At 46.6% G+C, this 70,081-nt stretch overlaps 2 protein-coding genes and 1 long non-coding RNA gene across 5 annotated transcripts; 2 read left to right on the top strand and 1 right to left on the bottom strand.

Moving 5' to 3' along the window:
• Window positions 1–9,295: 9,295 nt before the first annotated feature.
• Window positions 9,296–10,589, bottom strand: LOC134390981 (uncharacterized). The gene is made up of 2 exons (XR_010024898.1): window positions 10,489–10,589; window positions 9,296–10,358 (listed from the first exon to the last, which is right to left on the bottom strand). It is a non-coding gene; the product is annotated as an uncharacterized LOC134390981 (long non-coding RNA).
• ISY1 (ISY1 splicing factor homolog) lies at window positions 9,861–31,443 on the top strand. Its single transcript, XM_063114803.1, has 12 exons — window positions 9,861–10,010; window positions 10,624–10,744; window positions 12,745–12,767; window positions 13,311–13,362; window positions 14,196–14,261; window positions 14,446–14,488; window positions 19,842–19,954; window positions 23,299–23,416; window positions 26,326–26,448; window positions 27,262–27,383; window positions 30,214–30,300; window positions 30,705–31,443. Exons 2-12 carry the CDS (start codon window positions 10,742–10,744, stop codon window positions 30,810–30,812), a joined length of 858 nt encoding a protein of 285 aa, XP_062970873.1. The 5' UTR covers window positions 9,861–10,010; window positions 10,624–10,741; the 3' UTR covers window positions 30,813–31,443.
• Window positions 31,444–37,331: 5,888 nt separating this feature from the next.
• RAB43 (RAB43, member RAS oncogene family) lies at window positions 37,332–62,334 on the top strand. 3 transcript variants are annotated; one of them, XM_063114805.1, is made up of 3 exons: window positions 37,332–37,649; window positions 58,712–58,889; window positions 61,452–62,334. In XM_063114805.1, the coding sequence occupies exons 1-3, from the start codon at window positions 37,452–37,454 to the stop codon at window positions 61,700–61,702; spliced, it is 627 nt and encodes a 208-aa protein (XP_062970875.1). In that variant the 5' UTR covers window positions 37,332–37,451; the 3' UTR covers window positions 61,703–62,334. The 3 variants fall into 3 exon arrangements, with proteins under 3 accessions (XP_062970875.1, XP_062970874.1, XP_062970876.1); XM_063114804.1 differs by having other exon boundaries at window positions 58,706–58,889; XM_063114806.1 differs by lacking the exon at window positions 61,452–62,334 and having other exon boundaries at window positions 37,332–37,635; window positions 58,706–58,842.
• The last annotated feature ends 7,747 nt before the right edge of the window (window positions 62,335–70,081 follow it).

The following is a 70,081-nucleotide window of genomic DNA, read 5'->3' as shown; positions in this document are numbered from 1 at the left end:
CTCCTTGACCTTTTGAAGCTGCTTCTCAGTGACTTAAATGAATCAACTAGATGTAGCTCTTGTTTACAGATTTACTCTGAAGAATTTCATAATGAACAATTAGTAAGTACAGTGAAACATGTATACTCAGCATCTAGATTTAACAATTATTGCTGAGCCATTTGAAAGTAAGTTATAGATGTGATGCTTAACTCTGAATATTTCATCATGTATCCCATAAGAATTAAGATGTTCTCATGATCACAATACTATTATCATAATTATTAAATTTAACATTCCTTAGTACCATCTGATATATAATACTATATTCAAAAGCCCCAGTTGTGTCAGAGAAGTGTTACATAGCCACTTTTTCCAAACCAGGATCCAGTCAGGGTTTTTATGAGTTGCATTTGGTTAATATGTTTCTTTAGTTTCTCTTCTAACAGTTATCCACTTTTCCCCCCATAACCTTGATTTTTGAAGAGACAGTTTTCTTGAATATCCTATATTTACTCTCTGATTGTTTCCTTATGGTGTCGTTTAACTTGTTTCTCTATTATTCCCTGTATTTCATGGTCTAGAGCCTAACTAGGTTTAGCTAGATGTCTACTTTATTTTGCATTAGGTCAGTTTTACTGTTATACAGAACTTGATATAAAGCTATCTTCCAGATTTTTTTATTGATGATGTGCATTTCCCTTGGAAATTTAGTAATCTGCCTCTTGGCTCCCAGTATCCTTTTACTTTAATTCCTTTAGCATTTATTGTCCGTTGTGGAGATGTTTTTTTGTTTGTTTTTTTAAAGATGACCGGTAAGGGGATCTTAACCCTTGACTTGGTGTTGTCAGCACCATGCTCACTGTGAGCAACTGGCCATCCCTATATGGGATCCGAACCCGGGGCCTTGGTGTTATCAGCACCACAGTCTCCCGAGTGAGCCACGGGCCAGCCCATGGAGATGTTTTGAGTACATAAATTTGCTACACTATTGATAGGAATGTAGAATGTGATTCCACTGGTTTAGCAAAACCAAGTTATACTGAGAATGATGTCTACTTGCCTGGTTTTGAGGGTGTTTATAAATATTCAAATCACTAAAAAAACCACACAAGGAAAAGTTGGTTTTCTTAATAGACGTAGTCACATTTCTGTTGAAGTTATGGGAAGAAACAGCTTCTGAGCTGGACATTTCTATGTTGTGTTTTGAGAGATTTTGTCTGGGAAGATTCTATCTCTTGTGCTTGTTATTTTTATTTATTTTGTTTATCTATTTGTTTATTTATTTGTTTGTTTGTTTATTTAATGTCTTTTTGTGACCGGTAAGGGGATAGCAACCCTTAGCTTGGTGTCGCCCGCACCGCGCTCAGCCAGTGAGTGCACCGGCCATTCCTATATAGGATCCGAACCCGCGGTGGGAGCGCCGCTGCACTCTCAAGCGCCGCACTCTCCCGAGTGCGCCACGGGGCCGGCCCATTATTTTTATTTTTTAAAGTATATTTTTTATTTTTTTGGCAGCTGGCTGGTACAGTGATCTGAACCTTTGACCTTGCTGTAAGCAACACTGTGTTAGAATCAACTGAGCTAACCAGCCATCCCATTTTCATTTTTTTATATGTTAAGTTATTCATGGAACATGCTGTCCCTTGGAGGAGTTGGCATTGAGAACAGCTTCAGTGCTTATGCTCCTAATTACTGTGGTTCACATTTAACTATCTTTTTTTGGTTGCCTTAGAATTCAAAGAGTGTTCATTAAACATAACTGCTTCACATCCATCCACTTTCAACTCCACTACAAAACCTTGACAGGGAAGTTAACTGCTGTTTTGTAATCCTTTAGTAAACGTTTTAATAGCCAACCTGTGGTATTGAACATGTACTCTCATGTAGCTGATACTTACATATCTGATGGTGAGGTTGGTAATAGAGTACTTAAGTCATTCTACATACTACACTTATGCTTCCTGGATCAGACAATGGAGAATTCATGTGTTAGGCACATAGATTCAGGATGTTTTTTAGTACTTGGTGCTTGACTGCACCTACCTTTTACGAGTCAGCCTTATGTGATCATTGGCACTCTTAGGACCCTTCTGATCGAGAATTAATTAGACTTGGATGAATGGTTCAAGGTCGGGGAAGATATCTTTCTTTAGCTGACTTAGGGATAAACCCATTTAGAGGATGAGCATTTTCTTCAGTGCTTCCAGGTGGTGGTTTTAATTTGGAAAAAGCAAACTATAGTTATACAGGTGATAAGGTCTGTTTAATACAGATAAGGTGACACTCATCTCCAAGCTGTGACCATTTCCTTGTCCACTAATACTTTGGGTGATAATTCACACACAGTGAACTTGAACAGATAAGATGTCAGAGGTTGCATTCACAAGATTTTTCTGGAGGACAAAAATTCAGAAGCAAGCCCCTGCTGTCCCCCCTCCCCCATTTTCAAACTACCTGAGGAGAAACACTTATTTGGTATTGCCTTTCAACACTGCTAATTTTATATTGTGGGTGGAAGGGACTCTGTTTGCTCCAGTGGTTATCATGCCAAATAAGTGGTGATGTGAAGGAATATGATTGATTTTCCATTTGATTTTATATTTCAAAGGCTTTTTATTTTGAAAAAATTTAAACAAGTAGGGGTGATAATAATACATTGAACTTCATTGTATCTATCACACAACTTCAATAACCATCATTTTTCTGCCACCTTTCCCACCCTTTTTTTGGTTGGAGGATTTTAAAGCAAATCTCAGTCATCACATAATTTCACCCATACATATTTTTAAACCAACTACAATATTAACATGTGACAAGTTTAATAGTTCTTTAGTAGCATGAAAAATTATTATTTTTCTCAGTTGACAAAGTTTTTTCCTGATTGGTTTGTTTGAATCAGGATCCAAATGCTCTCTAAACATTGCATTTGATAATGTCCCTTAAGTCTCAAAGTCTGTAACAGTTCCCTGTCTACATTTATTGACCAAAACAAGGGTTGACTTGCTTCTTGGGACCTGTATTTGGCTGATCATGTCCTGTGGTGCTGTTTCACAGTTATATTCCCCATGGTTTGTATAGTGGTACATCTAGATGCTTAGTTGTATTTTGGTTCTTTTTTCTTAAAGGTAAGAATACATCGTAGGAGGTGCAGTGTGCTTCCTGTTACGTCATAGCAGGAGGGGCATAATGTCAGGTTGTTTTACTTTTGGTGGTCCTAAACATGGTCAGTAGGTTCAGGTGATGGTAGTTTTTTCCATCCATTATACAGTTCCCCATCAATCTTGCACCAAATGGTTTTAATGATTTGTCATGGTTGATAACCTACCTAGGTGACTTTGATCATGAAGAATAATAGTGAAAGGACTAAATCCTTAAAAAGGCAAGCCCAGGGTAGAAGACCCTCAAGAATTAATGTGTGTAATTTCTAAAACCTGTCCTAGTAGTCTTTCAATTTCTCCCCCAAGGTCTATTGGTACTGTTGTACTTGGGACCCCAAACCCCTCTGGGTTTAGCCCTGGAGCCTTGCTCAGTTTTGATGCTTTGTGTGGCGTCACGCAAACAAATGGGGTATGGTGTCAGACCTCATTGAAACCTCGATTTCATCAAGTCAGTTATTGGCTTAGATTTGACACTGAGTGATAAGCTCTAAGCTCGTTTCCTGTATGTAAAGTGAAAATAACCAATGTTATAGGATTACTGTGGTGGATTATGTAAGACATTGTTGGTAAAGGGCCTAGCATTTAGTAGAATAATAAATAGTACCTATCGTTATTATCCAAACTCTTCTACAGTGTGCCCAGATTCTTTGTCTTTTTTTCTCATGCTACCTGAGAGGAGTATCTCTCAGCATATTTGGCTAGATACAAATAGGCCTGGGTGAACCAGTTCAGGGACACCTCTGAAATGTATGGCCACTCAGGCTCTTGGGAGCAAGCAGATGGTGATATAAATGAGTGAAGCTGGTCAGCTAGGAAATGGAAGAGGTGATGATGTAGGGAACTGTGGAAGAGTCCATGCCTATGTCCTTACAGGGGGCAACAATAGCTACTTGGCTTCACTTAATCGTAAAGACGCTTTAATGCTCCCAAAGGCTTTAAACCTGAGCAACATTTTGAAAATCAATTTTTCTTGATTCCAAATTTGTTCAAATTTAAACTTTAGAATTACAAGTTTAATTTAGCTTTGAAAGTTTGAAATAGAAACATCCTACAAATGCAATAGTTATACATCTTATTAATAGCTTGTTCTAATGCATTTTCCTAAGGATCTTGATAATTCTACCAGATTTCATTTTTGTACTTTGCTGTTAATACTTACTAGACCTGAGAGAGAAAGAATGCCATCTCGTATCATCAGGGTGGAAGTTTTTGGTTTTTTGGCTGGTTGACCCTAGGTTGGGACACACAAGCTTGTTGCCCAAAGGAGATTCAAACTTGAGCTGCTAGAAGTGAGGTTGAGTCCCATTTCATAACAATATGTTTCATAACATAATGTTCCCTCAGTACATGGTGGGTCTCTTAATCCCTGTTACAAACACATTTTAAGTGTACTTTTTTGTTCTTAAAGTATTGTGGCTTTACTTCTTGATGTGCATTGTCATGATTCATTGACCTGAATCTTAATGTCCCTTTAATGTCCCTTTAATTTGTTGTGCCTGACTATAATAACTAGTGAGCAGTTGGAATCTTTTTTCTTTGTATAATTTCTAAGTTTTCTGGATGATTTGGAAGTTTCTATTCACTGGTGAAACAGGTACATGCCTATATAATAAGTGTGCTTAACATTAGAACTCATTCATATCTTTAGTACAATGTTTTAACTTTTCTTAGCAAAATTATGAACTCATGGTCTTTTACAAATTACTTATTATTTTTAATGATCAAGTTGTCACATCCTTGTTTTCTACTAATAACAGAATGCTTCAGGATTTATTCTGATTTTTTTTCTTGCCTCAGGACAAGGAATCAACCACTGTATTGGTTTTCTACTGAGGCTGTAACTTAGTCACATCAACAAAGTCCTTTTGCCATGTAAAGTAACATTCTCAGGTTTTAGGGATTAGGAAATGTATGTCATTGGGATGGCATTCTGCCTACCTGTGTGGCCTCTGGCTTCCAAAGATTCATATCTATCTTACATGGAAAGTTTGTTCACTCCATCCCAGCATCACCAAAAATATCAACCCATTACACCACCAACTTAAAAGTGTAAAATCTCACCTAAGTCTCATCGCCTCAAACATCCCAAATCTCATCTAAATCACCTAAATCAGGTATGGATGAGATGTGTATGATTTATCCTGGGGTACAATTCTTCCCCACCTGACAAGTTAGCTGCTCCCAAAATTCAATGGTAGGATAGGCATAGGATACCAATAATAGACATTTCCCTTTAAAATGTAAGAAAATGGAAGGAAAAAGGGTCCGTGGTCTCTAGTTCAAAATCCAGCTGAGCAATTAGTATTAGGTTTCAAGGCCTGACAATGTCATTGGACTAAAGCATTCTCCTTAGGAGTCATCCATTCTTTTTCATGAAGAAAAAGAATGTCTACAGCTGAGTAGTTTTATCAGCCTGTGTGTCAGTCCATTCCTGTTGCCTATAACAAAATATCTGGAACTGGGTGATTTATAAAGAAAATGAAATTTATTGCTTACAGTTTCTGAGGGTGGGAAGTCCAAAGTCCATCTGGTGGTGGTGACAGTGACTCAGGGCTCTCACATTGCAAGATAGTGAAGGAGAGAGAACAGAGAGACAGACTTTCCTCTTTTAAAGCCCTCAGAACCCCCTGACCACCATTTTTAATCAATTGACTACTGCACAGTTCTACAATCCAGTTACCTCTTCAAGGCTCCACCTTTGAATTACCAGAATAGGATTTCCCACCCTCTTAACAGTGACAGTGGGGGGCTAAGTTTTTAATACATAAAACTTGGGGGGCACAACTTACGCTTCAATGAATTTGGGGGGGACATAATTCAATTCACTACAGCCTGTTTCCTGTTGATTTTTGGGAGTTCAGCAGCCTTTCATTTTGTCCTCTGTCCCTTGCAGTCCAAGCTGGCAGTGCTTCTGGTGTAGAATTCTCCACGACTTTGTGGATGTCCTGTGTATGTCATGGGAATTCACTCTATTAGACAGGAGGCTCCTCCACAAACAGAATAATCTCATCTCTATTTCTGCCTTCTGCTGAGATGGTTGTGAGGATCCATGAATCACCTAAAGAGCCCTCTTATGAATCAATATGCTGACCTTTTGATCCTTCAGAAGCAATAGAGAAGGGTGGTCCACACCCTTGGCTTTTTCCCCAGAGCGTACTCCTTGACAGGGAATCCCCTAATTTTAGCATCTTTTGCACTGTGGATAGGCTGAGTTCCCAAATCAAGTCTTGGTTCCTTTTTGCTTAACAGTTATTCCCTCAATTTATCTCTTTGCTCTTGCATTTTACTATAAGTATCAAGAAGAAACCAGAAATATCCAAGTTCATTGTTTATAGATTCTGCTTTCCATATAACTAGGACACAATTTAAGTTTCTGCCACTACATAAGGATCCCTTTTCTTTCAGTTTCCAATAACATTTTCCCCAGTTCTTTCTAAGCCCTCATCAGCAGCACTTTTAATGTTTGTGTTTCTTCTATTAACTGTCCATAATGATTTAAGTATTCTCTGAGAATAGGTTTTCTCCATGTATTTTCTTCTGAGTCTTCACTAACAGTTTAACATCCATATTTCTACTAACAATCTGTACAAGACATTCTAGGCTTTTTCTGTCATCCTCAGTCTTTCAGCCTCTGCCCATTGCCTAATTCCAGAGCCACTTCCATATTTTTATTTTTCATTTATTTTTTTTAAAAAGATGACCGGTAAGGGGATCTTAACCTAACCCTTGCTTGGTGTTGTCAGCACCATGCTCAGCCAGTGAGCTAACCGGCCATCCCTATATAGGATCTGAACTGTGGTCTTGGTGTTGTCAGCACCACATTCTGAGTGAGCCACGGGCCAGCCCTACATATTTTTAGATCTTTGTTAGAGCAGCACCCTACTTCCAGGTACCAAATCAAGTACTAGTTTCATATTACTCCTGTAATAAATTACCACAAGTGGCTTTAAAAAATACAAGTTTAATATAGTTCTGTAAGTCAGAAGTTTGGAATGGGTGTTTGGGGACTAAAAGTGTCAGCAGGGCTGCTTTTCTTCTGGAAGCTCTAGGAGAGACGCTTTTCCTTGCCTTTTCCAGCTGCTAGAGGCTTTCAGCATTCCTTGGTTCATGTCCATATCACTTCAACCTCAACTTCCATGGTCATGTGATTCTCTGATTCTCACCCTTGGCCTCCCTCTTATATGGATGCTTTGATAACATTAGGACCATCAGATAATTTGGGATAATCTTCCTATCTCAAGATCCTTAATTTGTACCTGCGAAGTCCTTTTTGCCATGTGAGGTAACATATTCACATGTTTTGGGGAGTAGGATCTAGACATCTTTGGGGGCCATTTTCTGCTTGCCATAGCTCGCTGATGAATCCTTGTTTAGTGGAGAATGGTATATGAGGCCCTTAGATGGGTTTTAGGGGATACTCATATATGTTAGGCAAAAGTACTGTCTCTTGCTTGTTGGATCAGACAGGGTTGGAACAGATCTTTTTAATTTAGGGTTTTTTTTCCCCATTCAATTTAATGTATTACATTATTCTACCTTATAACATATGGACTGATAAAACAATTTTTCACCTGTATTGACAGTTGCTATGCAGGAATGCGGTTTTAGTGTTGCCTCAAATCAGGATTTTTATGTGAGATTTTCCAGTTCTTATAACAATGTAAGTTGAAGCAGCCCTGTAGAGCAAATTTAGCCTGCTGGCCAGTAGTTTACTTCTGCTATCTTATGGATTAGTGATGTGATCTAATGAGAGATCACAGTGGGGATATATGGATATATAAAAATATAGAGATACATATTTCGATACTGAATACAGAAAGTCTTAAAACTACGAAAATACTGTTCATACTTAGGGTGACTAGGAAGCACTGTAAATTGGGGCTGTTAGCACAGAAGGCAGGGCGGTGCCATTGTTTTTGCTCCTTCACTATTTCAGCCATCAAATCTATGTGCCAGGCCTATGACAGAGCTGGGGGTTGAGGTAGAGAAAAAAGCAACACAATTCAAATAGGGAGAGGCCTGTAAATCCTAAGTGTGGTGATGTAAAGGCTAATAGAGCTTTTACAATATCCTGCAAGGCCTTGAGCCTGGCCCAGCTAACTATATGTAGGGGTTAAATAAGGCCTCATAATAAATCTCACTGCAGAGCAAGGGGTTTTTGTTTTTGTAATAGTTGTCGAGAACTCAGATAATAAACATATTATCTAAGACCTATTATGTTTGATCTCAGAACATAAACCTGTTCTGAGCAGTTTTTATGCAGTGTCTCCTTTAAAATAACAGCTCTGTAAGGCAAATGTCCCAATATCAATGAGGAAAAATCTGAACAGAAAGATAAATACTATTATGTCAATGATAAGTAGGCATCAACCAGGTAGATTAGTCAGGTGGCAGGGAAATGAAGGGTGCTGCAGGCAAAAGGGAACAGTACGGACAAAGGCAGGATCCATGTGAGCAGAGAAAAGAAGGGGAAGGCCTTTTGGCAGACTGGCAAGTTACAATGGCATAGTCAGGATGCTCTCACTTTCAAGTACCAATAAGTCTGACTCATACTGGTTTCAAAACTAAGAGGAATTTGTTGATTTTATATAACTGAAGATTGAGTAGTGTGCTTGAGGCAAGGCCCCATTCATCAATTCATTGATGTCACCAAAATGCTAAGTCTTGTCTTCTGAGTCCTAAAGTGGCTGACAGCAACTTCTGGTATTATATCTGGTCTTACATCCAGCAGGATATATTCCATTAGCACTGCAAGCAAGTCCTAAGACTCATCCTGACTAGATCAGCATGAGTCTTAAGCCTACCAGTCACTGTGCCTAGGGAGATGGAGTGAATCTATAAGTTTAACCTAGCTTTCTTGTTCCACTCAAAGCTGGGGATGCACTTCCCTTCACCAGAACCAGAGGGCTCCCCAAATGGAATTCAGGTAAGTGGGTAGGGGAATGGATGCTAGAGGGACAATCAACATAGGTAAAGCCTCCTTAATCCTGTTACATCCCATCTCTGTATCCTAGAGTCAGGGATTTCATGGGTCAAGATATGGTAGTGTGAGAAAGACATTTGAGTGAGGATTGACCCTGCTTGTTTGGGACCAGATATTATTTAAGGTAAAAAGGTTAAGCTGCTGTTAACAAAAGACCCATATAGGCAGCAGCTTAAACACAATGTACACTTATTTTTCTCATTTTACAGAGTTCATCGTACCAGAGCTGGGAGGGGATCACAATACTAAAGTTTTAGAGTTCAAGTTGCCTGTTCCCATGGTCACCTCTCAGAGAAAAGAGAAAGGCAAGGGATGTCTTTATGGGCTTCGCCTAAGTGGTACACATCCCTTTGACTTAGTTTCCACTGGCCATTATTTAATCACCCACACCTAGCTCCTAGAGAGTTGGGAAGATGTAGTCTGCAGTGGGATGGCCACATTCCCAAGTTAAAACTTTTAAGGAGAGAAAACTTGCTGTCTTTGACATGCAGGCATGAGGTCCTGGTGACTATGCTAAGTACTCATCCTGTCTGATCCTGAGCCACACGTTAGCTGCCTCCCTTGATGGCTAGTGCCTCCTGGCTGCAGCTAGGGGGCCTGTTACTGGTTAGGCCCTCGGACAGGAGTCACCAAACCTGAAAGCAGAAAGCTGCTGCATGTGGCCGGATTCACCGTAGGCCGTCACCTGAACACAGCCCCACTCGCCGCACCGCGACTCCACGCAGGAGGAGCCGTCATATCCGCTCCCGTCAGCGGCCTCTCCTCCCCGTCCTCGCCGTCCTCCCAGTCCTTACCCAGGGCCTATTGGTCCCCGCGATGTGCCCTCACACGCTGACGGCATCTCTCTGTGGAGTGACACACGCCTTTCTAACCCCCTCCTACCCCAAGTAAGTGACTTTTTCTTCGTTGGATGTTAAAACTCTTATTTTAAAAAGGGCGACCTCCTGCACTGGCCCAGCTCTGAAAGGCCCCGCGATCCCAGCAGACAAACTCAGAAAAAGTATAGGTCGCAAGCAAACGACAGGTAAACGTGACCCCTGGAGTGCTCCTCGTTCTGAGCCCGGGAGGCGTCTGGGCGCTGGCGGCCCCCGGAGGTCGTGAGGACTCGGTCATCCGGAGAGGGGAGGACGGGTGATCCAAAGGGGACGTCGCTCTTACAGAAGAACCTAGAAAGGGCAGTGACCCCACAGAGCCTTTCCACAGCCGCGCTCCGGAGTCGCCCGCTTCCACGGTATCTGTGGTAATTAACGCAAGAACTTTCCCAGTTATTGCGAGAACTAAGCCCGCAGCCCAGGCTCCCCCCGAAAACGCCAGTCCCACTACGCAAGTGCAATCTTGGCCCCCCCGCCCCCCGCCACATCTTACAGGTGCGTGGGAAGGCCGCCCGCGGGAGCGGGCCTGCATTTCGCCCGCTTCTCCATCCAATTCTCACGTTTCCTTCCCTTCCTTCACTTCCGGCCCTTAACTTCCGGTCCTCTCGTTGATCCTTCCGATGAAAAGAGCGGTCTCTGAGCGCGGTTCGAATCTTCAGTTCCCGCCGAGGGTAGGCCTCACCTGAGGCTGAGAAGTTCCCTGGACCAGGGTCGCGCGGCCCCAGGGCAGTGCCCTCAGCCACACCATGGTGAGTAGCGTGGGTGGGTGAGGCAGGGGACGGGCCGTGAGGGCTCCCAGCCCCTTCTGGGGCGCTCGTGGCGTCGAGGCGCAGCCGTGCACCACTGCGGGCTTTCGGCTCCGTGGATGTGATGGGGGAATTCTCTTCCTGCTCGCTTAGCTGCCAGAAACTGGAAGAGGAAACTGGAAACTCGGGAGCCGCGTTACCATCTCGGACAGTGCTTTATTTCCGATGAAGCTCTGGACGTTATCAATAGGGAAATCGAGACCCTGAGAGGCCCAAGGACAGGCTCCGAGTCACGGTGCATCGCGTAGGCCCGTTGTTTGTCCCCAAGTCCCATAGGGGACAGGAAGAACGGTTGTGATTGTATGTTCCTGAGAGTATTTGATTTATGTCTGTTCTCGGTCTCCCCCACAAGATGCAGTCTTAACGAGAGTAGGGTCTTTTCACTGTTGCTTCCTTATTGTCTAACGCAGCATCTGCACGTTGTAGGTGTTGAGTAACTACTGAATGAATGAATGGCGTAGACAGGAAGCGTTGAATGAGAGTGTGAGCTACGTAGTCTGGCATGGTTTGTTGGCTTCTTCATTTGCTCAGGAAGCGTTTACGACGTGTAAATATGAGAATGCACTTAGTGCTGATATAAAGAAGATGCTTGGTTACTGTGATATTGGCCACTATAATATTTTCAAGTGAAGCCCCATAAGAAGCACACGACGCCATAGTAATGTTATCGAAGATGTACTGGAGCCAGTGTAGATTGGTGAGCACAAGATCCCATGGAGAGAAACCGTGGACCAGAAGCAGCCCTTTTAAGGAAGGATATGTACCAAATTACTACTGTGTTTATGTAAACACAGCATTTGCCAAGTTTGTTTCTGTGTTAGTTGACAGGGAGGGTCTGAAAGATTTAAATTCAGCTCACTTTTGCTAAGCGTCCATAAACTGCATGCCGGATGCTGTCATGTGTGTATTTCATTTCATTAAATCATCGTGACATCTCTGTGAGATAGGAGGTATGCTCCCTGTTGTAAAGATGGGGAAATGGAGGTTTAGAGAGACAGCTACTCAAGAATGGTAAGTGCAAGAGTAAAATTCAAGTCCTTGACTCAGCAAATATTCTTTCTAACTACACTATAACTCAGAAAATGTGTTTTCTGCCTGACACTGTTTCAAGGATCACTAACTTGACACTAGTGTGATTGTACTAACGTAAAACTCACTTTGAAAAAGCCAGTCTTGAGACTTATCTTCCCCAAATTCCACTGGCAGGGAACAGACAATTGTGATAATGGGTGGTAAATGCCATGGTAACTATAAAACCCAGACAGAGGGCACCAGCCTAGTTGGGAAGAAGGGGTCACAGAAGAACTTTTGGGGGTGGTTCTGACACAAGTAAACATTTTTTTTTTTTTTCTGAAAAGGTGACCGGTAAGGGGATCTTAACCCTTGACTTGGTGTTGTCAGCACCACCCTCACCCAATGAGCTAACCAGCCATCCCTATATGGGATCCAAACCCATGGCCTTGGTGTTATCAGCACCACACTCTCCCGAGTGAGCAACGGTCCGGCCAGACACAAGTAGAATTTGAAGGAGAAATGAGAGTTAACCAGATACAAGGTTGTAGGAACAGTGGAGGAGTAAAGATTTTTTTTTTTTTTTGTCTTTTTCGTGACCAGCACTCAGCCAGTGAGCGCACTGGTCATTCCTATATGGGATCCGAACCCGCGGCGGGAGAGTCGCCGCGCTCCCAGCGCAGCACTCTACCAAGTGCGCCACGGGCTCGGCCCGAGGAGTAAAGATTTTAAGTAGAGGGAGGAGCAGTGTAAGTCACAGGATTTGGACATCTTTTGATTTTTTTTTTGTTGTTATTGTTACTGTTGTTCATGTAGTAGTTCAAGCAGTCTGCTTGTGACTGGGTCCTTGTAAAACTTTTCACTACAAAGTAAATGGAAATGAAAAGATGTTTTAAACAAGGCCATTTTCCTTTCCTTCTCTCTCCTTCCAGGCCCGAAATGCAGAAAAGGCCATGTAAGTATCCACTCATTTTGAGCTATAAATTTGTTGTAACTTAATAACCACCACTGAACTTTTTTTTTGTATTTGATCTTTTTGGCATATGAGCCCTTTGGGAAGCTATTTCTTTCTCTATATGTGTTAAAGTAGCATTCCCATATTTGCCCATTTGTTTTTCCCACTACCGTTGTCTGACAGCTTCCAGAACTTAAACTGGAAGGTGGAGGAGTTGTGAGAATGACAGCTAGGGCACCCCTTAATATTAGTGTTTTAACATCTGGATGTGTTGCTCATCACAATGGTCTCGTAAGTAGAGTTCCCCACACTTCTTACACATAGTGTAAGTAAAATAGATACTTGGGTGTTCAGGAACACAAATTGCCTTATGAGCCCTAGTCCTTGGAATGTGGAAACCCTAAACTACTTTGTGGTTTCGTAATTGCAGTATATATTTGAATGACATTAAATATGGTCATGAACAGATTTACCACATCTAGGAATTTGGGTGATAAGAAATCTGTGAGCAGGATCTAATGGAGTCTTTTGTATCCCTGGTAGGACGGCCTTAGCAAGATTTCGCCAAGCTCAGCTGGAAGAGGGAAAAGTGAAGGTTGGTGTAAATCTTCCTCATGAATTGTGATGTTTGAAGAACAAGTGCAGAAAACTTGCTTCTGGACAGACTTCAAGCTTAAAATCTTCCTTTTTCTTCTTTGTGCTTGCTGACACTCTTAAGATTCTATACACTTGAATTCCAGGTGTACCTCCCTATTGTTGGGGCAGTGTGATGATCTGGCTGTTTTCCATTTCTTCTGTAATATGATGACTGGGTCTCCTTATTATTCCAGCACTGTCTAATTCAGTATTGTCCTAGCTCTGTCTAATATTGAAGAACAGAAAGTGGAGTGTAACGTGGAGAACAACTATAAGCTGAAACCAGTAAATGATCTCAACTCATGGAGATTCAGCAAGATTAGGGATAATATATGTCATTCTTTGAATATTTTTCTTTCTTTTGTTTTAAAAAAATTGTATACATACATATGTTAGTGTATATATGTAAACACATATGTGTATATTCACACACACATATTTATGAATGTTCTAAACACTGATAGCCATCATTTCTTAAGGTCACGTAAATAGGCCATGAAATGGGGTTATATAACCTAGTTTATTTAGCCACCTCTCTTACTGGACATTTGAGTTATTTTCAGTGTTTCACTTGTACTAGATACAGTGCATTGAATGTTTTTGTCTCTATAGTTGTTTTCTAAGGAGACACTGTAGAGGAGGTTTAAGGCTTAATAAAGATCCACTGGCTCTGAAACTTCAATGTGTTGAGATTATTAGGCATTTTAGACTTCAGGCCTGAAAAAGTAGGGATCCTTGCAAGAAGCTTGTAACTAGTACAGTGGCAACATGTGTTAGTTTGCTTCTCCATAGGAACGAAGACCCTTCCTTGCCTCAGAATGTACCGAGCTGCCCAAAGCTGAGAAGTGGAGACGACAGGTATGTTCTTGTTGAATCTGATCTCAGTAGAAATAACAAGTGTCTGATTGCTTCTTATTATCTAAATGATTCTTAAACCAGAATTCTAAGTATTTTTAATTACTAATTTTGAATTATAGTTTTCCTGTGCTTTCAGACATATTCAAAAGTCATGAAAATGTACTACCTTTTATTTTTTTCACAGATCATTGGAGAGATTTCTAAAAAAGTGGCTCAGATTCAGAATGGTAAGCAAACCTGTCCCTTTAAAGTGTTTGATTTTCAAATCCACACTTAGATTTGAAGACTTCAGCACAGCACTCCTCTTACAATAATCAATAGAACAAGTAGACAGAAAATCAGTAAGGACTTAGGAGACCTGAACAATACTTTCAATCAATTTGACCTAGTTGACATTTATAGAATACTCCACCTAACAAAAAAGAATACATTTCTTTTTTTAAGAGCACATGGAACATTCACCAATATAAAACATATGTTGGGCTCTAAAACAAACATTAGCAGATTTATTTATTTATTTTTGGTTTTAATTTTATTGAATCATACTTGATTATCCATATTTTGGGGGTTCAGCATTGACATATGTTCATCAAATCAATATTACTAGTATATATATTATTACAAATCATACTTATTCTTTATGCCCCTTGTCCAATCTCTCCCTATCCCCTTCTTCCTCCCCCCTCCCCTCTGTAATTACCCTAGATCTCTTCTCTCCTTCTGAAAGAGTAATGGTTACTCTGTTGATTTGTTGCCTTGATGATCTGTCCAATGCTGAGAGGTGTGTTCAGTTCCCCCAATATTATTGTAGAGCTGATGCTTCTTCTGTTACTCTGGAATGAGCTTTGTGGAGAGAGACATCCTCTTCTTTGGTCTCTGCTGGTCACTCCAGTGGCTGGTGGACCATCTGCATGGTGGTTGTGGCATCTAGCCAAAAGTGGCAGATGTGGTTATTGTGGTGGCTGTGGTGGGCCATCCACATGAAGATGATGTTTTTTGGCATGCTCCTTACCTAGTTGGTGGTGGTGATGGCACTGTGCCTGGTTGAGGGAGGGGGCCCGGTCCCCAGATCCATGCCTCAGGAGTCCAGGTGGGCCCCTTGGTGCTGGCATTGTACCTGGTTGTGGGTGGAGGGTCCAGTCTTCAGCTGCATGCCTCAGGACCCCGGGTGGGCCCCATGGCATTGGCGGTGTGCCTGGTTTTCCCCCCTTTCTGGCTTGGTAGCCCAGGGGACTTCCGGTCCTTCTAGGTGTTATAGATGTTCTTTGGTGAAATAAGACCTTTACTAGTTAATATCAAACTTTGCCTCTGGTTGTGGGTACTCTGTTTTTTCTTTCAGTTCTGTGTTGGATTATTTGTTGTTCCCACCACTTAAACTCTGCACAGGAACTAATTTGTTGTACTTTGCTTACTTCTAAGATGGGAGAAATTCCTGTGGGGACTAGTAGTTGAGCTCTGTGGTTGAGCTAAATTGCTGCTTTGCTGTTGATTCCCTGGGGGAGGCTTTTTGTGCAGCTCAGGTTTTAATGGTTGACTTTATAGGACTTCCGGGTTTAGTGAAATCCACCTGGATTGTGTAGAAACACTTTTCTGGCCTGAGTCTTTTCATCAAACTGCGCCCCATGCAATTCTATATTCCTGACCAGTCTCCTCTGAGTGGTCCTACGCTGATTGGGGAGCAGATCAGCTGTCCTTGCTGTGCCCCAGTGTTCTCCTGGTGGGCCTGTCTCCCCTACTGCCTGTGCTACAAACACTTCCCATGGGATGGGCTATATGCGGGTCCCTTGTGATGACTCACCGGCCTCTGAATGGCACCTTTTTTTCAGTTGTGGTGGCTCTTCGCTCCAATGTGGGTCCATGGGAACCTTATTAGTGGTCTTGCTGTCCTGGGGGCCACCAACACCTTCTTCTCACCTGCCACCTCCATGCAACTTCATCAGAAGGGCACAGCTGTGGCTTTTGCCGGCTCCTGCTCTGTGCACTCAGCAGCTCCAGCCTAGAGGTGGCTAGGGCTTGAAACGGTCAGAGAGGTTTTTTCTTTCTCTCATCTTGGCTTCTCTGGCCTTCATGCACTCTGTAGGTCTCTCTTCCTCTTCCCCTGAGCTCTAGTGGCCCCAGCTTGGCTGTCTTTGCTTTTTAATAGTTGTAAATTAGTTGATTTGTGGGAGAGAGTGACACTGGGAGCTGTCTATTCTGCCATCTTGACTGGAAGTCTCAGCAAATTTAAAGTAATTGAAATCATACAAAGTATTTTTTCTGATTATAAGAACAGAAAAATATGTGGAAAATTTCTAAATATTTGGAAATTAAACAGCACACTTGTAAATAACCTATGTGTTTAAGAGGAAGGAAATTAGAAAATATTTTGAATTGAATAAGAATGAAAATGTCAAAATTTAGGGGGAGAAAAAAAATTATGGGATGTAGTGCTTAGATGAAAATTTATAGCATTGAAATAATAGAAAATAACAAAGGCTTCAAATCAGTGATCTAAACTTCCACCCTAAGAAACTAGAAGAAAAGAGCAAATTAAACCAACAGCAAGCAGAAGGAAGGAAGTGATAAAGACAACATCAGAAATGAATGAAATAGGAAACAAGATGAGTAGAGAAAACAAGCCAAGAGCTGTTTTTTAATTTATTTTATTTTTTATGGCTGGCTGGTACTGGGATCTGAACCTGTGACCTTGGTGATATAAAGCTGCTTTCTAACCAACTGAGCTAACTGGCCAGCCCCTGAAAGCTAGTTTTTTAAAAAGATCAATAAAATTGATAAATTTCTAGTCAGACTGATTAAGAAAAAAAGAAGACACAAATTAATAACATCAGGAATCAAGTTGGGAACATCACTACAGACTCTGCAGATGTAAAAAGAATAATAAGGGATATTACAAACAATTTTATTCTCATAAGTTCAACAACTTAACATGAAATGGGTCAATTTCTTAAAAGACACAAACTACCAGAGCTCACTTAAGAGAAGTAGTTCTTAGGGGCAATTTTCCTCCCCAGGTGACATTTGTCAGTGTCTGGAGAAATGTCTGATGGTTACAGCTGGGGTGATGCTACTGGCGTCTTGTGGATGGAGGCCAGGGATACTGCTAAGCATCCTACAGTGCGTCCTACAAAGCATTATCCTAACCGAAATATCAGTAGTTCCACTGGTTAGAGACACTGTTCAAGAAGAAATAGATAACCTGCATAGTCCTATGTCTATTAAAAAGATTGAGTTCAGGGGCTGGCCTGTGGCTTACTTGGGAGAGTGTGATGCTGATAACACCAAGGCCAAGGGTTCGGATTCCTATATATAGGGATGGCCAGTTAGCTCACTTTGGAGAGCATGGTGCTGACAACACCAAGTTAAGGGTTAAGATCCCCTTACCGGTCATCTTTTAAACAAACAAACAAACAAACAAAAGATAGAGTTCATAGTTAAAAGCATTCCAACAAAGAAAACTCCAGACCTGGACAGCTTCACTGGTCAGTTCTTCTAATTATTTAAGGAAGAAAGATTACCAATGCCACAGTTTCTTCCAGAAAACTGAAGAGGAAGAAACACCTCCTAATTCATTTTGTGAATTTTAGTATCAGCATTACCCTGATTCTAAAATCAGAGAAAGACATTATATGAAAGAAACAACTACAGACCAAAATTCCTCATGAATATAGATAAAAATATTCAACAAAATATTAGCAAATCAAATTCAGCAATATTTAAAAACAATAGTATGTCACAACCAAGTAGGACTTATCTTGGAATGCATGGCTGATTCAGCATTCAAAAATCAGTTAATACTTATGTAATTCACTGTGTCACTGTTGCAAAGCAGAAAAACTGTATGATCAACTCAGTAGATACAGAAAAAGTATTTGACAAAATTTAATGTTCATTCATGATAAAAACTCACAGCAAACTGGGAATAAAAGGGAAGATTTTTACCCTAATAAAGCTCATCTACCAAAAAACCTGCAGCCAGCGTCATACTAATGGTGAGTGACTGAGTGCTTTCATCCTGACATCAAGAACAAGGCAAAGAGATCCATTCTCACCCCTCTGTTTTGGGGCGATGGAACTTTCTTTATCTTGATTGTGGTGATGATTACATGATTTGTGAAAATCATTTGTGAAAACTTATAAAACTGCATACCAAAAAGAATAATGTTTCTGTATGTAGATTTTGAAAATGTTAGTTAAAAAAAAAAAAAAAAAATGCTTGATTCTTGTTTTCCCCAAAGTGAGTGTTGGCTTTTCTTTGGGAAGTGGGAAGGGATTCCAGAAACTCTTTCCTTCCTTTCTTTAAGGTCTCCAGAGGGTTGGCTGCCTTGAGTCTCTCTATGTCTGTAGCACTGTAAAAGTCTCAGAATGATGGTGGCAGGTCTTTTTCCTTCTTAACAGGACAGAACATGGGAATGGGCGGTTATAAAATATATCCTTTTTTTTTTTAATGGGTCTTTATCCAGGCAAAAATTACATACATAAAATGTCCCCATTTTAAATGTATGGTGGGATGTTTGGGTAGATTTATATACCTGTGTAAACCACCACCACAAGCAAAATCTAGAACAAGTCCATCACTCCAAAAAGTTCCTTCATGCCCATTTCTGAAGCATTATTCTTAGCTGTAATCCAGGTATAAATGCCTTCAGTACTTGCTATCGTCATTAAGCCTTGCCTCATAAAGGCCTTGCTGTGTCTCCACTGCGTGCGTACCTCTCCTTTCAACAGCCATATGATGCTTCATTTCAACCTATCTCGGTTCATCAACCAATTTCCGTCCTTTTCTGTGGTGGGGTGCCCCAGCCGCTGGAGCTCTTGGCCACTACAGAGAGCACCTCAGCAAACTCCTTTGTGCACATCTCTAATTAGTCCCTTAGGTTTAATTCTCAGGCCTGTAGTCTTTGCCCAAAAATTTTCCCATATAGCAACACACTGGTTTTCTGATAGGGCTAAAACAGCGTAGGATGGTATTAGCCTCACTGCATCTTTGCTGTCCCTGGAAGCTAAATCCACTCCCCTCGCCACCTTGACTTAAGAGTTTGCTACTTTAATAGTTGTACAAGTGGAACTTGAGGGCCGTTTCAGTTTATATTTCTTCGGTTGCTAATGAGGATAAAGTTTTTTGTGAAGATTTTTTTCTCCTGTGCTAGTGGGAACTCTATAATCCTTGCCTTTTCATTTGTTTGGGTGTTGATGGTTTCTCCTATCAATTTAAGTGAGTATTTTCTTGTAGTATACCTTTGCAGGAGTTAACATTCATTTTAAGGGTATGACATGGAGGGTATGTGTTGGAGGTTTTGATGTTCATTTTTAAGGGTATGCTATTTTGAAGAAATGGTATACGGGTTGAGCATCCCTAATCTGAAAATCCAAGATCCAAAATGCTCTAAAACTTGAAACTTCTTAAGTGCTGTCATGACGTTCAAAGGAAATGCTTACTGAAACATTTCAGATTTCAGGTTTTCAGATTAGGGATGCTCAGTTGGTATGTATTCTGCAAATATTGCAAAATCTAAAGCACTTCTGGTCTCAAACATTTCGGATAAGGGATACTCAACCTGTTTTAACATTTTCGTTTTCTAGCTGGTTTAGGTGAATTCCGAATTCGTGACCTGAATGATGAAATTAACAAGCTGCTAAGGGAGAAAGGACACTGGGAGGTCCGGATAAAGGAGCTGGGTGGTCCTGATTATGGAGTAAGTAAGCAGCAGCCCTAGTGGTGCTTGGGGGGCAAGCTGGTGAGCTTCTTGGCATGCTGGGGTGGTTCCGTCTAGCTTTGCATCCCCTGCAGCTCCCAGCCCATGCCTGCTACAGACTAGGCAGTTGATAATGAAAGAAGGCCTGATAATTGCCTGTTGCGTGTGGACAGGAAACATAGGAAAAGGATGGGTAGGATGATGCTGAAAGACACCCCAGCACAGACCTCAGAGCAGACAAGGCACTTGCATGTGCCAGCTGTGCTCTTGAGTAAGCCCACATCTCTCTGTGCCTCGTGTTTAAAATGGCCATGGCCCTCTCTCTTCTCTAAGCTCCTTGGGAACTGTGGGCAGCCATTTGTTGACTCTTTACCTGAAGGGCCTTAGGGCCATTCCATTCTGTCCTGTTTTTGGACTCTTATAAATGCTATCCTGTAGAACAGTGCCTTTCAAACTTTAGGACCATGACCCATTGTAAACCACATGCAGGCGCGCATGCACACACACTCTTATATCACAACTCAGCACACACAAAAATGAGCTGAAAAAATACTTGGTATTTTAGTGTGATGTTCTTTTATTCTCTGTTCCATTTTGATTTTTTAAAAATTGATGATTGTGACCTGCTTAATTGATTTCATAACCCACTAATGGGTCTTGACTTTAATAACTACTGCCCCAGGGCCTGACCCATTCACCTATTTGTGATGATATCAACTCTAGATCACTGGAACCAGTAGTATCTAACCATTGGGCTGTAGTATGTTGTGTAAGAAACACGTGGTTTGGGGCCAGCCCATGGCTCACTTGGGAGAGTGTGTTGCTGATAACACCAGTGCCGTGGGTTCGGATCCCTATATAGGGATGGCCAGTTAGCTCACTTAGGAGAGCGTGGTGCTGACAACACCATGTCAAGGGTTAAGATCCTCTTACTAGTCATCTTCAAAAAAAAAAAGAAACGTGGCTTTTCTACGTATTTATGAAAGTCTAATGCAGAACCATGATTCTCACTTTAGTCCTTGGCATAAAAACGGAGCATATGTTCTCCCCGTTGTAGGAGAGGCACTCACATTTCTGAGCCCCTGTTCTGTTCTAGGCACTGCTTTGGGAACTTTCTCATGGATTGTCTCTCTTAACCTCTTCAGCAGTTCTGTGATGGAGATTTTATTTTTCTTGTCAGTCTGCTGTGGAGTAATGCAGAAGTTTATTAACCTGCCTAGAAAAGCGACCTCAGATGTACTAAAAAATATGTAAAATGTTCTTAAGTTCCACCATCCAAATTCAATACTGTTTATGTTTTAATGTATTTTTTCTAGAGTTTTTAGATGCTTCGTAATTTTCGTTTTCTACATATAAAAGAAATACTTTATCATTAAGTTCAGAAGAGTACAAAATAGTAGAACGGTGTTCAGTAACCATTCCATTACCTGGTACAGCTGCTTGAATATTTCCTTCCTTTGTTTTTGTGTGATCGTCATAGCTGAGACCATCCTCGTTGTATGTACAACTTTGGTCCTCTGTTTGCCTTTCTTTTCAAAATGATAACTTTGATTATATAAACAATATATACTTTTTACAGAAAAAAAAAGAAGGGGGAATGGGGAGAGGGTGGTCAGTGAATAAAAAATATTAGAGTAATAGGGAGAGTGGGATCTAGTGTTCTGCAGTGATATAGGGAGACTACAGTGAACAACAGCGTACTGTGTGTCTTTGAATAGCTGTTCGAGATGATGTCGAGTGCTCCTAGCACAGGACTGACAAACGTTTGAGGTGATGGGCATACTAAGCACCCTGATAGGATCATTGCACACAGTATGAATGTACCCAGATATCATACTGTACACCATAAATGTATACAATTATCATGGGTCAATTAAGAAAAATAACTTAGAAAGAGAGAAAAAAAGAGAGATTAGTATAGTGGCTACCAGAGGCAGGGAAAGGGAGTGGGGAGGAAGGCCTGGGAGAGGCTGGTAGACTGTCTCAAAGTCACAGTTAGATAGAAAGAATAAGTTCTGGTGCCCTAGGGTGACAGTCAGCAATAATATTGTATTGTATATTTCAAGACAGCCAGAAAAGAGGATCTTGAATGTTATAACAACAAAGAAATGATAAATGTTTAGGTGATAGAGAGGCTAACCATTCTGATTAGATCATTATATAGTATATGCATGTACTGAAACAAGAAACTGTACCTGTAAACATGTACAGTGAAAAAAATTTAAAATTAAAAAAAAAAATATATATAAAGAACGTAGAAGTTGTGAGATAAACATTATATATGTTATGTATATATAATATATATTTTCCTACCACCCAGAAATAACTATTATCATTATTTATTTTTCTACAATTTTTTCTAGGCATATATTTATTTTTTACAGAAATTGGTTCATGTTCTGATACTTTGCTGTCTTAACATGTATCATAAGAATAGTTTCATGATATGGGTAATCATTCAGATCATTTTAAGAAATGTTTTTGAACTCAGAAAGTTGCAAAAACAGTACAGAGAACTCTTATATATTCTCTATACAGATTTACCAGTTTTTAACATTTTACTATATTTACTTTGTTTTCTGTGTGTACATTGAGATTTATTTTTTCTGAATCATTTGAAAGGTAGGTTAAATGCATCGTGTTCCTTTCTTTACCTCTTAATACTTCTGTGTGCATTTCCTAAGAATAAGAATATTCTCTTATATAATCATGGTAGAGTTTCCAAGTTTAAGATATCTAACTTGGATACAATAATTTTATCTACCCTATATGGCCATTTCATTAATTTTCCCAATAATGTTCTTTATAGCATTTTTCTACCTTCAGTACAGGATCTAGTCCAGGGTCTTATATTGCGTGTAGGTGTCTACATCATCATGTCTAATAGATACAGTTTCATCTTCTGGACGTATTTCATTTGGCTTCTGCTGATTGTCATTTACGTTGTTTGCTTTTTTTTTTTTTTTTTGGTCATTTAACATCATCATATCATGTGTTTTTCTAAGTCAACATAAGAATTTCATAAGGACCATTATTTTTGATTATTATTATTATTTTTTTTTTTTTGTCTTTTTCGTGACCGGCACTCAGCCAGTGAGTGCACCGGCCGTTCCTGTATAGGATCCGAACCTGTGGCGGGAGCGTCGCCGCGCTCCCAGCGCCTCCCGAGTAAGCCACAGGGCCGGCCCTCTAGGTTGATTTTTAAGGGATGAAATAGATACATAAATATTTTTCTGGATACATAAATATTTTCCACATTTGGCATTCTTAAAATATGTTTGCAAACATGGAAATATTGGGTTTAAGGATCAGATAGATCTATTTTCTTTTTCCCTCCCAATAAGAAAGTTGGCCCTAAAATGCTGGATCATGAAGGAAAAGAAGTCCCAGGAAACCGAGGTTACAAGTACTTTGGAGCAGCAAAAGATTTGCCTGGTGTTAGAGAGCTTTTCGAAAAAGAACGTAAGTGACTAATGTTTGTGAAGGTTTTTGCCTCTAATTGTTGGTAATAATCGTAAAAATAGATGGGCTATATACTAAATACTCTTCCTATATTATTTCTTAGCTGCACAACTGCCCTGTAGTATAGGAATTTTTGTTCGAAGATTTTAAGTGAGAAACCGTAAGCACCAGGATTGAAATCTCAGGCCCAGGGCACACAATTGGGGCTGGAAAGTGAGCCAGGACTGGCTGTGCCAAATTCCACGCTCTCTGCACACGCCAGCCTGTAGGCCTGGATAGGGGCTTTCCCTCTTTGAATTTCCCAAAACTGTTGGGGCAGGCTGTGAAGTCCATTGAATCAGATTCATGTTTCAGTTACTTATTAGTTGAAACAGTTATAACTGAAGAACAAACAAAATCTTGAGCCCAACCCCAGTATGTGAAAATGCAAAAAGCAGGGCAGTGCTGCGTGAATCCCTGTGGGCACGCCCTGCCTCTCTTCCCTCGCCTCCCTCTTCCCGCTGTGGCGATGGGCAGCCAAACCTTGGGCTTTTGAAAATACAATTTGAAACTACTGCTCTGGAGTTTTAGTGTATTTTAATTTTGCCTTTTAGTAAAGTAGTCTGCGCTATGACCAAAGCTTGAAGTTCTCCATAGGATGCCATCGTCACTCAGTAGTGCTGTCTTCCTGAGGAGATGGAAGACTTAGACAGTCACAGTCATGACATAATAATCTATGATTGGTGATGTTGGAAAGTAAATAAATGGCTCTAAGTTTAAAAAAAAAAAGTAGTTTGAATGCTTCATAGAAAAAAGTGTGAGAAGAGAGAATGATGCCAGTATTCTCACCACTGTTGTCATTTTGCTATATTTCCTTCTGGTTGGTTTTTTTTAAAAGTGTAGTCCTAATTTTATTAAACCCTGCTTATTTTAAAATTCATTATGCCAAAACTGGTTTTGCATGTGTCATTACCATCACTTATAAGTAATTCAAAGTTTAAAGTCAGGTCATTAATTATGAAAGCAATATATATTTGCAGAGAAGTTGTAAAATACAGAAAATCAGAAAAAAGCCATCCACATTTTCATATCTTGTATCTGATGATGACTAACATGTTGGGGCATGTTTCCCTTCAGTTTTTAAAGGGTTATGGGGGTTGGCTCCTAAATTGGGATTATTTTGTATGTGTTGTTGTGGTTTTTTTATATGTACATTTTTTCTAAATGTACTTTTATTTTCAATCAGATTATTATTATTTTTTTTAACAAGAAAATGCATCAGTCAGTTTTACTGAGTATAATTCAAATTGTACACACAGAGTTAAAGCGCCCTTGGCACACCCATTCCAGTGTCCCTGCAAAGGGTAACTGGTAACCACTGTTATCTGTTTGGTATGTTTTCTTGCAGGCCTTTCCCCAGGCAACTTACATGCTTATTTCATCAGCTAAATTTCACCAGCATAAGTGACAGATGACTCAGCCCCAATTGATTGAGGCAGAAAAATGAATTTATTGACTCACCTAACTGGAAATCCCAGGGGTAGTTGGCCTTAAGGCATGGCTGGATCCAGCTCACATTTCTCCATGTTGCAGTTTTGACTTCCGCTGTGTGAGCTGCTTTCTCTGCCCACCTCTCCATCTGTGGTGGCTAGTTGTGTCCATCATCGACTTTCATCTTGGCCTCTCTCAGCAACAAAATTTCCCCCTAAGCAGTTCAAACAAAATTCCCAGACTTGAGTGTATTTGGCTTTGATTGGATCATAATTCCATTCTTACATGGGCCCCTGTGGCCAAGAGGAATGTAGTGCTCCAAACCAGCCAGGCTTCAACCTGTGCTCTGTCCCGGGTCCAGCCCATATGATGACCACCACTCACAGGATGTGGACTCAGAGTGGTGAAGGGGTGGACAAAGTTGCCGGAGCTAACAGTGAAGTGACGAATGGAGGCCTGCTGAAACACCACGGCTCTCCCATACCTGCTGTGTTCTGATATCCACTGATACCCTCCCATAGGTATACTTAGAACTCTATTAGTGGATGTAAAGAGTATCATGGTGTAGGTTTAACCATACTATACATAACCATTCCTCCATTGGTTAGACCCCTAGTTGTTTCCAATTTTTCATGATTGTAAAAGGTTTATTAATCTGTTAAGTTTTTTGTTTGTTTGTTTGTTTTGGTTTTTTTGGTGGCTGGATGCTGTAGGGATCCGAACCTTTGCCCTTGGTGTTATAGCACCACTCTCTAACCAACTGAACTAACCAGAGGTTTATTAATCTGATTGGTGGAAAACATATTATTTTTATTTTTTCTTTCCCTGATTACTAATGAAATTGAGAATTGAATCCAATTACTAATTGAAATTTTATACATTTGAATTTTTTCTTCTTAAATTATCAGCTTTTATTCCTTGACCAATCTGTTAAGTTCTCATTTTCCTTTTGATTTTCAAGAATTACTTAACTGTTCTGGATAGTAATCCTTAGGCTGAAAATATTTATCTTTTTTGTTTATAGTTTCTTTTGTCTTCTCTATAGGCTTATGTTCCCCATCATGACTCTTTTATTAAACATTATGACATTTCCTATGTTATTAAAACACCTTGTGAAACAGCATTATAAGGGCTGCAGGATAACCCCTCCCATACCCATCTTACAACTTAAAATCATAGGTTATTCCCAAGTTTTCACTGTTATATAAACAATGCTGTGATTCATATCTCTGTTCATAAAGCTTTTCTAGCTTGTGTTTGTGGGGGGTTTTTTTAAATTACTAATTGGGTCAAAGCACTGATTTTAAAAAGTGTTGCACTCTCTCATGGTATTTTCCTAAACATTCATGCTGTATTGCTGCCTGCATAGGAGAAGGCTTGGTTTGAGCGTGATTGATTGGAACTTTTAAATTCAGCTAAGTTGCTGCTCTTTCTTGTAGCTCTTCCTCCTCCCAGAAAGACACGTGCTGAGCTCATGAAGGCAATTGATTTTGAGTACTACGGTTACCTAGATGAAGACGATGGTGTTATTGTGCCTTTGGAGCAGGAATATGAAAAGAAACGTAGGTCTTTGGATATTTCACTTCGTTATAGATGGCATCTGGTTTGCTCTCTGCTTTGAAAATGGGGTATTCAGTAGTACTTTATGCCAGAAGGGAGTTTACTTTGTTGCTAATGGGCTTCATAGGTAATGGCCTGCTAATCCCCTGACCCCCATGAGGCATTGGAGGCAGTCAGGGCAGTTGGGCCAGAAGCAGCAGATCGGGGAAGCCCCTAGAGCTGTATCCGACCTGGTCCCTGCCTGCCAGAAGCTCACCATCTGAATTCATTCCAGACTGGCCTTTCTTGAACCTGTGAAACAGTGCCCACCTCACTGGCTCTTAGATCTGCCTTAAACACAGCTGAAGGGTTATTTGTGGAGAGCAAGGTGGTGTCATCTTGTGAACACTTCCTCCACGCCACGCACTGTGCTAAGCATTTTATAGCCGTTCTTTTGAAGCCTCATGACAGCCATGTTAGTGCTAATCCCATATGACACATCGAGCTAGAACTTTGGCAGCCAGCGGTCCCGAGTCGGAGCTCCTTTCCAGCATGCTGCGCCCCTGTGTCCTCCATTTTCATGTGGGCGTGTTGGAAAGCCACTCAGGTTGCTGAACTGGGGAGGATCTGGAGATGTTCCCTAAAAAACTTCCTTGTAGCAATTTAAAGCTGGAGCTTTAAGTAGGACTAGCCCACCCTTCACATCCATTTCCCACCCACTAGGGCAGAATGAAGGGTGTCCCTTTCCAGATGGGACGTCTTAGCCTCTGCCTGCATTGTGCTGAAAGCTTGTTCAGAGACTGGAAGAAGTAGCACCTGCTCTGCCTTGTTTTCAGTCAGAGCCACGTTGGTGGAAAAGTGGAAAGCGGAGCGAGAGGCCCGGCTGGCAAGAGGAGAAAAGGAAGAGGAGGAGGAAGAACAGGAGGAGATCAACATCTATGCTGTCGCCGAGGAGGAGGTATGGGGTTGGTCCCTCTGGTGCTCACTGCCTTCTCCTCCGAGCTGTGAAGCATTGTAGGGAGGAAGCTCGGCTTAGAAATGAGGGCTCAGGGTTCAAAGGCAGCTTCCTTGCCTGCAGGATGGCTGTGAAGATGACATCGCAGGGTCACAGCGAGGGTTTCAGAGAGGAGCAGCTATGGGAGCGCTTTGTCAACTGGGCTTTCTTTCCTTTTTCTTTGAGGATAGGCCCTCCTGAATATACTAGAATAGGATTTATAAACACAGTTGAAGTCATACAAGTTTTAGCCCATGACCTCATTATTTCTGTTCAAGGGTAGTGCCAAGAGCCCTTTTGTAGTCTGATGCCACCATTTTACAGATGGAAACAGGCCCAGAGCAGAGAAGGGACATTCCTCAGAGGGTCACATTTGGGGATGGAGCTGCAATCCCTGCCTCCCAGGCAGAGCCTCCAGGCTCTTCTGCAGGTCCAGCCTATGAAGGCCTTGCTGCCTGGACAGGTCCAGAGTGGATCTGATTTTCTAGTCCAGGAGAAGTGGGGGGTCACCCACACACAAACGATGGGTTAGGTCCTAAGTGAGGAGCTTGCCGTGACATCACTGGTGAGAAAGTAGGCTCAGAGAGATTTAGTGACTTAGTCAACATCACACTGGATACAGCAGACCCGAGGTTCATGCTTAGGTCCAGCTGCCAAGCAGTGTGGATCAGTGAAGGGTTTGAAGCAGATGACAGCATGCCCTAGCAGGATTTTCTTTAGATGCAGAAACTCAGCAGTATTTAATTAGGGGTACTGGGAGCCAGGCCTATGACAGGTGCAGGGGGCACTGGAGAGCACAAACTTGGCACATAGCTCATAGTCCAGGACGAGGCAGTTCTGTAGGTGGAGACCATGGAGAACGGCAGCTCCTGGATGGCAGCCTGCTGCAGGGACAGCCTGTGAAGGCTTTGCTGGGGAACCGACCCTTCAGCTGTGTTTGGGATGATGAAGGGGAGTTAACCAAGTGAAGAGGATGCGAGGGAAGAGTGGTCCAGGCACTGGTGAGTGTGAGGGACAGAGGACAGGCCAATGTGGCTGGAGCACAGAGATTGAGGGCACTGGGTATGAGTGGCAGCTGAAGAGGGTGAATGGGGTGTGCGGGGCCTGGCACCATGGGGGAGAGCAATAGAAAGCCACTGAAGGATTTTTTTTTTTTCTATTTCTTTTGAAATAATTATAGATTTACAAGAAGTTGCAGAGATAGTACAGAGTGATCCTATGCACCCTTCACCTAGTTCCCCCAGAGGTGTATCTTATGCAGTTATAGCACGATAGCAAAACCAGGGCATCGACGTTGTTATGATGAGTGTGTTGAGTTCTGTGTCTTTTATCACGTGTGTAGATCTGTGTAACCATCTCTGTGATCAAGATACAGAACTGTTCTCCCACCACAAAGACTCTCGTCCTGTCCCTTCACAGTCACACCCCTCCCTCCCCACCATCTCTTGCCCTGGCAAACCCTAATCTGTTCTCCATCTCTATAATGTTGTCATTTTGAGAATGCTTTATAAATGGAATCACACTGTGTGTCACCTTTTGAGATGGCCTTTACACTCAGCACGGTGCCCTTGAGAACCATCTGAGTTTATTCCCTTTTACTGCTGAGTGGTATTCCATGTACAGAAAAGTACACAAGTCTGACATATATACAAGCTAAACACACCTACATAGCAAATACCAGTGTAGAAACAACATGACCACAACCCCAGAAGCTCTCTCCTGCCCAGGGGTCGCTCTCCTGACCTCTAATGACCCATAAGCTTTACCTGTTTCTGAACTTGGTGTATACATAGAATCACGTATATTCTTTTGTGTGTGTGTGTGTGGAGAGGGGACTGGAGGATGAAGTTAGAGGAAATAGAGGGACAGAGGCTACAGTGGAGGGAGACTTGAGGGGAGGGACCTGTGGGAAAGGGAAGGAGGAGGGTGGGGCATGAGGGAAGGGTGCTGGAGAGCAGGGCATGGCAGAGGGACCCCGTATACTCTTTCTTGTCTGATATTCGTGGGTATTTGTTTAGTGTCTGGTTTGGGGCTATAACAGAAGGGTTGCTGTGAACTTTCTTGGTCACATGCAGTGTTTCTGTTGAGTATATACTGAGCAGTGAGTGGAATCACCACATCGTAGGGTAGGCTTTTGTTCAACAATATAGATATAATCAGTTTTCCAAAGTGCTTTTACCAATTGATACTTTTACCCGCAGTGTATGAGAGATTTCCCCAGAGGGTTTGCAAGCCAGCTCTTCTGGTAGGCAGGGTTGAGAGAGGGTTATGCAGGGCGTCTGCTCAGAGACCACAGGTGTGGGCACCACACACGCCACAAGTACTCTCCCCTAATATTTCCAAGTCCACGTTATTTCTTTAGTTAATTTGTATTGACTCATATGTAGCCTCTGAGTTGATCTTTTTTCCATATATGGTACATTTTTCAAATTTAAATTCTTAAAAATAAAATTTAAAAATTTAAAAAAATTCACAAGATTCAAATATAAAAAGTATACAAAGATATTCCACGAAGATTCTCTTCTCTATTTCTGTCACTTGTCCATCTACTTCTCACTGCTGTTACTCGTTTCTATTCTTATTTTTTCTCCTTATACAAAAGGTAGCATCACACACGCCATGTTCTGTTACCTTTTTTAATCATGATGTGTCTGGGTGTGTTCTTGTGCAAGTACAGAGCTTCCTTGTTCCCTTCTTTCTTCTAAACAGCTGCAGAAAAGTGCACTTTATACAGGTACCAACGTTTATTTAACCTGTCTCCTGCTGAGGGATTGTGGTTGTTCTCTGTCTGTAGTCTGATGAGGAAGGCAGCCAGGAGAAAGGAGGAGATGACGGGCAGCAGAAGTTCATCGCCCATGTCCCGGTGCCGTCACAGCAAGAGGTAGGAATGAGGCCACAGGTGCCCTTGGAGTGGAGCCACCCAAGTGCCAGGGGCTTACCCTCTAAAGCAGATGCTACACAAAGCTTTCTTGGGTTTTCTTTGTCCTTCCTATCCATCAGGGCAGCTCTGGATCCTGACCACGTGGCACTTGTCATTGTGCTCATAACAGGGTGTGGGATCTGGAGAGGGCAGGAGCCTCTGCTTTAGATGAAACCAACAAGTACATTCTGTTGTGAAATGTTCCCAGTGGGAGAAAGTTGGGGCTCCTAGAGATCACTCTGAGTCTTTCAGTCAGACTCCTTGGAGAAGTTCCACCCCGGGGCTCCCTTGTGGCTGGGTTCTGGCAGGGGCTGAGAGCTTTACTGAGGAGTAAGCTGTGAGCCCTTTACTCTCGACATCCACAGATTGAGGAGGCGCTTGTGCGAAGGAAGAAAATGGAGCTGCTCCAGAAGTATGCGAGTGAGACCCTACAGGCCCAGAGCGAGGAGGCCAGGAGGCTCCTGGGATATTAGGTCTGAACAGGGGCTCTCCTTGGAGTCTAGAAGATCTGGTGGGAGTCCTTCCGCACCCCAGTGGCCCCACAGGCCACCAACACCTAGGGCAGCAGGCAGGCAGGTGGTGCCGTGAGGTTTCCTGCTCCTTTCTCCTCCCTCGTTCCTCTCTTACCTTCTCTTACCTCATGTGCTGATAGAGGGTAAGGGTCTGTCCCTGCCTCCCTGATGGGCTATCTGGGTGCTGAATTCTTCAGCTATTACCTTTGTGCAAATATTTTGCTACTGTGTGAATCCATTTTTTTTTTATTTTGGAGTGTGTAAAGCAGGTCGCTAACTGGCTACCTGTGTTTTATTTCACCTTGTACTGTGATTCTGGGGGGAGATGGATCAATTAGTGACCAATGTTAAAAAATGCTATTTTCCTGAAAATACATATCTTCTCTTGAAAGCTGAGACGATGTGTCAACACTGAGCTCACACCCCTGGTTGATAGCCAGTGCTGTCTCTGTGCCGGACCATGTCCTTGGCTTTCCATAAGCCACTCAGCTGGCTCTGCTAGCTCCTGCCTGGATGGCAGGAATTTGAGTTTGCTACTTCTGTTTTATAACCTGGTCTGCAGAGAGCTATTTTTATTAAAGATTTTTATAAGAGAAGGACACCTCCATGCCTGCTAACTTATTCCCTGAGCTGACTGCACCGAGGCAAGGTTGCATTAGGATGTGAAGCCAGAGTCACTGAAGGCACCACTGCTATCCTGCCTGGGAGCTCCCCAGGTAACAGCCCCGGCTATGGCAGGGATGAGACCAGTTCCCAGACTCCATCTGGGAGCTGAGGTGGGGCAGAGCCGTCCCACCAGGGCCATAGCTGTGGACAGGGCCGCTTGGAGCAGGGGCTGTTGGGCAGTGGCCTGTGGGAACATACAGTTGAATCCACACCTTCCGCCTGAGCCAGGTCTTTCCCTTCAAGCCAGGAACCTCCTGCAGAGGCCGTGGCCTGGATGGTGTGGGCCTGAACCTCTTGCGCTCTGCTCTGCAGGGTCGTGGGAAGGTCTGGGTCTCAGCGTCAGGGTCAGGTGGCTGTCCCTTGGGCCCAGGGCTCTGGCTCAAGCTGGGACAGGAGTTCCTGGCTGGGAGAAGCCCACTGCACAGCAAGAGTATCATTCTGCAGGGGTCCAGGACGTCTGCCTGCAGGGAGCAGCGCAGGTGGGGAGTGGCAGAGCCGCATGTGGCTGAGGGGGCGTGTGTCAGGGGAGAGTGGTCAGGCTAGTGGGCGGTGCTGGGGCCTCTTTAAGGAGACTGGGGGCCACAGGGATCTGTGGAAAGGTTCTGAGCGAAACAGTAGGGACCTAGTCAGTGGGTGACTTGCTCTAGGAAACTCCCTGTGGCCATGGGGTGGAGACCCAGGCAGGACTAGGTCAGGTGGAGGATGGGGCAGAGGCCCAGGCAGGAGGTGGGTGGGTGGGGAGTGGGATTGGGGATGGAGAGGAAGGGGGAGGGGCCCTCTGCTGTCCTGGCTTCCCTGAGGAAAGGGCTGGCTGGCAGTGTCCCACCCCTCAGCTCAGCCCCAGGGGAACGTGTGCAGGGAGGAGGGAGGGGTCCAGGTTGGAGCTTGGGGAGCCCTCAGAGGCAGGCAGGGCAGACTTGGCTCTGGGACTAGCACCCCGCCGGGCCCGGCTTGAGTCGGGGCTCAGGAGGGAACTTAGTAGGGGCTTTGAGCAAATCCCTGCTGGGCTCTAGCCTCGGTTCCTCTGCTTTAAAGTCCAGGACTGGACCTGGTGCTGCTTGGCCTGGGGTCTGGGCAATCCCGTGGTGTGGGCAGAGGGCCCTGGGGACAGACTGGCCCGTGTCTGAGCCTCTGGGGAATGTGGTGGTGGCTGGACTCCGGCCGGCCCAGTTATGGGCTTGTCTTCCAATGGGCACGCGCGCTGTGGCGCTTCTCGGTGTTAGAGGAGAGCAGGAGACTCCGGTGTCAGGCGCTCCTCCTCCCTGGGAAAGAGGCAAGTGCCCAGAGCGAGGCCATCTGACAGAGGGCTCAGGCCTTCCTCCTCCAGGCCCCCGCCCCAGTCCTTCAGTGTGCAGAGCCCTGCCCTCCCAGTGCCTCCTCAGGCTTTCTGGGATGCAGGCAGGACAGGAATCAGGAGGAGTAGCCCCTGGCCAGACATCCTACAGGAATCCCTGGCACTGGCTCTGACTATTTGTCCGTCTAGTGGGCCTAGGGAGGCCTGGGAGCTGAGAGAGGGTCTTAGCAGGGCCCCTGCTTCAGGCTTGGAAACAGCAGGTGAAGCTGTCTTGGTGGGTGTGAACTTTGATGTGGATGTGGTCACCTTGCTGAGCTCATTGTTCAGAGGTGACAGAAGCAATCTCAGGAGCCCTTGGTTAAAAAAAATCTGCTCAATAGTTTATCTTAGCTTTGGCTTTGCCTGCAGTTTCCCAAAAGGCACATGGACACATTTCCATCGACTTCCCTCGCTCCACCCATCCTCCTGTGAGTTTACAAAACACAGTCCTCCTCCTGTTTTGCTCTACAAGTCACAACAGCTCCACCCAGTGCTCAGACTGTCCTCTGGGCCTCCTTCCCTGCACCCCCAGCCCCCCACCTCCACTGCTTCTGGTCTTGGGCAATTTATAAACAAGGAAGAGAGGGAAACCCTCTTCTTTCCCCAGCCCTGCCCATGCCCATCCTTTAACATCAGTCAGCAGGGCCACCCTGGAGAAGAGGGCAGCAGCAGCTCACTGCTTCCTCCCAACCCCGAAGAGAGGACACGGCTGGGGGTGTCGGGGGGACCTGCTCACTCTGACTGTGAAGCACTGAAAGCAGGAAGCTGCCTGGAGGGGCGTGAAGCTGAGCCTACCACCCAGCACCTGCAGGTAATGAGCAGACAGGTCCTGAGAGAGGCAAGTTGGGCACCTGGCCCCTGCTGACTCTCCACATCTGCCCCTTCCTGCCTCACCTCCACCTCCACCCCAAGGATGCAGAGGGCAGCTCTTCTTGAGGGTGGCTCCAGGTGCACCAGGTACTTCTCTGCTGCAACTCCCCGGACCTTGAGCAAGCTGTGGCAGTCCCTGAGCCTGCGTTTCCTCTGCAGTCAAATGAGGAGTGGGAAGGTCAGAGCTGCTCACAGGCCCCTCTGGCTGGGCCAAGGTAGGATTCTGTGAAAAACTGGCATGTTCAAGGGGCTAGGAAATTGGGTGAGGAGTTTCAGGAGCTGAGGGAAGCAGATGATGTTGGAGAGCTGAGCCTCGAATGTGTGGGTGTTCCTGGAGGTCTGGGGCTTGGCACTGAAATTCTCAGAGCAGGCAGGTCCTGTGTGAGATCACTTTCAGTAGGCAGGTTGGGTGGGGGGCAGGGGGCGGGGGTCCTGCAGGTGAACTAGAAGCTGAGACCATGGAGGAAGCCAGGGCAGTCCTCCAGGGGATGGAGGGGCCTGGTCTGGGGGTAGCAGTGGAGTTAGGAGGATACCACGGTGTAGATGGAGGTTGGAGTAGAGGTGCTGAGAGGCACGTGACCCCCATATTTTGAGTCAGAGCCTCAAGCATGAGACTGGTATGGTCACAGAAGCGGTGAGGGTGGGGGGATGTATTTGACCGTGTTGGTGACATTTGGGAGTCTGTGAGGGGGGAGTGGGATGCCTGCCATTTCTTTGGCAACCAGGTGAGCTGAGGGCTGCCCGTGGGAGGGAGGCTTCCCAGCCCTCGGCCAGCACCAGTCCAGAGTTCTAAGTCTACAACTGCTGCAGCAGATGTTTGCTTTATTGTGCTTTTAACTCTCTAATGCTCTGCAGCAAGCACTCTTCTGTATCATGGACACAGGGTATCACGGCTGGTGTCTGGTCTTCACAGTGTTTTTACACTTCATTTCTGACTGGGGGCACATATTCAGCCCTAGCCCTGTCACTACCACATAAAGAAAATTTGGATGATATTGTTATAGGCTATAGGTTTTAGTAATGGCACCACAGAAAGTAAGAAAAAGATGAAAAAAGATGTAAGGAAGGAAGGAGAAAAGCTGGCAGGATTTCCTTTCTCACCACGTGGAGGCGTTTGGACCCACAGAACACAGCCTTTACAGGATGCTGGTCTGTTCACCAGTTGAGGCAGTGCCACCATGTGGCAATAGCACATTGCACTCAGCCCACCCACCACTAGCTTTAAGAATGTTAAATTCTTGACCCATTAAAAAAAAATCAGGGATATGCATTATTTCAGATTTTGGACATTAGATGAGACAGCATAAGTATTTTTGAATTACTCCATTTCAAATTAGCATAATTCAATTTCAAATAAAATGCCACCATGCTATTCAGGAATTAACCACTAAAAAGAGAGGAAATGCAGATATTTTTTAACTGCTCTATTGAAGTATAATTTGCCTGCCATAAAATCCATCCTTTGCAAGTGTACATTTTAATGATTTTAATAAATTTCCTGAGTTTGGCAACCCTCACCACAGTCCGGTTTTAGAGTTTCCATCACCCCAGAAATGCGAGTGGTGGCTGGGCTTTCTGACAAAATCCATACCCAGACCAGCACGCCCCCATGCCACCCCACCGCACACCAGTTCCAGGCTAGGGCAATGAAGAGGCCAGTTAGCTGTCCAGCCACTGTCTCTCCCACCCCCAACTGTGGACATTGTTCCTCTCTCTCACTTTGCCTCAAACTGGTGTGAGCCTGCTGGCTCATCCTGGCTCCCAGACTCCCCCCGACCTTATGCTGTGGGTAGCTGCTCTGAGCGGCAGGTGGACGTTTGCTGTGGTTCTGGACTTGACATGCTCCACCTCCCAGAGCCAACTCCAGCATGCAGAAACCTTCCATCCCGTCTCCTTCAGTCTACTGCTTTGGAATAGGTATTATTACTATTGTTATTCCTATAATAGGTATTATCTGCTATTTCCTGCACTCTAGTTCTCAACTCCCATCTGATGTACCAAAGTGGGGCTCTCAGAACTGCTTTCCAATGGCACTTTGGGGTGTCCTCTCTGGTACTGTTGGGTATTTCCCATGGGAGTGGAGTTCAAACTGTTTCAGAACAAACAGCTCTTCTGCCTTCCCCTTGGGCTTTGCCTCTGCCTCCTCTTCCAGTCTTTGCCCCCTGGCCAGTGAGGCGAGTCAGGAGTCTTCAGGGGTAGTGTTACTAGTGGGCTTCCTCTCTGTGGTCTCCTTAAGCTTCCGGAAGGCCCTCTTTCCTTTTCTGCTGGGTGGGGCCTGGATTTTTGTCTGCTTTGTTCACTGGTACATTTCAAGCCCTAGAACATTAATCAAATTTATATTGACTTAAATAGAATTGGAGTGCCCACATGGGGGGGCTGTCTAAAGGGGGCAGGGATGTTCTTGATTCCCTCCCATTGTGGGAATTGGGAAGCCCTTTGGGGGATAGGTTCTATTTGCTCTAGTTTAAGCCTCTTACAGGTGTTTGAGTCTCATTTCTCCGAGGACCCCTGGCTCACTGGCCCATCTCAGGAGCTGGTCTGCCTTTCCATAGACAAGTCTCCCTTGTTCTTCTCAGACTCAGGTGCTTTTTGGCTGGGTCAGTTCCCCCAACCAGACCCATCACCCCAACTGAGCCGGCCCATCCTGAACCATCTGGGCAGCTGCTTCAACCATTGCTAGGTGGCTTTTTGGCAATGGGATCTCCCAACTCCTCTTTCTGGCCTAGCCTCCCCCACATGGGGCTCCGGGTCCCTCTCCCCACAAGGATTCCGGCCTTCTGCCCAGTTCTGGAGCCAGCTTAACTCCTGGCCCCACCGAGGCCTTCTCCTTCCCTCTTTGCCGCCTGCCGCCGAACTTTTCCCTTCCTCACTGAAAGTGAATGCTAACACCTGGACCAGTCCTCTGCGACAGGGATTCTGCATTGTCTGCCTCAGCGTGAGCACTGAGGTGACACTGCCTTGGTTGTCCGTTTCCCCTGTGACCCATTCTGGAAGAGGCCATTCTGGGTCCAAGGGCAGGGCAAACAGGTTCCCAGGCCTGCAGGCCCAGAGACCCCACCATTGCCTCGAACCTGCTGCTGACTGTGGGTCCGGGAGGCAGCAAGTAGGAGCGCCCAGGAAGACTGGCCAGGCCTGGGGAGGAGGCGGGCGGGAGGCCAGGAGAGGAAGGACCTGGGATTCGGGCTGAGAGGAAGGGTCTGACACCCTCAGTGGTTTTGGGGCCGGACAAATCGGCGCTGGGGGCGGGGCTGAGGAGCGGGTTTTGATGGGGGAGGGGCCGAGGGCGGCACCGAGGACGCTGCCAGGCCGGGGGTGGTGCCGAGAACGGAGTCGGGGGTGGAGCCACGGGCGGGGGCAGGCTGGTCGGTACCGTGGGCGGGGCCGGTGACTGACTGTGGGCGGTTCCGGGGGCGGGGTCGGGGGGGGCGGGGTCGGGCTGGGGACAGTTCCGTGGGCGGGGTCGGAGCCGGGCTGCAGGCGGCTCTGTGGGCGGGCCTGAGGGCGGGGTCGGCCTGGCGCGGCCCTGAGGCCGGCAGGGAGCGCCGCCTAGGGCCGGGCGAGGCGGGTCCGGGGTGGCGCCGCGCCCGCGGGGCTCCGGGGCGGGCCGGCGGGTGGCGCCGGGGGTTCAGGTGTTGCGGCGGTTCCACGTCGCCAGGCGGTCCGCGGGCTGGAGCGGACGGAGCTCGGCCCGCCGCTTGCGTGAGCCGCCGGCTCTTCGGCTCCCGGAGGCCATGGCGGGGCCGGGCCCCGGGGACCCGGACGAGCAGTACGATTTCCTGTTCAAGCTGGTGCTGGTGGGCGACGCGAGCGTGGGCAAGACGTGCGTGGTGCAGCGCTTCAAAACGGGCGCCTTCTCGGAGCGCCAGGGCAGCACCATCGGCGTCGACTTCACCATGAAGACGCTGGAGCTCCAGGGCAAGCGGGTCAAGGTGGGCGGCCGGCGCGGGCCCGGAGGGCGCTCCCTTCGCAGGCGGGGCGGGGCCAGGGGTCTGCGGACACCGGCGACCCTTTTCCTTCTCCTTTCCCTTTCTCCTGTCGCAGCGGGCCTGGGCCTTGGGGTCTGGACTGGGGGTGGGGGGCGAGGGAGTGGAGGCGGAGGCGGAGGCCGTGCCCTCCCCAGCTCACACCTGGGGGGACTTTGCTCCGAAATAACTTGGCGGCGGAAGGCAGCCTGGAGTAGTCCGTTCTGCAGCAGGTAGGAGCGGAGAGCCCCGGGGAGCGGGGGACGGGCCCTGCCCCAGCGGCGGAAGCCCCCAGCTTGGCCCTCTGGTGGGGAACCCGGCCAGATAAACGACACCCCCACCCCACCCTCACGACTAGGAGGGGTCAGGAAGTAGTCGCTATTAGCACCGGAGGGCCAGAACTTTTTGTCAGAATTTCCGGCCTGGCCACGCCTCCTCTCTGCAGTCTCTTTGTGGACCTGGTGGTGGAACCTTACTCGACCAGGGCCAGCTGGGTCCCCTCCCCCAGCTGGAGTTCGATAGAAACTGAAAACTTCTCAGATACCGGAAGGTGGGGGAGAGGACCAAGCTTTGGCAATGGCTCCGAATAGAAACAGCAGGATGTGGTTGCCACAGTGTCCTGGCATTGGTTTGATAAGTAATACTTGTGATGAATGAAATCAGAGTTTCCTAACTAGTTGTCAGTCGTCCCTAATCGAGTAGGAGACCCTGGACAGGACAGAGGACTGTTCCTGCTCTCAGAAACACTCAGTGACTTTACTGAACTGCACTGTTCAGAAATCATTTGCGTTTTTGCATGGTTTTGAGTCCACATGATCTTCAGGACAAGTCTGAAGAGCACAGGGCAGGGGCCGCACAGGACAGAGGCCAGGGCGATGGGAGTCACTTGAGCCCTGATGGGCTGTGTGCTCTGCCTCTCCTGGTGGCTGTAGGCCTGCTCATTGTTGCCTTTGGCCAGGATACTTAACTCTTTGTTTCTGTAAAATTGGGATAATTTCTGGGTGTTGCCTCTCTCCTGCCCCACCGTGGAGAAAAAAGTAAGTCAACTGTCTTTACACATGACCATAGTGCTTCTAGATCAGATGTGACTGGGGAGCAGAAACTCTTGCCTGAAGGGTTTTTTACAGTCTTCTGGGTCTCTGTGTGTTTTGGTCTCTTTGCGATGGAAAAGAGCAAGGTGCAGGCAGGCAGCTTTGAGTCACTGGGTATCACCCCTTTGGAGCAGGTGGCAAGGGAAGGGCTGGGATGGGTGGAGTGTGTCCATGGATGAATTTGTGCCCTGTGATAATGCCAGCAGCCGCAGGGAAAGTGGAGTGTGAAAATATAGGCATAAAGAGCAGTGGCGTCCTTCTCCAAAGTTGTTGGCCTGCGCCTGGAGTATTGGTGGTGGCCCAGTGCTGACGGTGGTCAGGGAGGGAGCAGTGTTCCTGTTTACCTGTCGAGATAACAGCCTGTGCCCAGCGGAACCCAGGGTGTACTGTGCACCCACGCACAGGTTATGCAACCCAGCGCCGGGCAGTTCATTTTTTTCTTTTCCTTATGGTCACCTCCAGATAGTCCTCCTTAGGTGGCAGCCTGTTGGGCCTGGGAGCAGAAGAGCTATGTAGGTATGGCAACACCTTCCTGAGAGGCTGTTGTGAGCCGGCTGTTTTAAATTGTGTTCTCTGCTGACTGGAGGGTATTGTTAACCCCAGCTCATACAGGAAGGGTTTGTGCTGGGGCACAGAGCTAGAAAGTGACAGAGGTAGGAATTTTTTCCCCCAGTTTTTCTGACTCCAAAGCATTGAGGCCTTTCCCTTACAGCAGATTGCTTCTTAGAATCTGATTGTTTGGAATGGGAAAGCCTTTGGCAATTATTTACCCCCTCATTTTGCAGTCTGGGAAATCTGAAGCCCAGTCTGCTGAAGAGGCTCAGAATTAAAACTGAGCAGCAGTGGAACTTAAGGGGACACTGTCCAAGTTAGGATTTCTGAGGTCTGTTTCCTTATCTGTAAAATACCTCTGAGGTGTCTTCCAGCTTTGTGACTTTTTTAAGTCGGGTTTGTTTGACGTTTAATTTACACACAGTAAACTTTGCCCATTTTAGGAGTACAGATCTGTGAATTTGACAAACATATACAGACATGTAACCACGACCAAAATGAAGATAGAAAATATTTCCATCAACCCAGAAAGCTCCTTGTGCTCTTTTATAGCGAGTTCCCTCCTTTCACCCCATCCCCTGGCAACCACTGATCTGTTTTCTGTCCCTGTAGTTTCAGCAATGTGATTTTAACTGGAACCCTTGATGAAGCAGATTTTATTGTTGTTGTTTCTGCAGAAAGCAAGTGCACATCAGAGATTTAGTTTAAAACCTTCCCAGGGCCTGTCCTTGGTCCAGCAAGCATCCAGTCTTGTCTCCTAAATCTCCTCTCCCTGTAGTGCTTTACAGTGAGGCTGGGTTTTGTTAGAGCAGGAGGAACTTAAAGGTAGTCACCTGGTGGTTTCCAGCTCCGCCGAGCTTAGAGGTACTGTGGAGTGAGGGGAAGGCTAAGAGGGTGGAGGTTCAGAAGGGCTTTATCTAGCTTCCCAGCCAGTGAGAGCAGTACTGCTTTTCTCTAGTTGTATATTGAAGTTCCACTTGTTATTTGACTAAAGACTTATCTAAAAAACAAAATTTTGAAAATCACAGAACTAATTAAGTTCCTTTATTTCTATAGTAACTTCCCGTTGCAACTAGAATAACATCCAGACTCCTTACCTGAAGAGATGGGTCCCTGTCTGCCTCTCTGATTTCATCCCCCTCACTCTGCCCCTCACTCCCTGCTCTCACTAGCCCTTCTGTCCCTTAGACATGCCAGCACATTCCTGCCTCAGGACCTTTGCATCTGTTCCCTGGCCTGTCATTCTCTGCCCCTAGATCCCTGTGGAAACACTGCTTCATTATTCACGTCCCAACGCAAATACTACCTCTTCAGAGAGGCCTTCCCTGATCTTCCAGGCCATCTATCTTGTTAATCTAGTGTGTCTGGTCATAGCACTTAATCAGGATTCGAAATTACCTGGTTTGTTTGTTTCTGTAGAAGGTAAGCTCCTTGACACAGGGATCCAGTTGTCCAGTGTCAGATGCAATGGAGTTCAGTACATGCCTGTTAATTGGCACCAGGTGACTTGGTTCTCTATAAAAAACAGCTGAGGCCAAGATAAGTGAAGTGACTGGCTTACCTGAGTTGCAAGTCAGTGGCAAAACTAGGATTTGAACCCAGGGTCCAGCTGGCTCTTCAGCCCAGTGCTCATTTTTACACTTGACCACCTTTCTGATTCACTCTGAGTTCATAAAGATGATCCTGAGATTTTGAAGGTTAATGAACCTAGGACGTTATGCAGTTATGGCCATTGTACTCTCTGAGAGAAGAATGTGGACTTCGGCATTTTAGAAAGATTTTCAGTAATAAACATTGATACCCAAAGAGTTTCAGGGTATTTTTCAGTTAACCAGAACATTTAGATAGCTCTAAACAGCTCACATATGCTTCTGTGCTAGTTAGTAAGGCTTCGTATATGGCGATCAGTTTCTGCACCCTTGTGGATTCATTTAACTGTGGCTACAAACCTGGACTTAAAGGGCGAATCAGTGTGCGCCTAGATTCCCCGTCTGACCGTGGAGGTTCTGATGATGCTGGGTTCGGAGTCTGAAGGTCTGGGCCTTACTTCCAACCCTGCCACAACCATGGGCGATTTGCTTCCCCCTTAGCCTTCCTTTCCTGTGAAATGGGACTAATGATCTTTGCCCTGCCTGCCTGTTAGGGTTGCTGGGAAACTATGGACGTGCTTAAAATAGTTAAAAATTTCCTTGACATATTTTTGAAAAGATAATCCATTCACATGGTTCAAATTTTAAATTTTCAAAGACTTAAAAGGGTATAACAGTAAAAAGTCCTCCTCCCAGGTTTTCCCCAAGTCACCTGATGCCCTCTAGGAAGCAGCAGTCAGTGTTACCCACTTCTTGTTCATCCCCAAAGTGCTGTTGTAGGTAACAAGGACTGGAATATAAACAAATGTAAGGATTTATTATATTACTGCTGCTGTTACCATTTTTCTCCCTATATTGGGCAGATTGTGTCTGAATTTGCCCCCCCCCCATCCCTCACTCCTCCCCACCTCACTGTCCCCCAGGAAATCTCAGCTGGTTCTAAATCCTTAAAACACTCTGACCGCTCCTCTACTCACTCTTATCTGGGACAGCATAGAGGACTGTTATGTAAACCCGTTTTTGCAGATCACTAGGCATCCGGGCCTCTGGTCCAGCGCAGAGGCGGCCTTGTGGAACTGTACCCCCTCTTTCAGCCTTCGTCAGGCTTGCTGCCTGCTTGTTGGGGATGCTGCCAGGTCTCTCCTTCACAGAGGTAAAGTCTGTGCCTTTGGGCCTGGGCCTCCAGATTTCAGCACCTTTGGCCTTGGCCCTGCAAGTTATCTTTGTTTTTGTAGTTGCTACTGGCACTTCCAAAAGAGGGGGCAGGGCAGGTAAAAGGAAATGGTTTCTTCCTAATGTTTGTGCTCTCAGTCCTTCTGGTTAAGGGTTTCGCTTTGCTCATGTTCTTCTATAAATCAGTTTGACTTTTTTCAGTTTTGGTCAGAAATAGCAAAAAGACTCAGATAAGAGAGAAGTTCTAGGTCGTGCTGGTTGTCTGAAGAAATCTGTTCTTGATACCATTGACAAGCATCCTCGATGCAAAATAAACCTTGCCTCCCGAGGTTCGTTACAGTCCTGAGGCGGCTTGTGGAGTGGGGACACATGGAAGGAGGGCCAGCTCTAGAACTGTAAGCACCAGCTTAAAATCTTGTCTTTGCCATGTGGTACCTCGGGTATATGACATCACCTCTTCTCATCTGTTTTACCTGTAAAACCTCTACCTGTGAGGACTTGGCCCGTCATGTATCATCACCAGATGGGAGCTGATGTTGGCATGTAACTGCCTGATGGGAGAGTGGTGTGAGGAGTCAGGAGCTTGGTTTCTCAGCCTGGTTGCCCTGCTGACCGTGAACAAGTCACTTAACCTATCTGTCACCTCATCGGTAAAGTGAAGAAAATAATACCTGTTTTACCTGCCCATGTAGGGTTTTCCGTGTAAGAAAAGGTGAGAGATAGGCCCCATGTGGCTATGCTAGCTCAGGAAGATCTGGGCAGTGACTCTTAACTGATCACAGGAAGATGGACTTGCACGAGGCCTTAGCACCTTCAGGTTCCATGCAGTGACTTGGTGACCACGTGTCTGCTTTCCTCGCTTTCATTTCTTTGGTCGTGAAGCCCTTCTAGGTTTTCTTTACCTCCCACTGGCCTCTGTGTAGCGCTGTGCCTATGGTTGGCCCTTTCGGAGGCCTCATGCTGTGTGGTCTCCCTGGGGTGCTTTGGGCATTAGGAATTCCTAGAGTCCAGCAGCAGTAGGAAGAGCAGCTCCCCCCACACGTGTGCGTGTCTTAGTGGTTTTCATCACTGTCTCACATGTTGTTCCGTCTGATCCTCACAGCCCCTGTGGGAGACAGCCCCATTCACAGAGGAGGAAGTGAAGGCCTGCGTGTGGCTAAGTCTGAACCAGAGCCACGCCCTTCGGCTCCTGGTGCTTTCTTCCTCACCGCTGTGTCGCGCCTTCCACCACTGCTGGCAAACACACGCACGCACAAACCAGCAGACAATAAAACTTGGCCGATTCAACTCGAGGCATTCTACATCACTTGCATTTTACATTTTGATTAGCAGTATGATATCTGTTCTAAAGCTAGGTGCTTATTAAATGAGGAAATCCTTATTAATTCAGATTAATTGGGGGAAGCATTGGAAATGGCCAGTGTGAATATCAGAAAAAGCCCATCTTCTAGATTGCTCTATGAAATGCTGTTTTATTGTTCACATGGCAACAGAAACTAACCAAATGAGGTTAGAAAATGGACCTCTCTAACCTGTTTTGAGTTAATGAATAAGGGCCATTTATCATTAATAGCTGCTATCTAGATACCCTTAAAATATGTTCTCCTCTACTCAAACATCACTCTGCCTTGCAAACCTCCCTTTCCTGGACTGGAAAAAGGCAAACTTAATTCAAGATGAGGTGCGCGAGCATCTCTTCTTAGAGATTTTCAAGCATGTTCACAAGTGATCATGGTTACACCATTTCAAATATGGAGTGTGGCCAGAAAGTAATGTGACTGGTGTTTTAAAATAGCAACCGAGAATGCAAACATGTAGATGGCTGCTGTCCCTTTCAGAGTCATCTCCTTGAGAAACTGTATATGTATTTCCCAAAGTTTCATCAGCTGTGATGCTCCTTTCAGAATCATCTTCACAACCTGCGGCTCTTTCTTTTGGCAGGTCTTTCAGGGGTGGAGTTGATGATTAAAAACAGCCACAGGGTCACTGGAGTGTCAGCAGTGCTTTGGTCCAAAATGAGGTCTGGCTGTAGAATAACAGTTGTGGTTCATGCCAGGCCAGGGGGTTTGCCCGCAAGCCCTGAAGGCAATGCCGGTTTGTGTTGGTCAGTGACAGGTCATTGGAGCAAGTGTACTGCCTCCTGAGGTGACTGCTTTTTAAGGGGACAAGGTGCATCTTGACTTGAGAGGCCTAAAAGTTCGACCTCCGGCTGACAGCATGAGGGCTGGGGGGTCATTTCTCTCCTCCTGTCAGTTTCCTTGTCTGTTCTGTGAGGCTGTCAGACTATGTGATCTCTGGAGCCTCTCCTGGCCTGAGCAGTCTATCATCCTCTGAAAATAGTTTCTTGTCATTTCAAGCCAGATCATCTTCACGCCCACCATTTTCATGTGAAATCACACTTGTTTATTTATTTAGCTAACTAACTGGCCAGCCCCAAATCAGGTATTTTTAAAATTAAAAATATTCTGTTTTTTTTTTCTTGAATTTTAACTGTGTATGGGTATACAAGTAGTGGATGCTTTCATGACCAAAGAAATGGGTCATAGTTGTCAGAATGAACTTCAGTTTGCTAGCTATGAATTGTTAATATCTGCCATGTTTATAATACGGAGGAAATACACAGGGGAAAAAGTCAATTTTATGAAATACTTGAAAATTCTATGAAATACATAGAAAAAATCAGGTTTTTTCCTTTTTAAATTATTTTTATCAAAATAATCCATGTGTCTAAAAGCAGCAGTTTCTTATCCCCCAGCCCCAACACCTCAGTTTTGTTATTGTAATTCCAAGGTAAATACCTCAGTGTAAACTGACTCTACAGTTTTCTTTAGGTTATTCTCCCCAAAATAAGCCTTCGACGGGTTGGCCGCATGAGTGAGTGAGCCCAGTGGAGATGGGGAGCCACGCCTGAGCAGGGGTTGGGGGGGGCTGGGTGCATCGGTCTCTCGAGGCTCTGCTGGCACAGCAGCTCCAGGCGGTTCATGCAAGAGCTGAGGGCACCCAGCAAAGAGCCACAGAGGGTGAAATGAATGTGAGGTGAAAAAGGAGACCTTATGGGAGCTCAGGGGTCCTCTGCGGCTGGGAGGGAGCGGTGATGGACGGAAGGCCCTCGTGCTTTGAGCCTGTTTGCTGTGCATTTTTGTATCTACATGTGCACATCAACAGGTTATTATTTTGCTTTACCTGAGTTGGCTTTACCTGACTATTCTATCTAAAGTAGCACTCCACCAAGTTCCTTTAAAAAAATGTATTCCACATACCAAAAAATTTCTCTGCTTAAAGTGTACAGGTTAGTGTGTTTTTTGTATACTGACAGTCATGCAGCCATCATCACAATCAATTTTAGAATATTTTCCTCATTCCCAAAAGAATCTCATACTTCTCAGTAGTCACTCCCATCCCCCCCGGCCCCTGGCAATCATTGCTCTCTGTTCTGCGCCTGTAGATTGGCCTATTGTGGACATTTTATGTAAATGAAATTGTATAACTTGGTGGTGTCTGTGTCTGGCTTCTCTCACTAAACGTAATGTTTTCAAGGTCCAAGTTACTTTTTATCCTTTACTTGCCTTGTTTTGTTTTTTTTTTCTAGTACCTACCCCAGATCACACTTACTCGTCTGTTCCTGTTTGCTGCCCTCCTCCCCATGCACTTGGGGAGAAAGCGAGCTCTTTTGGGCTTGGACTTTGTCTTACACACCAACGCACTGGCTACACTAGCACTGTGCCTGCGCTCGGCACTGCTTTTCCCTGTTAGTCACTGAATGACCGAATGAATGAATGAATGAGGACACTCTAGTCACTGCTCAGTGACTGACTTTCCACTAGAAAGTGTGCCCTGGCTTGCCCTTTGTTGGATTGATTAGCTCTCTTCCATGTTGACCTCTAGTAATTTGGGAATATATATATGCTATTTTTGCTCATCTTACTAAATTTTAAATGCACGTTTAAACAGTCTAGGATTGGGATCTGTTTCTTCCACCTGAAGACAAGAACCTCGCACACTTCTGCCTCCCTCCTTGTGCCCCCACAAATCCCACAAAATCATCTGGGATTTGAGTTCCAAATTGTTTTTAATTTTTTAACATTATCCATTAACAGTTATTTAGACTTAAGTCTAAGTTTATTTTTTTTGTTTACTGTTCTTTATTTCTTTGATTCATTTTCATTTTGTCTGAATTTTTCCTCAAGTGATTCTTACAGAAAGAACCTGTAACTGATGAGCTTTTAGTAATCACATATCCAAAATTAACTTTATTTCTCCTCACATGGATGTTAGCTTGGGTCGGAATAAAATCTAATCTTCCTCAGGACGTTGAAGATTTGGAACTGTAGTCCTAAAGCACCCAGCACTGCTGCTGATATGAAGTCTGATTCTAGTTGAATTATTGTTTGTCATTAACTCGCTTTTTCTTTTTGGAAGCATTTAGGTTTTTAAAAAAATTATTTCTGAAGTTCTGAAATCTTACCATAATGTGTCTAAGAGTAGAATATTTTTTCACTCATTTGCTCTGAACTTGGTAGGTGTAATCAATACGAAAATTCCTATATTCCTAAAGCTCTGGAGAATTTTATTTTATTTCTTTGATTAGCTCCTTCGTGTCATTTTCGCTATTCTCTCTTCTGGTGGTTGTACAGGACAGGTGCTGGAACTTAGGGACCTGCCCTCCACATCTCTTACCTCTTCCTCCGTCTTAACAGCTGTTGCTATGTCGGGCTGTGTGTGGACCTCTGGGTTCCACGCTGCTTTACTTTTCTCTTCTGATATTCAGTCCTTCTCTTGGTTTTGTTATTTTGACAATTACATTCTTAGTTTCCAAGGGTTCTAGTTGATTTTCTTTCCTGTCAACAGTGTTTTCCTTCTGAGGATATCGTTAATACCCTTTCATTTCATTTTCACCAGTTTCACTCTACAAAAAATCCCAAACACATAGGAAAGTTGAGAGGGTGGTGCAGCGAACCCCTCTGTGTCCGTCACCTGGGTTCAACAGCTGTTCACGTTTTACTGTGTTTGCTTTCTTTCTACATACATGATATAAATTATTTTTTATTTCAAAGTAAGTTGCAGACATTGTGCTGCACCCTGAATACCTCAGCATGCAGCTTTTAAGAATAAGGATTGTAAGAATAAGCACAGAGCCTTTGTCACACCTAAGCAAATTCATGTTTTTGTAGTAGCGTGTATGGTCTGGTCCCTTTTTGCTTCCCCACGTCCCCCCACGTGACTGCTACACTCCCCCAACCCGCAGTGCATCATGCTGTCCATGCTTTGCGTTTGCTTAGCATGCCTCGTTGGTCTTTTGGTCCAGAGCACCACCACCTCACTTTTTTAACAAAAATGACATTGAGTTACTATTATTATTTTATTTTTTATTATTTTTAAATTTTATTTATTTAAATTTTTAAAAGATGACCAGTAAGGGGATCTTAACCCTTGACTTGGTGTTGTCAGCACCATGCTCACCTAGTGAGCTAACTGGCCATGCCTATATGGGATCTGAACCCATGGCCTTGGTGTTATCAGCACCACACTCTCCCGAGTGAGCCATGGGCCAGCCCCATTATTATTTTTTTTTTGAAGAGTCTCGTTCTGGTTTTGTCTTACAGTTTCCACATGGTGCCTTTTTTTTTTTTTTTTTTTTCTTGCATTTCCAACAAATTTTTTTTTTTAAAAATTTTATTTTATCGATATACATTGTGGCTGATTATTGCTCCCCATCACCAAAACCTCCCTCCCTTCTCCCTACCCCCCTCCCCCCCAACAATGTCCTTTTTGTTTGCTTGTCGTATCAACTTCAAGTAATTGTGGTTGTTATATCTTCTTCCCCCCCGTTTTGTGTGTGTGTGTGTGTGTGTGTGTGTGTGTGTGAATTTATATATTAATTTTTAGCTCCCACCAATAAGTGAGAACATGTGGTATTTCTCTTTCTGTGCCTGACTTGTTTCACTTAATATAATTCTCTCGAGGTCCATCCATGTTGTTGCAAATGGCAGTATTTCATTCGTTTTTATAGCTGAGTAGTATTCCATTGTGTAGATGTACCACATTTTCCGTATCCACTCATCTGATGATGGACATTTGGGCTGGTTCCAACTCTTGGCTATTGTAAAGAGTGCTGCGATGAACATTGGGGAACAGGTATACCTTCGACTTGATGATTTCCATTCCTCTGGGTATATTCCCAACAGTGAGATAGCTGGGTCGTATGGTAGATCTATCTGCAATTGTTTGAGGAACTTCCATACCATTTTCCATAGAGGCTGCACCATTTTGCAGTCCCACCAACAATGTATGAGAGTTCCTTTTTCTCCGCAACCTCGCCAGCATTTATCGTTCAGAGTCTTTTGGATTTTAGCCATCCTAACTGGGGTTAGATGGTATCTCAATGTGGTTTTGATTTGCATTTCCCAGATGCTGAGTGATGTTGAGCATTTTTTCATATGTCTGTTGGCCATTTGTATATCTTCCTTAGAGAAATGCCTACTTAGCTCTTTTGCCCATTTTTTAATTGGGTTGCTTGTTTTCTTCTTGTAAAGTTGTTTGAGTTCCTTATATATTCTGGATATTAATCCTTTGTCAGATGTATATTTTGCAAATATTTTCTCCCACTCTGTTGGTTGTCTTTTAACTCTGTTAATTGTTTCTTTTGCTGTGCAGAAGCTTTTTAGTTTGATATAATCCCATTTGTTTATTTTTCCTTTGGTTGCCCGTGCTTTTGGGGTCATATTCATGAAGTCTGTGTCCAGTCCTATTTCCTGAAGTGTTTCTCCTATGTTTTCTTTAAGAAGTTTTATTGTTTCAGGGTGTATATTTAAATCCTTAATCCATTTTGAGTTGATTTTAGTATACAGTGAGAGGTATGGATCTAGTTTCATTCTCCTGCATATGGATATCCAGTTATCCCAGCACCACATGGTGCCTTTTCACTGGCCCCTTTAGCCTTATGTTTCCTGTAAGCTGGCGGTTAAGTTTGAGGCAGAGGAGCCTCAGCCTTTCCCGCAGGAACGTGCCTGGGTAACCGTGCCGCATCCTCAGTCACGTGGCCCTCGAGGCCAGGCTCCCCACGTGTGGGGCCATACTTGATCTCGTGGTCAGGGTGGTTGCCACCAGATTTCTCCATTTCTATTTATTTTTAAAGATTCTTCTTTGCCCTTTTATTTTTGGAGGCTGGCCGGCGTGGAAATCCAAACCCTGCCCGTTGGTGTTACCACCACTGTGCTTAACTGATGGAGCCAACCCTCTTTGCCTGTTGACTTTGTGTTTTGGGGTATTGTGTTAAGAGCCACGGCCTCGAAGCTGACCTTCTGTCTGGAGCAGGTGCAAGTGGAAACAGGATTACAAGGGAGATCGCCTGAAACCTAGAGGGTGCTCTGCCGAGTTAGGTATGGCTGTTGGCTGGAAGTCAGGGCAGGATTGTCCATTCATTCTGTAAGTACGCACGCTCTCCTGGGCACTGTTTTAGGCACCAAAGAGGAAAAGGTGAATTAGAGGCTGTTACCATTCTTCGGGGGCTCACCTCTGGCTGGGGAACAGATGTGTAAGCAGGTGCCTAGCATGCAGTGCTGTAATGCCATTGCTGTAGTGGCTGGGAGCTCTCTGCCAGCAACTGGACCACATGGAGCAACAAGTGCATGGGTGTTTATTGTGGTGAAAGCAGACTGTCAACAGTTAGGACTGCTCCTGCAATGCAGGGCCATGCGGCTGCCGTGGAGGTGCGCCAGGTGCTGGGGGAGCACCGAGGGTGCTGCAGGCCGGGCTCCCAGGGCCACAGAGTCACGAGGCTTGAGTGAGGCCCTGGAAGAGAAGCAAGATATCTGTGATGAGGAGAGAAGAAAGAACGAAGCCATAGAGGCAGGCGGGTGGAAGTGTAGCTGGAGCATGGGGAGCTGAGACCAGGGAAGGTTCCCGGGGCCAGCCTGCTGATCAGCAGCAGGTGTGAGTTGTGTCCTGAGGACCCTGGGAGAGGCCTGCGAGCCCCTTCAGGGAGGGGCTGAGGGAGGGTTCCAGGCCAGTTCGGCCACTCTCCATGACCAGAGGAGCAGGGCTCAGGGGGGACAGCTTGGGGAGAGCTCAGTTTGGGACCTGTGGCATCTGAGCCCCCTGTAGGCCAGTCCTGCTGCTGAGGAATTTTGGAAAAAGAGAAGCTTGGTGTGTAAGGGAATTCCTGTAGAGGCTGTGAGGGTCGAGGAAGTCAGAACTTGCAGCCACGACTGAGAATGCTGTCGTTGCTTTCTGAAAGCCTTTGCTGACAGGTGTGGTCGCCACGAGGAGCTTACAGTCCCCCTGTCTTCCTGGCCAAGCAGTGGCTGCCTGAGCCGGGCTGAGTTGACTTGGAGGGCTCCTGCACCGTGCTTTGGTCTGGTAACCCTTGTGTTTTTTTGGGTGGCAGCTGGGTGGGCCCTGGAGGAAGCACCTTGGCTGCAAGGGAAGAAGAGGGAGCCGGCAGCAGCCCCTTGCAGGTGGCTGAGGTAGGACTCACTGGCCAGAGGCCAGGGCCCCTTCCCACACTGCATCTTCTTCCCATCAGAACTGTTCAGGAGGGGGTTTGATTCCTGCAGGATGTGTCAGTCGCCAGTGCAGTGTATTGAAAGTAATTTTTATGTGCTCGTGGAGGAATCGCGTACCCAGTAGAGGGCATGGGGTTGCAGAGCTGGACAGACCTTGGCTGGACTTTCCTATGATCCCTCATATGTAAAAAGTCACAAGGCTGACCTTCTGGGGTTCTCATGGGGTGAAGCGGCCGGGCAGGAAGTGCTAACAGTGCTTGGTGCCCAGCAGAGCCTGCGTTCCCGGTTTATGGGGCCCTCTGGTCCCTGCTCCCTCCGGGCACATGAAATGGGGCTGGTCACTGTCCTTCCCGGGCCACTGGGGAGGAAGCAGACTGCGAGGAGCTGATGTGACCGTCCTTACATACGCAGCTGGTGATTCACTCTGCGTTGCTGATGAGCCTGCCCAGGGGAGCTGCCTTGTAAGTGGGGACAGAGAAAGTCATCTCTGTTTAGGGGATGGGTGGAGTTTGGGGCTCAGGAGTCTGTCGCAAACCCTCGCTGCCCCACCGCCGAGGACACCTCTTGCCTGCCTCACAGGGAGCTGCACTCAGGTCTGCCGTCCTGCCCCAGGCCCATGTCGCTGGCTCAGTGTGCATTCACAGTGCCTTTCTCGGCCTCACATGGATCTGTCCATGCACCTGGCTGCCCACAGGGTGGCGGGGCTGTGCCTTTAACCAGTTACTGTACTGGAGGTTTGGCAAGTCTGTGGTGTTTTGCAGTGCTGCTGCTCACAGCGCTCATTTCTTGGTCTATGGGTTGTTGAGAATGAGGCACAGCCACAGGAATGACAGCAGCTGTTGGGCTGGGGGCTGGGCTGGGGGCTGGCTCACAAACTGCACTGTCTGGTTTGACTCACCACACGATGAAAAATAGCTCAGAAACTTGTATTTGGGTCAGTCTGACCAGTTTTCAGAGTTTGCCCTCAGAACTTTTCCAAGGTCCTTTCCTAACATGAAGAAGCAGGAAACTTTCCACTGCCTGCCTGGTGTCAGGAGAAAGACTGTTCGAGGCACAGGACTTGGAATTGAACTTCCAGTGGCACTTTTAATAAGCAGGATTGATTTCCCACTGGGACACATATGGACTTGCTTGACGGGAACATTAACCACTAATCCCTGGAAAGCAGCGTTCAGCCCCGTGGCACCAGCCTGCATACCAGGACTGTCCCCAGTGGACTCCTAATTTGTTGAGGGCCTACTCTGTGCCAGGAACGTGCTTGTTATTGATGGTACAAAGGAATAAGGGTCTCTGCCTGCAAGAGAACCACCCTTGATGACAAGAGACAGCTAATCAGGAGTCACACACGACAGCTCTGGGCCAATTCTCTCTTAAGGCCCATTTTGTTTAGCCTACAGAATGGTGATTTTTAAAACAAAAATTTTTATGTATGTATGTATGTATGTATGTGTATATTTTTAGCTCACACTTATGAGTGAGATCATGTGGTATTTCTCTTTCTGTGCCTGGCTTATTTAACTTAACATAACTTTCTCCAAGCTCATCCATGCTGCAGCCAGTGGCAGGATTTCACTCTTTCCTACAGCTTAGCGGTGTTCTGTAGTATCTGTGCCGGTTTGTTTTTATTGAATTTGCTTTAGGTGGGATATGCTTTTCTTTCTTTCTTTCTTTTTTTTTTTTTTTTTGTGGGGATATGCTTTTCTGATTGCCACTGGATTGCACGAATGCCATCATCCTGCCGTATCTGGGGTCCCCTGCCTAGCCCCCAGAGCTTCTTAGAGGGATGTTTGGCTTAGATGGATACCAGACTGTGATGTTTGCTGTTGCAGAGGCAGGAGCAAAGGGCTAAGGGAGCATGAAGGAAAGAGGAATCAATCTGCTCAGGGCTAGGGCACAGGCCTCTGGTGTCAGGGAAGCTGTGGTGACCACGTGACTTTTGAGCTGGGGTCTTGAGGTTTGTGAGTTTTGAGCTTAGGGTCCTGGGGTCCTGAGGGACAGCATCTAAAGGTGAAGCAAGTGCAGTCTACCCCAGAAAAGGAGGCAGCAGTGACAGCAATGCTCATCACGGTGCAGAGACCCAGAGGGATAGTGTAAACTCGGAGTTGTTAGGTGTGCAGCTTAGAAAAGAAAATAAGCCTCGTCCCTCATCCAGACTGTGCCTCCCAGACTGAGCCCTCTGTCCATCACAAGGTAAAAGAAGGGCCTGAAACCCTTCTTTTAAAAGAAACCCAAACCCAAAAGAAGGGCCTTGCTGTCTTGAAATCCCCAGCCCCCCCCCATTTGAAACTTATCCGACTGACCCTTGCTGAGTGGGAGAGGAGGAGCAGTGCCCTTTCTGAGCAGCATGCCCTGGGATCTCTTTTTCTTCCTAACTGGGCCTCCTCCATACCCAGTGGGTACAGCAGAAGCCTCTGGACTTCACTTCTGATGTCAGCAGCCTGGAGAATTTCCCCTAAAGTTGGATTGTAAGACAAGAAAGCCTGTCTGGGAAAGGTTAGAGAAGCTGGTGGTGTGCCAGGTGGGTGGGCTTGAAGATAACACACACACGTGTGCACACATGCACACAGACACACACAGGGCAACGTTCCTATGGGTGGTCAAGTGAGTGTGCACGTGCAGGTGGAGAGCTGGGGGGAACAGGGGGGTCGGGCAGTGGTTTAAATTTGGCAGATGTTCTCAGTGGTTTAAGGTTGATCGGGTACTCCAGGCAGTGAAAAACAACTTTGGCCTTGTCAGTATGCAAATCACCCAGCCCTAGCTGGGGCCTGGAGTCAGCTCAGATAAATGGGAGACCAGGTGCAGGTGACAGGCTCTCAGGGCAGAAACGTCCCTCCAAGTTGTGTTTATGTTGAGCACCTGCTACCTGCCAGCACGATGCTGGGTGCCAGGAAGACAGCAGAGAACACACTGACACATCCCCTACCTGTGTGGAACTCATGCAAGGGAGAGACAGCGTTAAGTGCATGTACATGTGTGTGCATGCGTGTGTGAGTTGTGTCGGGCGGGGAACTGCCCTGAAGAAAAATAAATTGGAGTCAGAAGATTGGATGGAGCTGCTTTTTTCAGAAAGGTGGCCATTGGGTACAAAACTATGCTGTCTACACTGAGTGAATCACTGTGCAGTATGTGCATGTATTGAAACAACACACTGTGCCCCACAAATATGCACAAGTACGTGTTAAAATAAAAAAATTAGAAAAGAGAAAGGTGGTCATGAAAGGCCTCTCAGCAGAGGTGATATTTGAGTGTTGACTGGAGTGAACCAGGAGGTGCAGTGTGTGAGTTGTTTGGGAGAAGGTTTTAGGCAGGGCACGGGCCTTGCCACAGAGCCTGACAGTCCTCAAGGAGGTGGCTGCAGCTGCAGTGACAGCAGGTAAAGGCAGACCATGTGGGCTCCTTCACCTGATCCTGTGGACTTGGGGGTTGCCACCCAGGGGCGGAGAGCAGACCTGTTGCAGGACCTTAGTGCTGGTTTAGAAGCTGCACACGGGCCGCTGTGGGGAGTATGGACTGCAGGTGCGAGGGGACACCTGGAGACAGGTCTGAGGTTGCTTTTGTCAACCTTGGTGACAGGCTGGGTGGCGGTGAGAAGTGGAGAGGAGGTGGGCACAAGCAAGGGCAGACACAGCGGGGACCCAGTGCTGAGGCAGAGAGACAGGTGGCTGGAACCCAGCGTCCTGCGCCACGTGCCCTCCTCTTTTCACTCTGCTTTGAATGTGTGAGTGGTCATGTCTCTGCCTCACAGTCTTTGCACTTGGTCTTTTTTGTTCTTTTGGTGGCTGGCCACCTTGACCTTTGGACTTGCTCTTCTGTCTCCCTGGAATGCACCTCTCCCAGGCATCTGCACACTTCCTAGTCTTTCTTTCTTCAAATCTCTACTCAACAGTGACCGTCCTATCTAAAATATCACCCCTCCCCATGCTTCCTGAGTCTTCCCCTGCCTGTTTTTTTCCATCTCATCACTATCTAGTATACTTACTATTTTTATTGCTTATTTTATGATAAATATTTTTATTTTATATATTTACATATGAGTAAATATATTTTGTGGTAAGTATAAATACTTATCATTAATTTTATCGCTTACTATTTATCTTACTTGGCATCTGTCTCCTGCACTAGGCTGTAAGCTTGATCGTGGGAGTTTATGTCTATTATTTGTTCTGGTATCTCTGATACCTAGAACACGTAGTAGGTACTTAGTAAGTACTTGTTGAAGGATTGAATAAATATGTTATTAAGTGCTGTTCACAGCTAAGCTGTGTAATATGCTGTCATTATTTTTTATTTCCTGTTTTCCTCTAGTTTTTCCTGGCAGTAGTGATCATCTTGTTTTGTTTAGGTGTGTCTGTATTTACCAGTGATTATCTCAAACTCTCCTTTGGTTGGTATAAGTCTCCTGTCAATATGTCCAACGTGTCATATAACTGTCATTTCACTGCCTTGTTTTCTTTCAGTTTCCTCTTCTTGAAGACATCTCTGTTACAGCTTTAATTTTCTACTTTAATTTTCTTGTGGTTATATTTTGTAAGAGTTGAAATTTATTAAGACTTATTTTATGGCCCCAGCATATGGCTTGTCTTGGTGAACATTACATGTCCACTTGAAAAAAACGTACTACTCTCCATAGCTGGGTGTAGTGTTCTAGGACTGTCCATGGGGTCAGTAGTGTCATTCAGGTATTCTTTGTCCGTGTTGATTTTTTTTGACTACTTGCTCTATCAATTACTGAGAGAGGGGTGTTGTGGATTTATTTCTCACTTTAGTTATGTCAGTTTTTCCTTCATGAAATCTAAAGCTCTGTTATTAGGTGCATACATGTTTAGTATCATTATGTCATTCTGATAAATTGCCCCATTTGTCATTATGAAATGTCTTATTATCTCTTGTAATTCTTCGTTTGGAAGTCTACTTAGTCTGATATTACTATATCATCATTATTTTATCTTTGCCTACTTTTTGTATACTATATATATGTATGTATATATGTTATTTTCTTTCATTCCTTTACCTGTTTGTATCTTCATAGTTAAAGTTTGGTAGACAGCATATAGTTGGTCTTGCCTTTTTTCAGTCTCACAATCGGGCTTTTGATCAGAGTGTTTAGTGAATTTATACTTACCGTAATTATTGGTATGGTTGAGTTGAAGCCTACCGTTTGCTATTTGTTTCCTATTTGTCTCTTGTTTTTTGTTCCTTTGTTCCTTTCCCACTTTATTTTGGTTTCGTTAAAATTTTTAACGAAAATTTTATTGCCAGTTTATTTCTCTTACTGGTTGATACAGGGCTAGCAATATGCATCTTGAACTTAGAAAGTCTCTTCAGAGGCAGTATTGTACCACTTCATTCTTCACAACAGACACTTAAACCGTTCTCATTTCTCACTCCACCTCTGATATTTCACGTTTGCAGTTCACAAACGTAGTAACCGTGAACACTGTAATTCTCTCATCTTCCCTTTTCATGCTATTATTGTCATATCTTTTATTTCTAATATGTTATAAACCCCACCTTACAGTCGTTATTTATAAATTCACAGTCTTATAAAAAATTACAAGAAGAAAAAAATAGTATTTTATATCTATCCACTTATTTACCATTCTGGTGCTTCTCATTTTTTGTAGATCTGAGTGTCTGTGTAGTGTTATCATTGTCAGACTGAAGAATGTCTTTTAGCATTTCTTGTAGTGCAGGCCTTCCAGGGAACTTCTTTCTACTTTCTTTTCTTTTCTTTCTTTGTCATTTTGTTTTTTCTTTGTTATTCTTCTCCACGTTCTTTCATCTGAAAATACCCTTATTTCACCCTCTCTTGGGGGATAATTTTGTTTGATATAGACTTGAGTGTTGCGAGTTTTCTCTCTCAACACTTTTTTTCTTTTTAAGCATTTTCCAGCATTGTCTTCTTGCCTCAATCATTTCTGATGAGAAGTTATTTGTCATTTGTATTGTTTTTCCCCTATATGTAGTATGTCTTCTTATTTCTGGATGCTTTCCAGATTTTCTCCTTTATTTTTGTTTTTTACTAGTTTGGCTATGATCTGCCATGGTATATTTTGTATTTCTTCTGATTGGGATTTGCTGAGCTTCTTGGGTCTTTAAGCCAGTATGTTTTATCAAATTTGGAGGTTTTTCAGCCATTTAAAAAAATATTTCTCCCCTGTTATCACTATCTTCTCCTTTTGGAAATGCAATTATATGAACATGAGACAGTTTGATACTGTCCTGCAGATCCCTGTGATTTTATTCATTTTCTTCAATCTTTTTTCCCTTCTCCTTCAGATTAATTTTTCTTGATTTTTCTTCACGTTCACTGATTCTTTTTTTCTGATACCTATAATCTGCTGTTAAGGTCATGCAGTGAATTTTCTCATTTATTATACTTTTAAGTTCTAGAATTGCCACTCCTTTTTTAATGTTGTTAAAATAATTTCCATTTCTCTGCCAAAATTCCTTTTGTCCATTCATTATGATCACATTTTCTTTTAATTCTTTGAACATACTTTTCTTTAATTTTCTGAACATCTTTAAAATAACTGCTTTAAAGATTTTGCTAAATCCAAAATTTGCTACATCCGATGTCAGTGTCTATTGTCTGCTTTTTTCCTTTTCTGTCGTTCATGTTTTCCTGTTTCTTTGCATGTTTAGCAGTTTTTGATTGTGTAGTGGAAATTGTGGTTGATAATTTATAGAGACTATTCTGTTATCCTCTTTTGAGATGTGTTGAGTTTTGTCCTAGTAGTCAATTCACTTACTGGCTGATCACCTTGAACTTGTGTAGGCTTGTTTTACATTTTGTTAGGGCAGTTATGTGAAAGCCTAAGGTGTTTCCTTAGCCTCTCTAACATGGCAGAACTCAGCCTCCAAACTCAAGGCTCATGTTAGGTCTTGTTTTTAGGCTTTGTTAGGAAAGGTCTGTGGAGACCTTACTCCAAGCATGGTCTTCATTCATAGAACACAAGCTTTCTGATGACTCAGCTCCATATTTGGGGTGCTAACAAGGCACTAATGAAGCCTCTTCACTGTGTCTGGATTGGAACTTCAGCATCTCCCAGACTGCTCAACCTCTATCTCTGGTCTGTTCTCAACCCTGGAGGGGCCACTTTCTGGTAAGATCCTGGTAGTCTTACCTTATCCCCCTTAGTCAAGGACTCACTAGGGTGCTGCACATAGACTTTCTGGCTCCCCTATGAATGGTTCCTCATTCCATTCACATCAGCTGCTCTAGCCCTGCCCCCTGGGATTCCCACCCACAGTCCAGGCTCTCCTGGTTCCAGAGCCAGTAATCTCTACCTGGAACTAGCACCCTCCTGGCCTAGGCACACAGGAGGTCCAGGTCTGCCCCTGGCCCTGTGTGGTGTCCATTCTTCTAGACTGCTGCTTCTAAAGGAAGCCTGGGGAGTTCCTCACACACATGGGCACCTCTTTTCCAAAACTCATGTCCTTGGGGGCTTATTAGAGGGCATTAGCAGGTATTTGTTAATTGAAGACATGGGCAGCAAGAGACCCCAAGCTCCTTGCTTGGCTAGGCAGGGTCAGTGGATGAAAACTGCCTGGTGCTTTAAGGCCACGTGGGAGGACTCAGCCCTTCACCTGCCCAGGCACTCACTGCCACAGCCCCTCACCACCAGGCTCTGGTCATTAGAGAACCCTAATGTTGGAGGAGCCTCACGCCAGGTACAGGGCACATATGGGGGAGGCACCTGAATGTGTACCCCGGCCAGACTTGCAACACACCTAGAGCTCGCTCTTCAACTGAGAGCTGCTGAGCAATTCTGGGTCAGTGTTCCTGGCAGTGAGCCCAGTGTTTAGGGAAGGAGGCCCCATGGAGGGCCTGGGCCAGTTCAGAATACATACCTTGTCCTTCCTCCCCCTTTCCCTGGGGACCCTAGAGAGCCAAGACAGAGCTGCCCACCTTCCCTCTGCATCCTCCATCCTCCTTTCTTCTCAAAGTTGGGCCACCGAGTTGCTTTCTAAGGGCTCAGAAGGCCTCTCTCTCTGTGTCTGCCTTCGAGTCCAGTGGAGCCACAGGTCTGGTGTGGGTCTGTGGGGTTGCTTTACCTGTCCCCATGCTTGGCCCACACCCCTGGGCTCACTGAGCCCCCCTGTTTCTTCAGCTGCAGATCTGGGACACAGCTGGCCAGGAGCGGTTCCGCACCATCACCCAGAGCTACTACCGCAGTGCCAATGGGGCCATCCTGGCATACGACATCACCAAGAGGAGCTCCTTCCTGTCTGTGCCCCACTGGATTGAGGACGTGAGGAAGTACGCGGGCTCCAACATTGTGCAGCTGCTGATCGGTGAGCTGGGGGGTGGGGCGCAGCAGGACAGAGTCCTCAGGGGGTCACGACTCCGGTCTCTCTGTCTCTGCCTCTCCTTTTTATTTTTATTTTTTAAAAGTAAAAAAAAAATTTAAATTAAAAAAATTTTTATTGTAACAGTTGATTGTACATATCTGTGGGATACAGGGTTGAATGTCAATACCTATGTGCAATGTGATGCTCAAACCAGGATAATTAGTATATTCAACATTATGCAATGTAATCGTTTCTCATGGCTCTTTACCAATTCCTCCCTTTCTCCTTTTTAAATACAGACAAAGCCTGAGAGCAGAGAGGAGCTGAGCTTGGTCAGGCAGGAACTGAGCCAGAGTTTGAACCACAATCTTGTAAATTCCAATCCTGCTAGTTACTTATAAAGTTATGTTCAAGATGGGAATTAGAGGAAAGAAGAAAGGGAGTTAAAAAATGTACTCTGCAGTTCCCATGCATCTGCACAGTGGTCAGCATCATGTCAGTCTCCACATTTGACAGGGGATGGAGTGAAGCTCAGAACAGTGGAGTAATGTATCCAAGTCACACAGCCTGTGAGCATACAGACATGGGACTTGAGTTCAGTTCTGCTGACCATGATTCTGTGACTTGCTGTGTCAGGCTACACTGCAGAACAGGGACACTCCGTCACTTGTGTGCCTCAGAATCACTCAGAAGAGCTTGTTGAAGTGCAGGTGTAGGGCCTTGCCTGCAGAGCCTCCCATTTGGAAGGGCCGGGTGGGGCCCATGATGTGCATTTCTAACAAGTTCCCAGGTGACGCCCATGTTGCTGGTCCAGGTATCCCACTCTGGAACCTCTGCTCTGTTTTCCCTTTTCCTCCTACATAAATTTCCCAGACCTGGGCTCAAGAAGCTTTTTAGCATTTGTGTGGTTTCTGAGGTCCTTCCCCCAACAGTCAGGCTGATTCTTCTGACTCAAATGCACAGGTGGGGCCTGGATGCTGCTCCGGCTGGGAAGAGGGTAGCTGGAAGTTCCTTGCAGCCTGCCCGGACAGGGGTGTGGGGGCTCCTGATTGCAGTAGCACTGCCCTTGTGGGAACAGAACGCTATTTACCTGGCCCAACCACTTCCCTTTTATCAAGGACATTTCTAAAAAGGGTTCTATTAGCATTTTATACAGCTACAAAAATAGAACAGTACAATGAACTCCCAGGGGCTTATCACCCAGCTTCAGCAATTAGTGACTCCTCTTGCCCTCGTCACCTCCCTTCCCTTGTATTATTCTGAGGAAAATATCAGACACCAAACGATTACATCTGTAAATATTCCAGTGTGAATCTGTAAAAGATTCACTTAAAAATATATATATATAAATATATATATAAATAATACTATTTTCTTTTTTTTTTTTTTTTTTAAAAAAGATGACCGGTAAGGGGATCTCAACCCTTGGCTTGGTGTTGTCAGCACCATGCTCAGCCAGTGAGCAAACCGGCCATCCTTATATAGGATCCGAACCCGTGGCCTTGGTGTTATCAGCACTGCACTCTACCGAGTGAGCCACGGGCCGGCCCTTAAATAATACTATTTTCACATCTGAAAATATTGACATTTCCTTAACAGTATCAAAAAGCTGGTCTGTGTGCAGATATATAATTGCTCATAAACGTTATGTGTTTTTATTTCCCGTTTGTTGAAATCAGGATCTAAGTAAGTTCCACACATTGAAATTGGTTGCTGCATTGTTTAAAGTTTCCCAGGAAATTTTAAATCTTTATAGACTCTTATATTATTTTTATCTTCCCTATAACCACATTACAAAAGTCGACTACTTAGAGATTTTAAAAAATTCTTCCAGAAATTGGGTCAAGGAGCAGTTTCACAGATTATTTAGAATGTAACGAAAACAAGTCACACCTTATAGGAGGAGCCAAAGGTGTGCTCTTGGGTAAAGTGGTAAAATAATCAAAAACCACAGTCTTACAGAGAATAAAAAAATTCTGAAGGAAAATAGGAGAGAGTAAATAATAAGCATAATAAAAAAGTTTTGACCACAAAAAAACGAGCAGCACCAGACTTCTTTATCGAGCTCGGCATCCGTGGTGTGCCTGCCACGTGCCAGCTGTTTCCACGTTTGTTGTCTCGGTTCCTCGCTACTCTGCTCTCTTATGCTGAATGTGGCACAATGAGCGGGGAAACCGAGACACAGAGATGGAGTGACTCACCCAGCAGTCAAACAGCAAGTTGCAGGACGCTGGAGTTGCAACCCAGGTCTTCTCCCAGTTCTGAAGTACCATGTTCTTTTCACCAAACTCTCCTGCTTCTAAATCTTAGAAAGAAGCAATAAAATATATAAGCCCCTGGCAAAGCTAAAAAAGAGAAAGCAAAATGAGGGACTGAAGGACAGAAACACTTTAAAATAAAAAAGTTTTTTTTTGAGGAAGGTGCATGACCATAGCCGACTGTGTGGATTTGTAGCTGGCAGCGAGAGTGGGTGATGTCAGGGTTGTCCCCCTGTCCTGCCAGGTGGGGCCAGGCTTACCTGGCACCTGCGGGCCTCACTGTGCTGCACCCTGCCTTTCTCCGCAGGGAACAAGTCGGACCTCAGCGAGCTCCGGGAGGTCCCCCTGGCCGAGGCACAGAGCCTGGCCGAGCACTACGACATCCTGTGTGCCATTGAGACATCTGCCAAGGACTCAAGCAACGTGGAGGAGGCGTTCACAAGGGTGGCCACGGAGCTCATCATGAGGCACGGGGGCCCCATGTTCAGCGAGAAGAGCACTGACCACATCCAGCTGGACAGCAAAGACATCGGAGAGAGCTGGGGCTGTGGGTGCTGACGGGGGGCAGGGCAGGTGGGCCGGGGCCTCCCACCTCCTCTCTCTCTCTGGCCCGCCAAGCCCAGCCCTCCAGAGCCACCCTCCAGGGCTCCAGCAAGTCTAGAGCAGCGGGGCAGTGTCCTGGAGCCACACCTCCTTGTCCTGGAAGCTCATTGGGAAGGCTCCCCTAGAGGAAGGGAGGAGCGGGGACCTCCTGCAGGAGGCCTGTTGGCCCAGGGCGGGTGTGGGACCTGTCCTGCCAGCCAGGATCCCTTAGGATTCCTCCACGTTCTTCATATTCCAAGACTGGCCTGAGTGCCCTGCCAGTGTGGGCTGCAGTGGGGGGCTGGAACATGCTCACCTGGCACACATCCTAGTCCTGCCTGTGTCCTACCTTGAGATTGCATCGGCTGTGGCAGCAGGTTCCTGCTTTCTAGGGATGGGGCTGGTGCCCTGGGTTCTTCCAGGTCATTCCAGGGCCTTCATATGTAGCAGCAGAGAGCAAGAGGCACAGACCCACAGACTCAGGGCCACCCAGGGCAAGCCTGGGCTCCTTCCTGGCGAGGAACCTGCCTCCTTCCTTCACTGCCCGCTCCAGGCTCTCTGACCCTCCTCGAGGCCTGGCTGGCTGCCTTATCAAGACCACTCGAGTTTCCTGGTTTCCCGTGTAGCTTCTCATTTTCATCGGCACCATGAGGGGTCATGGCCCACAAATGTGGGGACTGTCTGCTAGCTTGGGGCCCAAAGTCCTGCCACTCAGGCTGCAAATGGGGCCCAAAGTCCTGGGGCCCAAAGTCCTGGGGCCCAAAGTCCTGCCACTCGGCACTGCATCCGGCTCTTAGAAGTCTGGGGGGCTGGGGAGGGGGTAGGAAGATGGACATTGCAGGTGAAAGTGGAAGCTCACATCCCTGAGGTCTGAGAGGGACCCGCAGGTCACCCAGCCTTGTCCTGTGCACAGAAATCCTTCCTGCCACATTCAGGAGCAGCTGCTCCCCCAGTCTAGCTTACAGAGTTTCCCCCAAAAGAGCCAACGCCCTGGGGGTCTTTGGCCTGGCCGTTTTCACTTTCCTGGGTCCTTGACTGCCTCAACCTGCACAGGGTGCTGAGATTGGGAAGGCAAAAGGGAGGGGTCTTGGAAAACAGCACTGTCATCTTGTCATCTTGGTGTGTGGCTCAGGGATCACAGTGACTGGTTGGGAGGAGCCAGGCGATCTTCTTAAGTCAATCCCAGTCCCTCATGTCAGCCCAGCTCAGTCCCTCAGGCTCCCTCACCATGGGCCCCCCCCCCAGAAATATACTGCTCCCAGCCCCACAGGCGAGGCCACATGGGGTCACGGTCTAGATCCCAGGCCCCGGGTGGGGCGGCCATTGTGCTCCACACATCTGCCCTTGTGTCTACTCAAGGTGCTCTGGACGTGTCTTGTCTGTGTCGTGCTCTTTCCCAGGCAGGTCTGGCTGTAGGGCAGGAAGCAGGCCCATGCAGGACCCCACGGCAGGGGGCATGGGCAGCACTTCCCTGGCCGAGACTGACACAGGGCCTGATGCTGGTGGTGAGTGTCCCACCTTCCAGGCTTGCTTTTGGGTAGGAGGCAGCCTATGCAGTTGGCTGAGCCTGGTCCTGGAGCAGAGGAAGGTGGCCTTTGGGGCAGGGGCTGCATTGAGGCATGGTCTAGGTGGGAGTCAGCCAGGTCATGCGTGGGGTGGGAAGCAGGAAGCCACAAGGCCGCCTTCTCCCTTGGCAGCACTGCTGCTGGCAGCAAGGGCTGGTGCCTGCCCCCGCCCCTCCATTACAGGGCCTGGGCCCCACGTGCAGGCCCAGGGTGAAGGTCCTCAGAACCAGCGAGGACCAGGCATTGCATGGGCAATTCCTCCCCCTGCCCCATGACTGCGAGGGGTGACGTTTCTGGGCCACACAATCAGGAGGGGCAGAGCTGGGCTTTCAGCCCAGGCCCAGGCTGGAAGGGAAATTGCAAGAAGCCTGCCTTGCAGAGCCTGCTGTTTTGGGGAATAGTAGAGAGCATGCAGGGTTCCTGGGGGCAGAGGCCTGGGCTTGTGCTCTCGAATTGCAGCTCCAGTTCCAGGGCAGTCCTGGCCACCCGAGCTTGGCACTGACCTTGCCCACTGCTACCCGCTGAGGAGCCTCGCTCTCCTCGGCTTTGGGACTGTGGGCCCAGTCAGGACCACGTGGGCCATCGCCTTCCTCAGGGCTCAGGGAGAGGCAGGATGGAACCTTCGGCCCTGGATGGGGCCCTCCGCTTGGCTCCTTCACAGGGACGCCCTGGGCTGCCTCTGTCTGGGGTAGGCACAGGGACTGTGAGCCGCTTCCATTCCTACCCCATCCCTAGCAGGAGGCCCAAAGCCCTGCAAAGGCTTGTCCTAGGACGGGGAGAAGGGGCCACTGGCCCAGCCTGGGCCCAGGGAGGTCCCTCTTGCTGCTGCCTCTTGGCTCCCCCAGCAACAGAGGAAGCTTCTCACCTTCTCCCTGTTCACAACCCCAGGGCATTAGAAACCTGGGCCCGGGCCAGCCTGTGGCTCACTTGGGAGAGAGTGGTGCTGATAACACCAAGGCCGGGAGTTCAGATCCCTATATAGGGATGGCCAGTTAGCTCACTTGGGAGAGTGTGTTGCTGACAAAACCAAGTCAAGGGTTAAGATCCCCTTACCAGTCATCTTTAAAAAAAAAGAAAAAAAAAGAAACCTGGGACCAAGCAAATCCCCCGCCACCCCATCCTTGGACAGGGGAAGCCTCACTTGGAGGGTTTAGCCTAGAAATCTGGGTTCACGTTGGATTCTTCGCTTCCTCTCCCCACCCTACCACAGTGCCCCCTGCCCCAGACAGGCCCCATCCTTACCTGGTCACTGGCTGGCCTCTAGGCTTTGTCTCCATTGCCCCAGGTCACCCTTCCTGCTGCCATCAGAATGGCAGATCTGAAAGGTCACACCTGGTCCAGGGTTCCTGGGGCCCTCAGGATGGGATACAAGGCCCCCACAGCTGCCCAGCACCTCACCTGCCCAAACACCTGTTGCCCTGTCTGCACCAGCCTGGTCTCCTTGCCCCCACCCCCACACCTGCCAACGCTGTCCTGTTCATGTCACTAGGATTCCACATGTGACCTAGCTGGACACCTGACAAAAACCGGCTCCTCTCCAAGCTCGGGCCTTGCCCCTAGTACCCCCCAGCAAGAAGGAGCTCTCTCTCCCCCACCCCATCTCAGATACACAAGCCTGTGTCTGGGGCTCACATGCAGGCACCTGGCCTGCCCTGCCCCTCTGGGCCTTAGGCTTCTGTCATATGGAGACCTGGACTCGGGTAAGAGAAGATAGAGAAGTGTGTGAAACAACAAAACTGACCTCTGTTTCCTTACCCAGGGCCTCTGGGGCAGAAGGAGAACAGTTTCATCTCTCCCTCTGTTTATAAGTTACCCAAGAGAAGGGGCAGGTGGGGTTGGGGGCCAGAGTGAGGGGTGGGGGAGTGACCGGCAGCCCCTGGGGCCTGGGTATGGCCATGACAGGGGGCTTGAGGAGAGCAAGAGCAAGACCCTGGGGTTTTCTACTAGTGGCAGGAGTGGAGCAGGGAAGACAGGAATCCTGACTCTGAAGGTGCTGGAGGTGGTTCCTTGTCCTCCCCGGAAGGGCTTTGACCCCAAGGACATGGGCCCCAGCGGGTGGGGCCGGAAGCTGGAAGGAGCCCCTAATTTATATTGAATTCAGTCACCCTGTTCCCCGGGGGGGTGCCAGAGTTGGGGTCTCCTACAGCCAGGCCCCTTGACCCCTGTAGGGCCTGGACTCTGTCAGGTGGAGAATCCTTAGCCCCAGAATGTTATTTACATTTGGGAATTTTTCACTTTACCTATTTATGACTATATAAATCTTTATATCAAATCTATTTTTTACAACATGGAATAGTTGCCTTTATGGAAACAGCAGAGCCAGAGTGTACACATTCCTAAACCATTAAACAGATTTCTGTAAAGAGCCAACAGCTCCCAAGACTGGTTCTCTCACCTTTGAGCCCTGAGAGTTGGCCCAGGGGGCCATGTCCGTACCAGGGCTGGGATCTGATCCCACCTACACAGCCGGCTCCCCTTGACTGGTCTCCCTTTGACTGGTCTCCAGGCCTGGGTAGGGAGAGGGGGCTACACACTGCCCTCCTGCAGTCTGCTGCCCAGAGCCCTGCTAAAATCTTCCTTTTGCCCCAAACCCCTGTGGGACCTCCTGGGCAAGAAGCAATCAGTTCCTTGGGGCAGGAGGGAGGTAGGGTTGGTCCCTTCTCTGCCAGGGGCACCTGTGTGACCTTGGGCAAGTCACTGCACCTCTCTGGGCCCCAGGTTCCCTCAATTGGTTTTGTGTTGGGGCGGCTATTTGGTGATTGTTGGGGGCACCACGCTTCTCCTACAGCCCCGTGAGGGGGAGTTACTCTACTTGCTTTTTACAGAGAAGCAAATAGGCTCAGAGGTTAAGAATTCGGTGCCCAAGTCTCGCAGCCACAAGGAGGCAGAGCTTTATTCTAAGTCAGGATCCAAGGGCCCTGCGAAGGCCGAGGCTGCTCCTGCTTGCTGGTTGCTGCTGCGTGCCCAGCACAGAGGACAGCTCCAGGCACACAGCAGGTGCTCAGAGATAGTGAGGGTCTCAGTCAGGTCCCGGCAGCAGGAAGCCTATGAATACATAGCCCACCCAGATAATCTGGGGTCTGGCCCTGGTCACCCAAAGACGGGGTTCTCTGCTGAAAGGGGGGCTTTCAGATTGCATGGCTTCTAGTCTCATCACGAGGAAGGAGAGAGCCAGGTAGTACTGCAACCCCCGCTAAGCTGGCTCTGAGACCCAGTGTTGTGCTACGGGTCAGGCCAGCTTCCAGTCAAACCCCAGGTCTGCCCTCACTGGTTGCATGACCCTGGGCAAGTCATTTCTCTCTGGGCCTCAGTTTCCTCCAGCGTGGAAGCCTGATTCCTGTCCTGCCTGCATCCCAGGAAGCCTGAGGAGGCACTGGGAGGGCAGGGCTCTGCACACTAAAGGACTGAGGCGGGGGCCTGGAGGAGGAAGGCCTGAGCCCTCGGCTGTCAGATGGCCTTGCTCTGGGCACTTGCCTCTTTCCCAGGGAGGAGGAGCGCCTGACACCGGAGTCTCCTGCTCTCCTCTAACACCGAGAAGCGCCACAGCGCGCGTGCCCATTGGAAGACAAGCCCATAACTGGGCCGGCCGGAGTCCAGCCACCACCACATTCCCCAGAGGCTCAGACACGGGCCAGTCTGTCCCCAGGGCCCTCTGCCCACACCACGGGATTGCCCAGACCCCAGGCCAAGCAGCACCAGGTCCAGTCCTGGACTTTAAAGCAGAGGAACCGAGGCTAGAGCCCAGCAGGGACTTGCTCGAAGCCCCCACTAAGTTCCCTCCTGAGCCCCGACTCAAGCCGGGCCCGGCAGGGTGCTAGTCCCAGAGCCAAGTCTGCCCTGCCTGCCTCCGAGGGCTCCCCAAGCTCCAACCTGGACCCCTCCCTCCTCCCTGCACACGTTCCCCTGGGGCTGAGCTGAGGGGTGGGACACTGCCAGCCAGCCCTTTCCTCAGGGAAGCCAGGACAGCAGAGGGCCCCTCCCCCTTCCACCCCTTCCCCATGCCCACTCCCCACCCACCCACCTCCTGCCTGGGCCTCTGCCCCATCCTCTGCCCGACCTAGTCCTGCCTGGGTCTCCACCCCATTGCCACAGGGAGTTTCCTAGAGCAAGTCACCCACTGACTAGGTCCCTACTGTTTCGCTCAGAACCTTTCCACAGATCCCTGTGGCCCCCAGTCTCCTTAAAGAGGCCCCAGCACCGCCCACTAGCCTGACCACTCTCCCCTGACACACGCCCCCTCAGCCACATGCGGCTCTACCACTCCCCACCTGCGCTTCTCCCTGCAGGCAGACGTCCTGGACCCCTGCAGAATGACACTCCTGCTGTGCAGTGGGCTTCTCCCAGCCAGGAGCTCCTGTCCCAGCCTGAGCCAGAGCCCTGGGCCCAAGGGACAGCCACCTGACCCTGATGCTGAGACCCAGACCCTCCCACGACCCTGCAGAGCAGAGCGCAAGAGGCCCAGGCCCACAGAGGTTCCTTGCTTCAAGAGAAAGACCTGGCTCAGGGATTCAACTCTGTGTCCACTCTGTGTGTTCCCATGGGCCACTGCTCAATGGCCCCTGCTCCAAGAGGCCCTTTCAACAACTGTGGCCCTGGTGGGACGGCTCTGCCCCACCTCAGCTCCCAGATGGAGTCTAGGAACTGGCCCTGTCCCTGACACAGCCCGGGCTGGTGCCTGGGGAGCTTTCACACAGGACAGCAGTGGTGCCTTCAGTGACTCTGGCCTCACATGTTAATGTGACCTTGCCTCGGTGTAGTCAGCTCAGGGAATACGTCAGCAGGCATGGAAGTGTCCCTTTCTCATCAGATTCAGAGATTCATTCCTTAGCATGATAACAGTTGTATCTGCTGTATTCTGGCCTTCCCCCTTGCCAGGAAGCGACGGGGTCTGTGCTAGTCAGAGGCAAGCATGAGAGGTGTGGCCTGTCAGGAAGCAGGAATTGGGAGAGGAAGCCGGGAAAGGGTAGCCGGGGCCTTGAATGAGCTCCCGGGAGCTGGGCGAATGGGGCCAGCCTGCTCCAGCCTTGCTGTTCCTCGTGTGATCCACGAGGAGCATGGGATGCCAGCAGCCTGGCATCATCCTGGAGTTTTTCAGGGTGCAGAATCTCAGCCTCCACCCCAGACTTTTTGAGTCAGAATCTGATTTTGCATGTGTGTGTGTGGTGGCTGGCCAGTGCCGGGATCCAAAGCCCTGACCTTGGTGTTATAACACCGTGCTCTAAGCAGCTGAGCTAACTGGCCAGCCCCCAGAATCTGAATTTTAACAAGACCCCCGGGGGATTCGTGTACACTCTACAGCTTGAGGAACGCTGGTCTACACACTGCCCACCCCACCAGGGTGACCCAGCATCAAGCCCAGACATCTCAGGATTTCTTTCCATTGGCCTTAAGGATCTTGTCCCTTTATCTCTGGATGAAGTGTCTTTTCCCTTCTTCCTACAAGCATTGACTTGATCCACGGACATTAAGGGCAAAGGCTCAGACTGACCCACAGCCAGAGACAGTGCCTGTGAAGGGAGCTGGCTGGGCAGCTGGGTCAACCGAACACCCAGACGCTTGTCGCAGGAGCTGTCGTCATTCAAACTCTACCCTTTCTGGAAACACTCGAGCTTGTCATCCCGAATAGTGGTTCTTCATCTTTTCTGGATCCCTGATTAAGCTGTAGACACTTTCATCAGAAATGATAAAGATTCACATATAGACCCAAAATACGGTGCATCATCAGGTGTTAGTAGGCATTTGGGTGACAGCTACCCAATTTCCATTGGTTTGTGATTTCAAACTTCTACCAGAAATCACAGACCCACAAGACAGTGGAAGCCAACGTTTATTGAGAGGTTTCTGTGAGCTTGTATTGCTCTCCACACTGTGCACAAACTCACAGGAGAGTCAGGCACTTTGGCTCTGTGGCACTACGCTGTGCACACGGGCTTCCCTCCACGGTTCCAGGCTGTAACTCCCACAGCACTTGTTCCTTTGTTATGATGTTGGAGCGCTTTAGATCACAGAAGCAGCCTCAGAAAACCTTCTCCTGACCTTCTCCTGCCCTCCTTCCACCTGCTCCTTTTTCTCCCTGAGGCAAGCCCTAGAAACTAGAATCCCTCTTCCCCAAGGTGGGTTATGGAAACCAGAACTCCTTCTGCCCAAAGCCAGCCATGAATGCTAAGAATGTATTCTAATCTGCCCCGCCTTCTGTCTTGGAGCTGGCCATAAATTCTCTGACATACCTTGTCTGATGGTAGGTCATAGACCCCCATTCCAGATGGGGCCCTGCCCCATGGCCGGGAGGAAGGAACACTGCACGAGAGGCCGAGGAGAGCCTGAACACACAAGCCTCGCTGGGTTCCTGCCCAGGCTGTTAGTGTCTGATCAGACCTTTCTCATGCAGTCACATTTCTACACAGTTGTCCTTGTTGCAATCGTGCCTATCCAATGAAAGACCCAAGAGGACAGGGTACAGAGAGCTGGAGAGCTGAACTCATCCGCGTGCTGGGGGGATGGGGTGCCCACCCCAACTACATGGGAATAGAAGCTCCTATGCTTGGGACCCTGGCCCTGTGTATCTCTTCACTTGGCTGTTTATTCGTACCCTTTAAAATATCTTTTATAATAAACCAGCAAATGTAAGTAAGCGTTTCCCTGAGTTCTGTGAACCACTGGAGCAAATTAATCCAACCCGAGTAGGGTGTTGTAGGAACCCGGTTTTATAGCTGGTTGGTCAGAAGTTCTAGAAGCCTGGACTTGTGACTGGCATTTGAAGTGGGGGTTAGTCTTGGAGACGAAGCCCTCA

Source organism: Cynocephalus volans, chromosome 11, assembly GCF_027409185.1.
Source record: "Cynocephalus volans isolate mCynVol1 chromosome 11, mCynVol1.pri, whole genome shotgun sequence".
Classification (NCBI taxonomy): Eukaryota; Metazoa; Chordata; class Mammalia; order Dermoptera; family Cynocephalidae; genus Cynocephalus; species Cynocephalus volans.
Note: the sequence above shows the minus strand (reverse complement) of the source record. Positions and strands in the feature narration are given on the sequence as shown.

Coding starts and splice junctions, on each gene's coding strand:
- ISY1 (XM_063114803.1), top strand. Junction 12,768..13,310: donor CGAAATGCAGAAAAGGCCAT/GTAAGTATCCAC, acceptor TATCCCTGGTAG/GACGGCCTTAGCAAGATTTC. Junction 14,262..14,445: donor CTGAGAAGTGGAGACGACAG/GTATGTTCTTGT, acceptor TTTTTTTCACAG/ATCATTGGAGAGATTTCTAA.
- RAB43 (XM_063114804.1), top strand. CDS start 37,452: ATGGCGGGGCCGGGCCCCGGGGACCCGGACGAGCAGTACGATTTCCTG. Junction 37,650..58,705: donor TCCAGGGCAAGCGGGTCAAG/GTGGGCGGCCGG, acceptor CTGTTTCTTCAG/CTGCAGATCTGGGACACAGC. Junction 58,890..61,451: donor CATTGTGCAGCTGCTGATCG/GTGAGCTGGGGG, acceptor CTTTCTCCGCAG/GGAACAAGTCGGACCTCAGC.